Below are 60,948 nucleotides of genomic sequence, written 5' to 3' on the forward strand. Positions count from 1 at the left end.
ATTTAACACCACAAAGGAAAGAGAAAGGCTTGTGCAAACTGCCCAGCTCTCAAGTCCCTTTATAATGCAGTACATTTTTTCTCATTTGCAATGATCATTACAGCCTCATGAAAATACATCTGTTGACCTAGACAGATCATAACTGTTGCTTCAATTGCTCTTTTTCCACTTTAGTGCTTCCATTTCCCTCATATAGACCAGAAAACCAGGTTAACTGATAAAAGCAGCTATGCTACAGCTCTTAGCTCATTTTCAAAGTCAGGTTTAGTAAAACTCTGATTTAGCAGAGAAGCAAGCAGACAAGCTGAGACCATGATGTCTGTTCACAAGAATATTATTTTTCTTTAGGAAGAAGGCTGCTCAATTATTAATAATTATTACTCAAACCTGTGGTAGCAGCTGTGGTTTAATGGGTTTATTCTGGCCTGCTGCTACATTCTAAGCAGAACATTGCACTGGAAGAGGGCTCTCATGACCAACCCAGCTGACCCAGGGCATCACAAAGCACTTTACAAGTTACAAATATTGTTTGTTTGTTTTTTCCTTTGTGTATCCCAATAAAGAATATGAAATAAAAGCTGGAAAGAGAATAGGGAGTGTTTGAGCTTGGCATTGCATAGCACAGGCAGAACAGGAAGATGATGCTAAGAGTGATGGATAGGAGACTGCTCTAGGGAAGCAGAGCATGGTGCAGCATCCTTAGCTAAGTGAGACCACAGTGTCTTTAAACAGTTTAAGACCTAACAAAAAGCCGAGTCCAGATGAGAGTCTATTCAGTCCCAAGTGCCCCTGCCATTTTGGAACCCACAGAGTGTTCCAGCTATGAGAGGACCATTGCTTTCATGGACTCAGTAGCACTGCTTGCGTCAAAGAGATCCAGTACAAATTTCCAGTGGGGCTGGATTGATGCTGAACACAATGATGTTCTGAAAGTATGTCTCCTACCCACCAGCTTCCATGAGCAGGAACCGGAGAAGCCCAAGGGCATATGAATAGCTTTTTGTGTGTGAAAAGGATGCCAATATACCCCAGAGGAGACACTGCTCCTGTTGCAGACTCACCACATTTGAGAACAAATGGTTTGCATTGACCAAAGTCCAAGAAGTCTCTATTTTCTTTGTAGCTGGTCCTGGTTTGCTTCTGGCTTTTCTTTCACAAAGTAATTTTGCAAAATCAGTGCTTTGGCAGACAGTATCTATTTGATAGCTTCCCATCTGCTTGCCCAGTTTATGTCCACTGAGTTTGCTAACAAAATAAAGTTTTTATTGCTAGCCATGGTGTCAAGCTGGTGTAGCTGTGGGAAAATGGGCAGCACTCACTTCCTCCTTATGCTTCATCAGCCAAAGTGTGTGCTGACACTGAGTCTTTACTGCCAGCACTGGAGACACACAGTGCAGCAGGCTGTAGGTAGCCCTTCAGATGCACTGCACAATACATAGGTAGATTTATTTGCTTTGCTCAGAGCCAGAGGAAGTGTAGATAGGGCCAGAGGAAGTGTAGATAGGACCAGAGGAAAATACGCATTGACTGTAGATATATTACAGTTTGTATTCTAGGTCACATTTATCCTCAAATCTTGTGGTGACCTAATCCACAAACTAAAATAGTGGAAGGCTGAGGGAGCTGAGTATCTTCAGCTTGAAGAGGAGACTGAGGGATGACCTCATTCATGTTTATAAAGATGTGAAGGGCAGTGTTGGGAGGATGGAAACAGGCTCTGCTCAGTGATGCCCAATGACAGAACAAGGGGCAATGCATGCAAGCTGAAGCAGAGGAGGTTCCAGCTGAACATTACTTTTTCTCTGTAAGGGTGCTGGAGCCCTGGAACAGGCTGCCCAGAGAGGTTGTGGAGTCTCATTCTCTAGAGACTTTCAAGACCTGTCTGGATGCATTCCAGCATGATCTACTCTAAGTGATCCCGCTCTGGCAAGGGGGTTGGACTGGATGATCTTAGGAGGTCACTTCTAAACCCTGACATCCTGTGAATGATGTGAACACATATGCAAAGCTTTTGGTATACGAGCAAGACAGCACATTAAAAAAAAACAACAAACAAAAACCACCACCAAGAAACCACACCCATCCCCAAAAAAGAAACCAAACAAAAACAACCCACCCCAAACAAACAAAAAGCAGCACACACAACCCAAAACCTCTCTTTCCTACATTTGTTAGTACTTCCTATCATCAAGTAATACAGCAGAGACAACAATTTGTGAAAGCCCAAGCTGTAACCATGTCCACCTGACATGACCAGTCCAGTGCTGCCTTCCCTTTGCTGCTGCTGTTCCATGAGAAAGGGCTCACTGGAAGTCCTGCCTGATCCAGGCTCACACAGAAGGAGCTCTTTGCAGGTGAGGAAGTCTTACTGGAGCTCTAGGTGCGTAATATACTAACATCACTTCAAGTGTGTGCCCTCAAGTGTTTCAAGAATGTGTACACTCTGTTAAGCCATTAGTGAGTACTTTAAAAGTACTACAAGGTTATGGAAAAGAACAGTCTGCTGATGCATTAGAACAGGAAAAAACAGAAAACAGTACAAGCTTCATCTGAACCACAGCTCTATGTCTCCAGTTTAGTTCACAAAGAAATCTGGTTTAAATACTCTAAATATTTCATAGTAGCATAATAGTTTCCAGTGTAATCTATGCAACAAATTCAGCCATATCCAAAAATAGCATCCCTGTGGAGAGGGACCTGGGTGTCTTGATGGATAACAAGTTATCCATGGGACAGCAATGTGCCCTTGTGGCCAAAAAGGCCAATGGGATCTTGAGGTGTATTAAGAAGAGTGTGTCCTGCAGATCAAGGGAGGTTCTCCTCCCCCTCTACTCTGCCCTGGTGAGACCTCATCTTGAATACTGCCTGGGGATTTTTAGTCTGGAGAAGAGAAGACTGAAAGGGGATTTAATAAATGTTTACAGACATCTGAGGGCTGGGGGTCAGGAGCAGGGGGGACAGACTCTGCTCACTTGCTCCCTGTGACAGGACAAGGAGTAGTGGGTGTAAGTTGCAGCACAGGAGCTTCCACCTCAACACAACGGTGAACTTCTTGACTGTAAGGGCCACAGAGCACTGGAACAGGCTCCCCAGAGAGGTTGCGGAGTCTCCTTCTCTAGAGACTTTCAAGGCCTGTCTGGATGTGTTCTTCTCATGATCTGTGCTAGATTGTGTGGTCCTGCTCTGGCAGAGGGAGTTGGACTCAATGATCTCCTTGGATCCCTTCCAAGCCCTAACATCCTGTGATCTCTATAAATGCTTTTGTATAAAAGTCGATACAATTCAAGCTCTCATAGATAAATTTATATACAGTTCTTGGCATCAGTAGGTATAAAGTCTTCTGAGAAGTCTATTCTCAAGGAGTACAAGAATGACTGCTCTTCCATCAGTCTTCACTTTTGGCAACTGATTCAGCTAGTAAAGCACTTATTGCTCAGCATCTAAACCAGACAAGGTTCATCACTGACAACAGCACTCAGACACAGCACACCAGTGTGGGGAAGATACTTGCTTGCAGTTTTATGGGACAGAAACACCTACAACCCTCCTCATAGTTTCCATAAGGATTTCCATGTTACTGTCATAGACTCATAGAGCCTGGAAAAGACCTTTAAGATTGTTGATTCCAATCCAACTACCATGATCTGTTTAATGATTTCTGTGAACACATCTCCAGCTCCAACTGAAACCAAGCTGATCAAATGCAAGACGCTAGAAACATCTCAAATGTGCAAGAACAAGGTGTAACAACTCTGTGGGCTTCAATTCACATCTGGTGCTGGGCCAAAAACACCACCTTCATTTACACAGCTTCCAATTAAAACCGCTCTTCTGTCTCAGGGTACATCTTCAATTAACAGACATACCCATGATAACTACAGGTTAAAAAAACCAAACAGGATAATTTTATTTCTCTCTCTTTTTTTTTTTTTTTTTTTTAATTCAAAATATTCTGACAGTTTAACAATATTCCAGATGCATTACAAACACTGCCAAGGTCAACACAACAATCAATACTTAAAGAGCATTCAAACACTGAGGACGTATAATCTGAGAGCAGAGACAGGAGAACACGCTTATATTAAGAGCATACAGATCATTTCCCAATGACCAACTCCTTTTGAGGCAGGTGTCTGATTTCTCTGGCACAAAACAGATTTAAATCCAGAAGAGATGAATTACAGAGGACAGAAAATTGGGATGTGTCAGTGTTTTCCCCCCCCCCCCTATTTTCTAGAAAACATTATGAGTTTACCACGAGGCCACTGGCAGCCCAGACTAATCAAGCATTGACTATTTATGGGCTAGAAAAACAAAACCATAACAGAGAAACCAACTTTGTCAAAGCAAACAAAACAGCAAACTCCTAGAATATGGCTTAAATTAGTTCACAGACAGCTGGGAATACATTAACTTAATTATATGGTGCAATGGAAATACCAGGTAGAAGAAAAAAATAAACCACTTTCTCCTCCTGAGATACATTTTTTCCCCACAGCATAAAATTTCCAACAAAATGATTCTGCCCCCTCCTGCAAGAGTCTTTTCCTGTACTTCAAAAACATTATGGTACTATCGGATTGGTTTAATTCTTCACTATTTTGGCCAATATTAGCTTTAGAGTTTAAACAGTAAAGTTTCATATACAATACCCTGTTTCTTCCAATCAACCCAGCTTCTCAAACAGCATTATTTGCTTGGAAAAAAAAAAAAGCATTTCTCTCTTTCTGATATAGAAAACACGTCAGATGGAGAACTTGCAAAGACAGGAACACAAATGAGTGCATAGTGCAGAACATCAGATAGGGAGAGCAGCAAGGCCACCATGCCACAGCATGTCCACATGTAGAAGATGCATATTTCCACTGATCAAATCCATTTGAAAAAGTGCTATTTCGAGGGCTTGCTTAAAGCATTAAAAGGATGGCGAGACTCCTTCTGTCCCAGCTTTTCCTATAGCTGACTATATACGCATAGTAGGACGGTCACATGCACAGCATACAGAAGAGAAACACCAAAAATGCTTTGGATACATCCTCCTGACCTCAAACATCCTGCACCAAAGCTTGAATCTTCCCTGTGAAAAAGAAGGAAGTGGGATAACTTTTAAATTACACAGCTTGCCTGCGTGTCATTAAAAGAAAACTACTGAAGAGCTGGCTTTAGCCCAAGGTGAGAGAGCCACAACTCCACTGCAACAGGTGGAGGTACATCTGGTCGCTTCAGGGCTGAAGAGGATCTTCAAAGGGTCCTTCTCCTGTATTGCTAGTTGTTTCCAGCCGGTGCTCCCCAGCAATGGAAATGTTGAAAGGCATGTTGAAAGGCTTGTTGCAAAAAGATGAGGGGCCAAGGGCTAGAGGACATCTCTCTGTATGCTTACTCAAAAGGCTGTGTTTCCACATTCCATCAGCTGGCTTTTAGAAGCGGTGTTGTTTGAGAAAGGCCATCAGAACAAAGGAGCGAGGCATTTCCCTCAGTCACATCACACACACTCCATCAACGGACTGATTTCATCCCCTAAAACCCAATTCCTGGAACATCTCACGTCTGCATTTTCGCTCTTTCTCAGGACCAGTTTCTCTAGCAGTTGTGCAGTTTAAGCCTGTTAGGATATTTTACTCCAGCTTTTTCTTAGCACCTCAACACAAATTAGGTTATAGCTTGTCTGTGGTGAGCATCGGCTCCGGACAACCACCATGAGGGGAAGCGCCCTCGGCAGGGCTGAAAAAACAGCAACATCGTCCCGTGACATTGAAAAGCACTTTCTGACAGACTGGCTTCCAGGCTAGACTACTAACTCAGAACAGGACTGCTCCGAGTAGGGTGAACTCCAGTTATTGAAGGACAGTAAACACGAGAGGGCAGTACTGAGGACATCAATCCTGCTCATGAAAGAGTTTTCAGTCTGTGGTCTAAAGACCTGCTAATGGAGATACGGCTCAGTGTCAAGGCTAGGTGGGCAAATGCTTCCTACGCTGAAGTCCTTAGGGAACTAAGCTAACCTTTGCTTGTTGGACTCCTCGGATTTAAGCCAATCACAGACACTTCATTCTGTTAATTCACCTACTCCGCTTCCTCTGAAGTATCTTCGTCATCCTTTCACACTCCCTAATTAACTACCAATTATTTTCCTGAGTGAGATTATAAAAAGTTAAACCCTTCTACCAAAAATACAAAGACAAATAAAATATAGAACAATACAAACCCAGTTATACAGCATTACAAGTGCAGAAATTCTTCATGTTGTTGCTCTTCTTTTTATCATTGGACCCCGGTATAAAACAAAACAAAACCATAGCAAAGAATTTAGTTATCCAAAATATTTTGCAGTACTGTGATTAAATTCTTCAGACCATAAATGTAGCCCTCATCCTTTGCGTTGCTCGGAAAGACGTGAGCGAAATCTATCATTCGGACTTCTACGGCTGGGGTCTCCTTCAGCTCTGCCGGCATGTGACAGAAAACCTTTTCCAGTTGGGGCAGGACGTTCCCGTTCAGGTGCTCCTGCGTGATGCACGCACTGCTTTTCCACACATCTTGCTCCAAGGCCTCAACTTTTAACGAGAGCTGGCTGTGGGGCCTCTTGGAGTAGGCCTTTTTGTGAAGTGCGTAAAATTTGGACAAGCCTTTACTGACAGAGGCCTCGATTTTCCCATTCTCTGTAGCATTTATTACGTGGATATTGTTATTGTACTCCAGTATGTCTCCACCTGACAACAGGCCTTTGGGCACTCCTCTCTTCTCCGCCAAGGTGACGTCACTCAGCCGCATGGTCGTCGCCTGGCACGAGCCTTCATAAACAAACAGTAGTGAGCTTGCATAAAAGTTGAGTTGCTCCTGGCCCTCAAACCACTCCAGGATCTTTTCGACCTTCCGAATGCTGGCAGCTATCGCATCTTTTCTCAAGCAGTACCCATTGTGGAAAAACATAGAGATGCCTGCAAGAAACAAAACACATTTGGGGATCATTTTCAACTCTGGAAGATCCAAATCAAGCATTCTGAATTGCTTTCTGACTAAGATTAGTTCTTGATTTGAAGAAACAAAGAGTTTTCACAGTTTCCTTTTATATAAGTATCAACTAAATCAGAAGGGAACAGAGGACCTGCTCCAATACCTGCAGTTACGTGATACAGCTATTCCAACCCCCATGCCAAGGGCAGGGGACTCCTCTCGACTTGACTTGGTTGTCCAAGGCCTCATCCAACCTGTCCGTAAACACCTCCAGGGAAGGGCCATCCACAGCCACTCTGGGCAACCTATTCCAGAGCCTCACCACTGAAAAACTTTTTCCTAAGATCAATTCCCCCTTGTCCTGTCTCTAAGACACCCTTATGAAAAGTCCCTCTTCAGCCTTCCTGTAGGCTCCCTTCAGGTACTGGAAAGCAGCTCTAAGGTCCCACCAGAGTCTTTTCTCCAGGCTGAATAACCCCAGCTCCCTCAGCCTGTGCTCATCGCAGAGGTGCTTCAGCCCTTGTATCACCCTGTGGCCCTCCTCTGGACTCGTTTCAACAGTTCTATGCCCTTCTTAGGATGGGGACACCAGAACTGGACACAGTATGGTGAGGTCTTCTAAGAGCAAAGGGGCAGAATCACCTCTCCTGCCCTGCTGGCCCCACTTCTCTTGATGCAGCCCAGCACATGACTTGCCTTCTGGGCACACTGCCAGCTCATGGGGAGCTTCTAACCAGTCATAACCCCCAAGTCTCTTTCTCTAGGGCTACTCTCAATCCATTCTGCACTCGTAATGCTACAGACTGGGCCTGCATCAATCAAACAGCAGAACAACACAGTTCCTGCTCCCCAGGTCATTTTTGCAAACATCTGGGTAGACTTGGGTAGGGACCCATTACATTCTTCAAGGGTAAACAAGCTCAAGCACCTCCATCAGTTAGTGCCAGCTCTGGAGAGGAGTGTGTTCATGCATGTGTCCTGTCCCATGGTGGGGGACAGATGTCAACTAGTAATTAGTTTGAAATAGTTATCATTAAACAGCTGTATAATGGTAGCATTTTTATTTACAGTTAACATAGAGCAACATATAGACTGACTTCAGCAGAGACAGCCCCTTAAACTGGAAGACATGTTTATAGTACTTTTCTAATGTACAAGACCATCCCAGTATGGTTGGGGTCAGAAGGGACCTCTGAGGATCATCCAGTCTAGCCTCCCTGGTAAAACTGAGTCACCCACACCAGGTTACCCAGGATCACAGTGTCAAGATGGGATTGGAAGCTCTCCAGAGAAGACAACTCCACAACCTTTGGGCAACCTGCTCCAGGGCTCCAGCATCCTCACAGCAAAGAATCAAAGACACACAATGTAAGGGGGTGGAAGGGACCTCCAGAATCATTGAATCCAACCCCTCCATCAAAGCAGGATCACCTAGGCCAGGTAACACAGGAACACAACCAGATAGGTTTTGAAAGTCTCCAGAGAGAGAGACTCTACAACCTCTCTGGGTAGCCTGCTCCAGAGCTCTGACTCCTTCACAATAAAGAAGTTTCTCCTCGTATTAAGGTGGAACCTCCTGTCTTCCAGCCTGTACCTACCCATTGTTCCTTGTCCTATCAATGAGCACCACTGAAAAGAGCCTGGCACCTTCATCTTGACCCAACCCTCTGATATCTATAGATATTGATTAGATCACAGTATCAACAAGGTTGGAAGAGACCTCATAGATCAAGTCCAACTCTTTACCACAGAGCTCAAGGCTAGACCATGGCACCAAGTGCCACGTCCAATCCTGCCTTGAACAGCTCCAGGGACGGCGACTCCACCACCTCCCCGGGCAGCCCATTCCAGTGTCCAATGACTCTCTCAGTGAAGAACTTTCTCCTCACCTCCAGCCTAAATTTCCCCTGGCACAGCCTGAGGCTGTGTCCTCTTCTTCTGGTGCTGGCCACCTGAGAGAAGAGAGCAACCTCCTCCTGGCCACAACCACCCCTCAGGTAGTTGTAGACAGCAATAAGGTCACCCCTGAGCCTCCTCCTCTCCAGGCTAACCAATCCCAGCTCCCTCAGCCTCTCCTTGTAGGGCTGTGCTCAAGGCCTCTCCCCAGCCTTGTCCCCCTTTTCTGAACACGCTCAAGCATCTCAATGTCCTTCCTAAACTGGGGGGCCCAGAACTGAACACAGGACTCAAGGTGTGGTCTAAGCAGTGTAGAGTACAGGGGCAGAATGACCTCCCTGCTCCTGCTGACCACACCATTCCTGATGCAGGCCAGGATGCCACTGGCTCTCTTGGCCACCTGGGCACACTGCTGGCTCATGTTCAGGTGGGTATCAATCAGCACCCCCAGATCCCTCTCTCTCTGGCTGCTCTCCAGCCACTCCGACCCCAGCCTGTATCTCTCCATGGGGTTGTTGTAGCCAAAGTGCAGCACCCTGCACTTGGAGCTATTGAACCCCATCCCACTGGACTCTGCCCATTTGTCCAGGTGGTCAAGGTCCTGCTGCAGAGCCCTTCTGCCCTCCAACTCAGTCACATCTGCCCCCAGCTTGGTGTCATCTGCAAACTTGCTGATGACTGACTCCATGCCCTCATCCAGATCATCTATGAAGATGTTAAAGAGGATGGGGCCCAGCACAGATCCCTGAGGGACACCACTAGTGACTGGCCGCCAGCTGGATGTGGCACCATTCACCACCACTCTCTGGGTCCGGCCCTCCAGCCAGTTCCTAACCCAGCACAGAGTGTTACCATCCAAGCCATGGGCTGACAGCTTAGCCAGCAGTTTGCTGTGGGGGACAGTGTCAAAGGCCTTGCTGAAGTCCAGATAGACCACATCCACAGGCCTCCCCACATCCACCAAGTGGGTCACCTGATCATAGAAGGAGATCAGGTTGGAGAGGCAGGATCTGCCCTTCCTAAACCCATGCTGGCTGGACCTGAGCCCTTTGCCATCCCTTAGGTGCGCTCTTATCACCCCCAAGATAACCTGCTCCATCAGTTTCCCTGGCACTGAGGTCAGGCTGACAGATCTGCAGTTCCCAGGTTCCTCCATCCGACCCTTCTTGTGGATGGGGACCACGTTGGCCATTTTCCAGTCTCCTGGGACCTCTCTGGTGAGCCAGGACTGCTGGAAAATGATGGAGAGCAGCTTGGCCAGCTCAGCTGCCAGCTCTCTCAGCACCCTGGGGTGGATCCCATCTGGTCCCATGGACTTGTGGGTGTCCAGGTGGCTCAGCAGGTCCTGAACTAATTCCTCATGAATTTCCAGGGCAACACACTGTTCTCTGACCCCATCTCCCAGTTCAAGAGGCCATTTGCCTCCTTACTGTTGAAAACTGAGGCGAAGAAGGCATTCAGGACCTCAGCCTTTTCTACATCATCAGTTATAGTATTCCCCTCCTGGTCCAGTAAGGAGTGGAGGATCTTCTTGCCCTTCCTTTTAGCATTGATAAATTTATAAAAGTGTTTTTTATTATCTTTCATAGAAGTGGCAGCCTAAGTTCTAGCTGGGCCTTAGCCTCTCTAATTTTTCTCCTGCATAATCTGGCTGTCTCCTTAAACACGTCAGGAGAAGCCTTCCCCTCCTTCCAGAGGTGATACACCCTCTTTTTTTCCCCCAATTCCTTCAGGAGCTGTTTACTCATCCAGGCTGGTCGCCTTCCCCGCCGGCTCATCTTTTGGCACATGGGAACTGCCAGCTCCTGTGCCTTCAAGAGCTCCTGTTTAAAGTAGGTCCAACCATCCTGGACCCCTTTGTTCTCAAGGACTGCTGCCCAGGGGACTTTGGAAATAAGTTTCTTGAGCAAATTGAAGTTTGCCCTCTGGAAGTCCAAGGTGTGGGTTCTGTTAGAGTTCCTCCCTATCTCCCTGCATATTGAAAACTCCACTATCTCATGATCACTATTCCTCAGGCAGCCTCCCACTGTCACATCTCCCACCAGTCCTTCTCTGTTGGAGAAGAGTAGGTCAAGCTGACCCCTAGTAGGCTCACTCTTGACCTCTAGTAGATCTCCTCTCAAGACTAGGAAGTTTCCCATGTTCAGAGGAAACCTCCTGGGTTCCGGTTTGTGTCTGCTGCCCCTTGTCTTGTCACTGGGCACCACTGAAAGGAGTCTGGCACTAGCCTCTTGTCCCCTACCCTTTAGCTATTGATCAGATGCCCTTTCAGGCTGCTCTTCTGCAGGCTAAACAGCTCCAGGTCTCAGCCTTTCTTCCTCACAGAGATGCTGCAGTCCCCTCATCATCTTTGTAGCCTCTGCTGGACTCTCTCCAGTAGCTGCCTGTCTTTCTTGAGCTGAGGAGCACACAACTGGACCCAGCACTCCCTCACTAGGCCAGAATAGAGAAGACAGCTAGAGATAAAAATAAACGTTCTATAAAAACATTTCATACTTCTCAAACATTTTGTTATAGCTTCAAAGCTGCAAACTAAATTCTGCCACTGTCACTCCCCTTAGTGACAGGTGATAGGGAAATTCCTATAGGCTACACTGCAGTTACAGAAAACTGCAAAACTCAATTTAGGATCAACAGGTAGTTCAAAATATACAGGACACAGCTAAAGAGCCATCTGGCAAGAGAAGAAAAAGCCATTTTAAAACTGCGAACTCACTGACCACTTTTCCCACACAGTTCCCTAAAGTAAATTAGTCCAAATAAATCCCAAACATCCAAGAGCAGTAAATTTCAACATGGAAATTCCCTTACCATCCTTTACTGTCTCCTTTGTCAAGCTCCTCCCGTAGTGCTGGTTTTGTGTCTCGTAGCTGTCAGAAGAGACGTGGTAAACCTGCAAGAAACAAAGGAGGTGACTCAGTGCTTATTTGGACGAACCAGCGATTCTGCAGAGCCGGCAGAGCCCTTCCAGAGGCTACCAAAGCGCTGGGATCCTTCAGCCCTCGCCGCTAGCTCAGAGGTCCTTGCCGCGGTCAGCAGTGCCCTCTAGTGCTCTGCTTTGCAAAATCTTCCCTTCCCGTCGTGGGATCTAAGCGGCAGCGTTATACATCCATGTGATGGTAAAAAGCCACACAGTCATAAGGGGAAAGCATTTGATGGGGCACTCGCCTCCCAGACCCGTGCTAAGACTTGAAGCAGTCACACTCCTACCCACGTCACTACGGATATCGAATCAGTAAGTTGCAAGAAGCTCGAAACGTCAATGAAATTGGCTTTCCTGAGGAACACTGCTAGTTGCAGGGCTCCCACTGATCACAACCCCCTGAGCTCTGCTGTTTAGCCAGTTCTTGATCCATCTCGCTATCCATTCATCTAGCTCAGACTTCCTGAGCTTACCTACGAGGATGCTACAGGAGACAGTGTCAAAAGTCTTCCTGAAGTCAAGGTAGACAACATCTCCTGCTCTCCTTGCATCTACCCATTCAGTCACACCATCATGGAAGGCTAACAGGTCAGCCGAATGATTTCCCCTTGGTAAATCCATGCTGGCTCCTCCTGATAACTTGCTTTTCCTCCATGTGCTTTTCTTTTCCAACTACTCATCATGACAGCAAGCCAGTAAGAAATACTATAGTGTGACCCAGGAGCGCCCACCTGAAGCTATCATTGTTGGCACAAATGAGTAAAGAAATGCCAGGAGCTGAGTGAAAGCTCTGTTCCAGCACTCACAGTGGTTCATCCGCACATGCCTGAAAGGGAGGCAACTCATCCGGGGACAGCTTTGCCCAAATCAGGACTTGTACAAGCAGAACGAATTAATTCAAGAGAGTTTTACACAGAGACACACTGAAATAATTTCCACAGCAGAAACGAGCCAGCCAGCCAGACCCAAGTATAATTTGTTTATGGGAGTGCAGACAATTCTTGCAGAAGGGCTGGTGTTACCAAGCAGGCAGCTGTCTCTGGCAGAAACTTTGTGCTTGGCACTTGTTCAGACCACCCAACCCTGTGGCACCCCCTGTGACTGCAGCACTCTGCCCTCCCTTTGCCCACCATAAAAAAGGGAAGGTCCTACAGAAAGAAAGTCAAGGTGCACCAGTGAGATGTCTCCTGCCCCCAGCTCCACAGAGAAAGTCCAGACAGTGAAACTTCAGTGCATAAAAAGGTGTGATATCTGAGCTATAGGTAAACAAAAAAGAATTCTCTGGTTTTACTGCAGCCCCCCACCCTGAAACCCCTCTCCTCAAAAGCCTTGCAAGTGTGTAAGACCAGCCAGAATGAGGTTCTGAGCAATCTGGTCTAGTAGGTGGTGTTCCTGCTCATGGCAGGGGGTTGGAACCAGATGACCTTTGAAGGTCCCTTCTAACTGAAGGCATTCTGTGATCTATGAATCCAAATGACAAACATGATAGTAAAACACAGCTCCATAACTCCTGCATCACACAGCCGCTGGAAAGAAACATCTGAAACAGCTCTTATTTTGACCAAAAAAAAAGAAAGTAATTAAATTTGGGGGCCCCAAGGATCTGAAATCACAGTATGGGGAAACTGACTGCACCCATCAGCTGGGAATTTGAAGGAGCAGTAAATAAGTCTGGTTATACTAAAGAAGTTAACAGCTGTCAGCATGAATGGTGAAGTCACTTGGTAGCAGAGACACTTCCCACTGTTAGGATTCCTGTTCCCACTGTTACAGTACTTGTAGAAGCTATGGCCCTGACATCTACAGATTGCACAGAGAATGAAGATTCTGATGACTACATCTAAGTTCCCACTAGCTGTGTCCTCGTTTTAATAACATCAAATGTTCTCCTTTAGTCAGTCTAGGGGCAGCTCTCCCCACACACCAGCACTGCAGCTGACTCCTGAAGGAATAATCTTGTTTCCCAGAACCTTATCTCTTCCTGTAGGAGCTAACAGCTTTTGTGACATGGGCACTTGCTCAATAAAGCTGATTAAAATCTGCAAGCTCATTTTGTTTTCCAGCAAAAGGCTGGAGCAGCACATAAGCCCCCTGTGTTTCTGAGCTGGTTTTCCTGTGGTGCTACCCTGCTTTGGCTCATAATTTGCACAGAACCATTCACTCCCAGACAGCTTTGGTTTAAAAACACCATGTTTTGCATGAACAGCGGGTGTCAACTACACAAAATGGTGGGTGACAAACTACCAAGTCCCATGCGCACCCCAACAGCACAACATATACATTTGACCAGCTTGTGAACAAGCCAAGCCTTGAACACCCCTGGCTGCCACTGGGCTTGGCTGCAGACAATGGCATTCAGGGGCATGTAGCTAACCATGAAAGCATTCCCCATGGTAGCCAAGAGCTGTCTCTTAATACTGCTTCAAGCATTTTCTCAGCTGCAAGGAAGGAACTATTTGAAACATTCCTAGAAAGCCTCAACCAAACCCTAATACACTAAGCCTCATACAGAAAACAGAAGAACAGGAAAACAGGTTTCAACAGAAATCATCTTTCTCCACTTCTTGCTTCACCCTCACCTTCCCCTACCAAAACCACCTTCACTTACCCCTACCAAACTGAGCCATCACTCTGCTGCAGTGGCAGAAGACTAAAGTCACCTTCCTAGCCTATGTACCTCTTGTTTCATTGTGCTTTTGTACTCGCTGTCACCACCACTAATCTGCTACTAACCCTTCCCAAAAGGATATTTGCCTTTGAAGCAACCTTTTTGTGTATCCTTGTTGCTGCCTGTACTGGCCCATTGCTGTCAACACGATGTCAAGGCAAATAAGTCAAACCTGTAACCTTAACAACGTCCAGGAAATGAGGAGACAGGAAAATCTCCCTCTCTGTCCACCTGCCGCAGCCTGTTCTGTGTTTGCTCTGTATTCACCAGGAGTTTCACTGTACAGTGCAAAGGAAAGCAAACTCCTGCTGTGATCTGCAAAACTGCCTTGGAAAAACCTCCTGCCTCATCAGGGAGTTTTATACATTCTGACTCTGCAAGATCAGAGCTGCTTTGGCTGACACTGCAGGCATTCTTCATGCCTCCAAGCAACTCCCATTTGGTGAGGTGTCTGCAAAAACACAACTGGAATCCAGCATACTAAGGAGGTTGGGGTTTTAATTAGTAGCAGTAAGGACTGTGTGGGCAGCACATTAAAAAAAATAGATCAGGTTAGGTTAGAAGGGACCTTAGAGATCATCTACTCCAACCCCTCTGCCAAGGGCAGGGACACCTCTCAACTAGACCTGGCTGCTGAAGGCCTCATCCAGTCTGGCCTTAAACACCTCCAGGGAGGAAGCATCCACAATCACTCTAGGTAACCTATGCCAGTCTCACCACCCTCATAATGAAGAGCTTCTTCCTAAGATCCAGTGTAAATCTACTCTCCCTCAGCTTAAAACCACTCTTGTCTTGTCGCTATGAAAAGTCCCACTCCAGTTTTCCTGTAGGCTCCCCTCAGGTATTGGAAGGTAGCTCTAGGGTGCCCCTGGAGTCTCCTCCAGGCAGAACAACCCCAGGTCCCTCAGCCTATCCTCACAGCAAATCCAGACGATTAACTGTTGAAGGAAGTTATCTACACTATTTTTCAGCCTATATTGGCTTTTGTTCCCCCATGAGGTGTTAAGTTATTGTTGCTTGCATATATATTCAGGTTCTTGTACCCTTTCTCCAATTTTATTTAGTTCATCTGATATTCCAGAACTGAGAGAAACCTTGAGCTGAAATAAAAAGTTGGTTCAATGTGGTCTTTAAACCCTTGCAAGGCCTTAACAGTAAGTGAGATACACAGCTTGAAAACCTTGCAACCACACCTTTACTACCTGAAGCTGAAGACTGAAGTGAGGAAAACCAATGTCCAGTGTTATGTACTGTTATTTACAGTCACTCCACAGGAAAGGCAGGAAAATACACACACTGTTCAAATGCTCACCTGCAGCAACTCCCCAGCTTCCCTAATTCATCATTTAAATACATATGAAGACCAGCCTGTTTGGTTTGAGAGCACAAGTTAAGAACTCCATGAAATATTCTGCAGAACTCTCTTCCATCTGTAGAAGCATTAACTGACCTGGAACTGGGGGAAACCCCTATTTTCAGCAAGCCTGTACAGTGCCTGAGAAGTAACTTCCCATGGAGCTCCTGGTGCCACCCTGTTCACCCGCATGGCCAGCAAGGACACAGAGATCAGTGCTCTGATGCAGAGACACCCAAGACTGCAAAGGGCTGAGATATTCATCCCTTGTATTTTTCCATAAATATACTTAATGGCCACCCCTATTTCACACTCAGGCAGGTAAGAGCAAGCCAGTGTATAAATATATCACAGAGTTTTCTGTTTACAGCAGGGCACCTCTGTGCTCCTACCTGGCACCTGAAGGTCAGTACCCAGCCTCCTGCCAAAATGGAGCCAGGCCTGAAGTGGCTGAAAGCAGGCAGCACCCTAGCTAACCTAAGGACATCCAACATCACCATCAGCCCAACACCTCTGAAGGAGGCAACAGCAGCATCAGGCCAAGACCCTCACACATCCGGGTCCCACCTTTTATCTGGACCTTATATTGTCCCTTTAGCAATACACAAGTTTCCTTCTTGTCTGAAGGATTCAGGTTTCTCTGCAGTCCTGCCATCTCCCAGAGACTGATCCTGCACATTAACAAGTTTCATTTTTTCTGTTACCAAAAGGATTTGAAAAGTACCAAAGAGAGAAACATTTTCATACCTATTCTCTTCTCTGACACTACTGTTTTATAGTGCTGCTGTAGCACTATTATTGTTGAGAATTTAGCTCAATCCATTTAGCTAAACACCTGCTCTAGAGAAAAAGGGAAAAAAGAGGTCATCTCTCATCCATCATCAGCTTCCTCCTAACACATCAGCCATAAGGTCATACACATGAAAAGAAAAACTGGTGGAAAAAACCCACCAAAGTGTCCACCTGCTAGAACTTGCTCAAGAGGAAGACAGAGGAGCTCCTGAACCACATACCCTTCCAGCCACTAGCTGATACCAGGCTCCCAGGAATTGCTGCCTTCAGTTCTGCAGCATGGATTCAGCACAATCAGACTGAAAAATGGATGAGCTATGGGAGCTGGGGACTAACAGTAGAAAAATAGAAAAGCAGACGTGGTGGTGCAAGGGGGTAACAGAATCACAGAGTGCTAGGGGTTGGAAAGGACCTCCAAAGATCATCCAGGCCAATCCCCCTGCCAAAGCAGGACTACTTAAGGCAGGTCACACAGGAATGTGTCCAGGCAGGTTTTGAGAGGAGACTCCACAAGCTTTCTGGGCAGCTTGCTCCAGGGCTCCAGTGCCCACACAGGGAAAGATTTTTCTCATGTGGAGGTGGAATTTCCTGTGACTGAGTTTACATCCATTGCCCCTTATCCTGTCACTAAGTATCACTGACAAGAGACTAGTGCCATCCTCCTGACAGCCACCCTTCAGATATTTATAGACATAGATAAGGTCCCCTCTCAGCCTTCTCTTCCTCAGACTAAGCAGCATCAGGTGCTCAGCCCCTCCTCATAAGAGAGATGCTCCAGTCCACTAATCATCATCGTAGCTCCCCACTGAACTCTCACCTGAAGCTCCCTGTCCCTTCTGAGCTGGGAAGCTCAGAGCTTTACACAGCATTCCAGGTGTGCACAGAGAATCCAGCCAGAGCCTTGGTTTAATGCTCATTTCAGCCCTGCAGACATCTTGCTTGTTTGGAGGGTCATCTGTTTTTCCTTACATTTGCTGTAGTCTGGGTTTCTTAAGTTTAATTGGGGGGTGGTGGTGGTGGTGTTAGTTTCTGTTTTGTCTTCCTGCTTTCTTAAAGAGAAAAGCTTGAATTTGACTTACAAATTGTGTCAGAGGAGTTTTAGGTTAGATATTAGGAAAAATTCTTTCCTGAAAGAGAGGTCAGGCATTGACAGGGAAGTGGTGGAGTCACCATGCCTAAGAAATGTGTGGACAGCACCCTCTGGTACATGGTTTAATGGCTACAGTGATCTTAGGTTGATGGTTGGATTTTAAAACCTTACAGGGCTTTTCTAACTGAAACAATTCTATGATTCCATGAAAAACAATCAAATTCTAGTAATTTTTTTGTTGTTGTGGAAGAATGTGAACATTAGATGCAGGATTTAATAGCTTTACTATTCCTCCCTTCCTAGACCTTGTTATTAACACATCAGAGCTCATGAAAATTACCAGATAGTAGAAAAAGTTCCTAAAGAGCTCATCAAATGTCTTCAAACACAGTCATTTTAAAAATATCCTGTGGGAACATGTGCTGTAGATTAGGAAACTCACTTGTACAAACAGCTTTGATGAGGTATCTGCATTACTCTGTGTGTGAGAGATGACAGGCACCAACGATAACAGCAAATGATGGATGAGACTGGTGAAGTTACTTAATCACCAGCTTGTGCTTTAAAAACACCTTCCACAAACAACATGGACCATGTGAGACTGCAGTCAAGATCTTCTGGAAGGAAAAGAAAACCTGCAGAAATCAGGATTCTGGATTATGGACCAGAAATGTGGATTTTGCATGGACTGAGAATCCAAAATGAGATCACAACCCACACATTCTGGTTGCATTCAACAGCACACAAAATGCTCTATTTTTAGAGGACCACGAATATATTTCTTATATCTTTCTATGTCTCCTACTGAACCCATATTGCAACTTGTATTTTTGCTGTTGGAACTGCACATTAGTTATCCAGCTTATATTTAAACCCTCACTACTGTCACAGCAAATCTATGTCCTCATCTGATACCTCTCCACTAAGCAAGAAATTGTTTTTTTAACCCAAGTTATTGAAATTAGGGTATCTTCTATGTGCACTTTCATGCATTTATCCTGTCTGTTCAGGGCATTGAGTTGAATACAGATGAATACATGCCAAAAGCCAGAGCTATGTACATAAATCAAAGCACTGCCAGGTAGGACTGGCTTCTTTTAAGGACAAACCATACCACAAAGATTATCAGGGGGCCTGGAGCACCTCTCCTAAGAGGACAGGCTGAGAGAACTGGGGTTGTTCAGTCTGGAGAACAGAAGGCTCCAGGGAGACCTAATAGCAGCCTTCCAGTACTTGAAGGGGCCTACAAGAAGGCTGAAGAGGGACTGTTTGCAAAGGCCTGCAGCAATACAACAAGGGGAAATGACTTGAAATCAGAGAAGAGCAGATTTAGACTGGATGCTAGGAACAAGTTCTGCTCTATGAGGGTGGTGGAACACTGCAACAGGTTGCCCAGGGAGGTAGTTGGGGCCCCAGGTCCCTGGAGATACTCAGCGTCAGGCTTGACAAGGCTATGTCCTCTAGTGGAGGACATCCCTGCTGATTGCAGAGGGATTGGACTAGATGACTTTTTGAGGTCCCTTCCAACCCAAACTATTCTATGATGCTATAATTCTACATACAAACAGATCACTGCTTATTTACCAGTGCATAATAAAAGCTGTGTCAATGACTTTGGGAGTAAAAATAAATTTGGGGCTAAAAAACAAGCCTCAAAGGCTTTTGCTTTTATCACCTCATAACAGCTTTTATGATGTGTGCTTTTAAAGCAGAGATAATTACATTTTCTCTTCTTCCTAGCCCTCTCTTTCTTGCTCCTCTAAAATAGATGCTTATTAAACAAGCCCACCTCCATCTTAAAAATAACACAGAATGGAGATTAAACCAAACCCCTCCACTTTCTGAATGCTGTTACATCATGTAACATGGGCTGCATCAGAACCAGTGTGACCAGAAGGATGAGGGAGGTGATTCTTCCCCTCTCTTCTGCTCCTGTGAGACTCCACTTGGAGTACTGCATCCAGTTCTGGTGGCTCCCAGCATAAGAGAGACATGGAACTGCTGGAGTTGGTGCAGAGAGAGCCACAAAGATGGTAAGAGGGGTAGAGCCTGTCAGGACAGGCCGACAGAGTTGGGGATGTTCAGCCTGGAAAAAGGAAGACTCAGGGGAGACCTCACAGCAGCCTTCCACTACCTGAAAGGGGCTACAAGAAAGCCAGAAAGGGACTTTACAAGGGCCTGTAGTGATAGAACAAGAGAGAATGGATTGAAGCTTCAGGAGGGCAGATTTAGACTGGAGACTAGGAAGAAATTCTTTACAATGAGGGTGGTGAGACACTGGAACAGATTGCCCAGGGAGGCTGTGAATGTCCCTCTGCCTCGGGGTGTTCAAGGCCAGGCTGGATGAGCCCTTGAGCAAACTGGTCTAGTGGGCCATGGCAGGGAGGTTGAAACCAGATGATCTTTGAAATCCCTTCCAACCTAAGCCTTTCTATGAATCAATCCATAAATCTGCATTTTGCCCAGCAAACTCCAGCAACCTTCATCCAGCAAGTCAGGTGCTAGAGGCAGAAAATGCCTGTACAGGAGGACTGTTGTACTTTATTGGCAGAGCCCTGCACAAATAAAGCCAGAGAGGCAGAGAGCAGCCCATAATCAAGAGGTGGCAAGCTGAGCAGAGAAAATGCCCTCTGAATTTAGGCTTTGCTAAATGTTGTGTGAGGGGAGGAGGAACCTTAAGAATTCTCTTTGGAAAATAACTTGCAACATGCAATTTGATAGCAAAGGCACAAAACAAATCTCATCTAGTTAAACACTAGATGGGAAATTGCAATGTTTGGTGGGGACCATCATTATACATACAGCTTCAGTTAGGGAATCCAAAGGATTTCTGCCCCAGGATGAAATGACAATGTTAGGAACAATAGTCCCAAGTAAAAATATCATGGAAGCAAGCACTCATTCCTCTTGTCATGGAACAAAAGACTGAAGTACTTAGTTTTACAGAGGAGATAAGAAAGGTTATATAATGCCCTAAGCCAAACCCAAAGTTATAATCTCCAGCTTTCCCTCTCCATCTCAACTGTTTCAGTGCTTTTTTGACTCTACTCCCACAGCCTTTCTTGCAGGCTTACATAATTACTACTCATGACCACTATAATTTATAGCTGTAAATGCTTATCTCAAGACAGAGTTAAGGCTGAGAGCTTAGGCAATTAAGTACAAAACATTACAGAGATATTAGAATTATTTCAAACAATGGAGCAATCTTTGTGCTGTTGCTATCTAACAGCAAAGGGGAAGCTTATCAAAGTCTTGATGCAGAGCTGGAGAAGTCCTGGCTTTGGGTATGTAAGAAGGAAAACAAAATCTCACATCAAAAAGAAAATCATTCCCGTGCCAATCACAGCAGGAAAAAAAAGTCCTTTAAATGCATCAGGAATTCATTACTGACAGCAACACCTTGGTGTAACCAATCTATCAGTGTTCTCTACAGTTTTTCTTTACTGTGAAGATTTAGAACAGCCAATACACAAATATTCAATGTCTGTTTTTCTCCTCACCTAGGATAAAGAAGAGTCACAGAATTAGTGTGGACAGCTTCAGGGTCTGGTCCCTCTCAGACTAATCTGCACCTGACAGTTGTTCCTTGAGCATGCAAGCATCAAAAAGGTTTTCTTCTGGTGGAAAGCTGTTTAAAATGCAGACCATAAGCAGCTATTTATAGCTACAAGCATCACCTCTGATAGCTTACTCTTCCCTAAAACATTAAACAAAAATTATTTTTATATAAGAAGGAAAAAAATGCAGATGAAAGGTTTAGAGAGGCTACATCAGGTTATTAAATTATTACAAAGACTGGTTCAGTATATGAGTCATAGAATGGTTTAGCTTGGAAGGGACCTCTAAATGCATCTAGTCCAATCCCTCTGCAGTCAGCAGGGACATCCTCCACTAGATCAGGTTGCTGACAGTCTTGTCAAGCCTGACCACGAACAGCTCCAGGGATGAGGCCCCATCTACCTCCCTGGGCAACCTGTTGCAGTGTCTCATCACCCTCATGGTGCAGAACTTGTTCCTAACACCCAGTCTAAATCTGCTCTTCTCTGATTTCAAACCATTTCCCCCTGTCATATTGCTGCAGGCTTTTGCAAACAGTCCCTCTTCAGCCTTCTTGTATGCCCCTTCAAGTACTGGAAGGCTGCTATTTGGTGTCCCTGGAGCCATCTCTTTCCCAGGTTGAACAACCCCAGCTCCCCCAGCCTGTCCTCTTAGGAGAGGTGCTCCAGCCCCCTGATCATTTTGTGGCCTGTTTCTGTTATATAAGCCTGTAAAAGTAAAAAAATACTTTGATAATCTGAAGTGTCTGCTATGTGAGAAGAATTAATTGCAATTGTCTTCAATTTTCAAGAACACTCTATCCCAGCCCCTTCTCTTGTACACACATACCAAACCCAGGCTGCAGACTCCCAGAGGGGACAGGACCAAGCCAAACACTTGTGAACAAGAGCAGTGTGTTTTGGAACATATTTTACACAGCAGTTGACACCAGCACTACCAACATGATCAGATAGTGCTTTATTTACACAAAGCTCAAGAGGGTTGTCACTTGCTAGTAAAACTAACAGTTGGATCTGGTGTGGGACAAGAGGCCAGAGCAGAAGTTGGATTTGAAAACAAAACAAGTTCTTACCCTCATGCCAAGTACCAAAAAGCCAATCTCTTCCATCAGTGGGTACTTGCTGACCTGCTGCTGTATCTTCTCAGCTGAAGCATACGGATCATAACTTTTCTGACCTATTTTTACATCCATTATGCAAGGCTTATTAAACTTACGGGTCACATCTTCCAGTTTTAGATAGGTATCTGTTGAAAAGACAAAACTTTCATAAACAGCAGGTCAAAGCAAAATCACTATATACTTTCTGCCAGGCTTCTGTGGAGGAAAGAGAATACTACAAAGCTTAATATCTTGTGAGTTCTTTAAGACCTGATTTTGTCTCTGAGCACAGACTACAGCGTGGCCACTGACCCCCCCTCCCAAATCCTGTTAGCATTAAATTAGAAGTGTCATATTGTTTAGAAAACTGTGTACAATGAAAGTGTGCTAAACTAGCACTCAAATCTCAATTATGGCCCAGATCACATTCATGGGGAACTTTTATTAAGGCATTAGCGTACTTCAAACAGCATTAATAAGCACACAGAAATGCAGGTTACTCAAGGGCTGCTTTTGCAATGGAGAAGGCATTTTCTTTCTCTGTGTGAAAGGGATGGAATTAAACCAGCAGTTTTTCTTTGTGTCACTTTAAAAACGAAATTAACATTTCAGAGTTCTACCCTGCAGGGGCCAAAATGCATCTCATTTTTCTTCTTTTTATCCCACTCCCATCTGTACTCATTTCTCATGGGGAAAGCACTCTTCGAATCCTAGGCTGCCTTTCATCCACTTCCAAAATTCCCTTCAGGGGGTGGCTGGACTTGAAAAACCCAAGCCCCTGGAGCACCTAAAGACTGAAAAGACTATCTAAAACCTAGTCAAACTGCTTCATGCCTTTCTCCAGCACAGGTCAGAGATTATTACCAACATGATCTACAGCACTGATTGTCAGAAGACAACAAGAAAACAAACTCCAGTAGCTGCCTGAATTGCAGACAGCTTTGTCTGCAGGAAACTTGCAGTGATCTGCAGCCCTTGGCAGGACACTACACGTACCAAGACAACACACAGTTAACACACATCTCATTCTTCACATCAGCTTCTGCAATGCACCTGTTGTCAGTCACGAACTTCACACTAAAGTTTGCCTTTCTTTCAGGGACAGCCTGTTCCATGAGTGTATTTCTTTGGCTTTAATGCAATCTGAAGACACAAACCCATTGTATTATTCCCCATTCCTGCAGCATGATCTAAAATAGGCCTGCCAGAGAAAGCAAAAACAGGTCAAGTCTGAAGAGAAACAAGGGCGAGAGTGTCTTGTTTTGATAGCTCTATAGACAAGTAACACAACCAGTTACATAGTCGAGATTAAGGAACTAGCCATGCTTCAATTAATAAGCAGAAACACTTACTCAAGGATAACAAATTATGGGCCCAGACCTGTTCAATATCTTTACTGATTATGTGGACCAGGGGATGGAGTCCAGCATTAGAAAGTTTGCAGATGACACCAAGCTAGGAGCAGGTGTGGATCTGTTGCAGGGTAGGAGAGCCCTGAAGAGGGACCTTGCCTAGCTGGATGGGTGGGCAGAGGCCAATGGGATGAGACTGAACAAGGCCAAGTGCACTTAGACTTTGGTCACTACATCCCCAAGCAGTGCTACAGGCTGGGGACAGAATGGCTGGAGAGCAACCAGGAAGAAAGAGACCTCAGGGTAGTGGTAGATGCAGCTGAACGTGAGGCAGCAGTGTGCCCAGGTGGGCAGGACAGCCAATGGCATCCTGGCCTGCATCAGGAGCAGTGTGGCCAGTAGGACAAGGGAGGTTATTCTGCCCCTGTACTCAGCACTGCTCAGGCCACACCTTGAGTGCTGTGTCCAGTTCTGGGCTCCTCAGTTCAAGAGAGATGTTGAGGTGCTGGAACGTGTCCAGAGAAGGGCGACAAAGCTGCTGAAAGGCCTGGAACACAAATCCTATGAGGAGAGGCTGAGGGAGCTGGGGGTGTTTAGCCTGGAGAAGAGGAGGCTCAGGGGTGACCTCATTGCTGTCTACAACTACCTGAAGGGACATTGTGGGGGGTGGCCTCTTCTCCCAGGCAACCAACAATAGAACAAGGGGACACAGTCTCAAGTTGTGCCGGGGAAAGTATAGGCTGGATGTTAGGAGGAAGTTCTTCACAGAGAGAGTGATTGGCATTGGAATGGGCTGCCCAGGGAGGTGCTGGAGGCACCGTCCCTGGAGGTCTTCAGGAAAAGACTGGATGAGGCACTTAGTGCCATGGTCTAGTTGACTGGATAGGGCTGGGTGCTCGGTTGGACTGGATGATCTTGGAGGTCTCTTCCAACCTGGTTGATTCTATGATTCTATTGACACAGTTTTGGCAGGGGTTTGGGGAACCACTGCTGAATCCTGTATAATATAAACATATATAAGTGATTATAGCCTACATATAACTTATTAGCTATATGTCATTAAGACAACAACTGCAAAACTCTTCAGTGCCATCCTTTTTGCCCACCCTTCACACCTACCCTTTTTGCCTGTTACAGGCATCACTGTTTAGCAGCAGATTTGTGTCATCACTTAAAAACAATACAGAAAACAACAACTAGGTGAATTCAAGGTTTTCAGTACTTAGCTCTCAAAAGCACTGAGCCAGAGATTTGCCATGGGAGGTGGGAAGAAAAAAACTAATATAAAAACACTGCAGGAAATGGCTGCAGTCCTTCACCACCAACTCCAAACTGCTTTGGAAAATGGTGTGAGCACCTCTGGACTCAAGCTATTACAGATACATAAATTAGAGAACTTGCAAGACACCATAAATGGCACAAATGATTTAGATGCAGGTTTCTTATCAACCTCAAAACATAATTCTGTATAAAATAGGGTAAAACATATATTTCCATAATGCAACAAAAAGTGAGCCTGCAGCTTAAAATGCAGACCTTAAGTCTCCCCAGACTAAGCATACTTCCCTTCAGAGAACATGCAGCACAATCCTTTTGTCCTCTTCCCATTCAAGGCACCTGTGGAGCACCGATGGTTATCCACTGTCCCTCTGTGCTCCAAATCCCTTTTTAAGTGCCTGCACCAACATTCAGGCCTTCCAAAACATTAAAAACCTCTAAATATCTGTCACATTTTCATTCCCCATCCACTTCAGCTCTGTTAAGCTATAGACTTTTTCCCTTACTGACCTCCTAAAACATGTAACAATTACTATTTTTAAAACAATATTTAAGCATTAAAATAACTTGAGGAGCTAACACTAACCATGGGAAACACTAATTACTTGGCAAAGCCTGTGAGTTATCCAGAAATGACTCATCTCTCTTACACTTTCTGGAATTAGTAGTTATGTCTTCATCACTCTGCTAGCTCGAAATTAGGACTCTCTTACATCTGTTCAGTGCACACCCCCACTCTCAAAAAGCTTTCTGTCCTTGCAGAGAGAGCAACACCACCACAGATAAAGCTTTGTGAAGAAAGAAGTTGTTTTTTTCTTATTGCAGCCTCAGATACATGCATTGAGTGTTAATGCTTCATTTCTTCCTGGCCCAATTTTCTTCTTACTTGCATTGTGTTCAAGCTGTAAGGGCTACTGAAAGACCCCAAAAACCACAGAAAAGGACTTGGGGGTGCTGGTGGATGAGAAGCTGGACATGAGTCAACAACATGCACTTGCAGCCTGGAGGGCCAATGGCATCCTGGGTTGTATCTAAAGCAGCATGGCCAGTGGGTTGAGAGAGGTGATTCGGCCCTCTGCTCTGCTCTGGTGAGACCTCACCTGGAGTACTGTGTCCAGCTCTGAGGCCTCCAACACAAGAAAGAAATGGACTTGTTGAAGCAAGTCCAAAGGAGACTGCCAAGATGATCAGAGAGCTGCAGAACCTCTCCTGTGGGGACAGGCTGAAAGAACTGAGGCTGTTCAGCCTGGAGAAGAGAAGGCCTGGGGCAGATCTCAGAGCTGCATTTCAGTATCTGAAAGGGGACGTGCAGGAAGGCTGGAGAAGGACTTCTTAGAAGTGTTTGTGGTGATAGGACATGGGGCAATAGTTTCAAACTGCAGAAAGGTAGATTTAGGTTGGACATCAGGAGAAAGGAAGTTCTTTACAACAAGGGGAGGGTGGTGAAATCCTGGAACAGATTGCCCAGGGATGTTGTTGAGGCCCCATCCCTGGACATACTCAAGATTAGACTCAGTGTGGCCCTGAGCAGCCTGATCTAGTTGGAGGTGTCCCTGCTGACTGCAGAGAAGGTTGGATAAGATGACCTTCGAGGGTCCCTTCCAACTCAGTGCAATCTGTGAATCACACAGCTATCAACAGCTACCCCTACAATATCTCCAGACATAAAGACTAAGGCAAACAAAAGAAGCTTTGGATTCAGACATCAGTAGGCATCACTGCTCTACCTTTTCAAGTCAGGTGCTCTCAGTCTTTAAGGATTTGACCCCAAGTGTTGTTCTCAAGGCCATCACCAAGCCCACAGCTGAGCCTAAATCACTACAGCACCCTCCTTCCTCTCCTTGTTTTGCTAAACAAAACCCTGCAGTGTTTTCAAGCAGCTCACGTGTTCTGCATGGTGATGCAGTGCACTGCTAACCCAGTGTGCTTCTGAAAATGATGCATCTGCCATCTCAAACCAGGTTAAAAACCCCTGCAGAGAAAGGACTTCATAGGGATTCTTCTGTCTGAGCTTTGGTAAATAATTCTGACTACCTACTTCAAAGGTTTAAACAAATGATTCCTCAGAGGCTTACCCTCCCCCTTTCTACTTCTCAGCAGCAGGGAAGGAGACAGGAGGATGTGGCCTGACACATTATTTACATATTTCATTACAGTCCCAAAGGAGACAAACCAAAAGCCCACCAGAACTCAGCAAGTATGCATGGCATGAAACACTGCAGTCTCCAGCACGTACGGGATGTTGCATTCAGTCCTCACTGCAATCACAAGTGACAACATAACTTGAGGCATCTGACTGCTTCTCCTAACTTGCAAGACACCTCTCAAAACATATGAATAAGCAGGGAAAAGCCTCACTTGCTCCCAGCAACAAGAGAAGAAATGAAAAGTTTTGAAGCTGGCTTATATTTATCGACCCTGTTCTCAGTTTAAGCAACAAAAATGAGAGAACATAGTGAAATGAGCAGCAGTAAAGTTACTGGGGAAAAAATATGCAGGGGCAACAAGTAGGCAGCAGAAACCAGAACTCTAGCAGAAGAGATAAAAAAACTTGACATGGCTCCTACATCATCATAACAACTTTTCCACTTCTTTATTAACAAACCCCAAATGCCCACGGTGCCAGTGAACTGAAGTTCAAATCAAGCTGTCTCACTCCAGTTCTAGATCAGCTTAGGGAGAGGGGCTGTCACCCACCTCTAAGTGCAGTACTACTATGACATTTCAGCAGCACAGAACAGTTCTTTTACAGATTTTATTGATACTCTATAAAGTCCATCTTATCTGTCACACTTCATTTCACCCTTTTTAGCTAGTAATTTCATCCACTCATCCGCATTTTCAGCAGAGAAGACTGATGTTTCTCCCTAAATATCTCTCTAAGGAAACAAACCCCTTATTCACCTTCCCCACTGCAGTTGCTGCTTACCTGCATATGGGAACTGAGAGATGCTCACAGGTCAAGTTCAGAGCAGTCCTAAATGAAGTTGCTGGTTATTTCCTACCACAAGTCTGTGATTCTCTGCACGTCTGTATGAACCTTCTCAAACTGTTAACCCTCAACCTAATAAAACAGCTATGATGCTACAGATTCAAGACACCACTCACCCAAGAGCCCTCCTCCTTCCTTATCTCAATAATAGAACTAGTTTACATGACACAAAGGCCATCCTCGTTCTGCCTTGCAAACCAGGCAAGCCCTTGTTACTCCTCACATGCTGACAAAATACATCTAGTTCAGGACATGCAGCAGAAACCTGATAGACTGTTTAATTTATTTTTGTTTTGGGGAGTGGGGGGTGGTTTAGAAGTAATTTCTCCCTAGTTTAGCAACAAGGGATTAGTAGGTTGACTGCTCAGAGGTAGTATGGAGCTCTGTCCCCATAGGCTGTGGGGCAGTGACTGCCAAGGAAAAGGTCAAGTTTCCTGTGTCAAGACTGCAACAGTAACTTACTGCCCTGCAGAGGGACCTTGCCAAGCTGGATGGGTGGGCAGAGGCCAAGAGGATGAGATTGAACAAGGCCAAGTGCAGGGTCCTGCACTTTCGGCCACAACAACCCCAAGCAGCACTACAAGCTGGGGACAGAGTGGCTGAGAGCAGCCAGGCAGAAAGGGATCTCAGGGTAGTGGTAGATAGTAGCTGAACATGAGCCAGCAGTGTGCCCAGGTGGGCAGGAGAGTCAATGGCATCCTGGCCTGGCACAGGAACAGTGTGGCCAGCAGGACAAGGGAGGTTATTCTGCCCGGACACAGCACTGCTCAGGCCACACCTTGAGTGCTGTGTCCAGTTCTGGGCTTCTCGGTTCAAGAAAGATATTGAGATACTGGAATGTATCCACAGACACCAACAAAGCTGGTGAGAGGCCTGGAGCACAGTCCTGTGAGGAGAGGCTGAGGGATCTGGGGGTGTGCAGCCTGGAGAAGAGGAGGCTCAGGGCTGACCTCATTGCTGTCTACAACTGCCTGAAGGGAGGCTGTAGCCAGGTGGAGGTTAGTCTCTTCTGCCAGGCAAGCAGCAACACAAGGGGACACAGTCTCAAGCTGTGCCAGGGCAGGTCTAGGCTGGGTGTTAGGAGGAAGCTATTGTCAGAGAGAGTGATTGGCATTGGAATGGGCTGCCCAGGGAGGTGGTGGAGTCACTGTCCCTGGAGGTGTTGAAGCAAAGCCTGGATGAGGCACTTAGTGCCATGGTCTAGTTAATTGGACAGGCCTCAGTGATGGGTTGGACTGGATGATCTTGGAGGTCTCTTCCAACCTGGTTGATTCTATGATTCCTAGCAGCTAATGCCATTGAGATATACCACAGCAGCTAAGCACATAGTCCAATCTTTCGCACCAGACCTTAATCGAGAGCTGATCTGGGGGGACAGGTAACAAATCCTCCTTTTGCTTCCCAGAAATAGCCTCTCTATGTTGCTCCTCTGTGTGGCTGCTTCCCTCCTCCCTATTTTCTAGCCTTGTTTTCCTACTTTTGACAGTCTGAAATAGAAAACATTTCCCTCTGGTGCCAAGCACAGATGCATACCAATGCATTGCAGAGGTTTGCCTCCACATCTGGCGTTAGCAAAACTGTGTTTGCAAATAGCTGCTAAAGACCAGATGACTTCCAAGGTGAAGAGCTGCCTCCTTAGCTCTGCATGTATCCAGCACACGTGCACTCTGATAAGCTCCATTATCATCAGTGAATTCAAGTTCTATCAAGACTACACAGAACTCATTAATACTACAGATAACAGAACTGGCAATGGAGTGTTTTGTTCGACCCCTTGCCAGAGCTTTCAGTGAGGAGAGCTCCTGATGCTGCACAGTCTTTTCAAGAAGCAAATCAAAGAAAATCAGAAGTTCCTCTTCCTTAACACAGCTGTTCCTCAGGACTACATTGGGTCAGCTGGAGGAGACCTGCTGAAATTCAGCCTCATGGTGCACAGAGCTAGTGAATTCTCAAAGTAAAGCAGGGATGCTTTGAATTACTGTATCTTGGCTAGACCACATATTTTTACATCTTAAGATCCTTCTGTGAATAGAAAGAATTGATTTGCAATTTGGAGGGGACATTAACTGAGCTCCATGATACATAAAATGATGAGGGAAGGAATAAGATAGCTCTGGTAAAGCTACTTGAGTTAGTGCCAAATAGGAAAGCGTGAAGGAATATCTGAGCCAAGAAACTGCTGGGTACTCCACAATCCTAGTTGCTTTTCTTTTTGCAGAGTTTAGACAAGGTCTTTGGACACAGCCTTACTACTCTCTTTGGAAAACAAATCTATCAAGTGACAGAGTAAGCAAAGAAGAGAGTTACATTAAAGGAGCACAGTATCTAGTTTTGGTGCCTATTTAAGTAAACTTGATGGCAGCCTTTTGTTTCTGTATGTTCCAAGAAGCTCCTGTTCCCCAGAAAAAAAAAAAAAAAGAAAAACTCAAAGCTAGTAAAAGCTCTTTTCTCCCAAAAAGACAATCTCCCAACTACCTTTTTCTTCCTGACTCCTACTATGTATACATACACAAAGTCTTATTAAGACACCGGAGCTTTGTTACATTCAACCCAGTAAGAGAGAATGTCAAGTGGAGCATCCCAGTAAGGTGCCTGCTGAAATAATTCCTTTGTATGCTATGGCATGGTGATAGGATCCAACCTCTGGAGATCCAGCAGTAGATTCCAGTCTGAACTCCTTCCTTTAGGCCCCATTTTTGCTTCCTTCTGTACCCACACAGCACCTGCCTCTTGCTCTGATGGCCTGAGCAGCCTTAATCATGCAACCAGCTAACTCTTCTGACATGACCCAGACCAGGGCAGCAGCTCCAGGGTAACATGCCCCAGGCCCAGCTATTCAGGCAACAATTCCATTATAAATGGCCATTCCCCATCTCCCCTGGGAGGAAAGACCCCAGCCAGAGAGGACTGCAAACTGGAACCAGGTGTTAGAGGCAACATTAGTGGTTTACAAAACAAACCCCTAAAAGCCTTTCAGATCTTGCAACTGAAAAAAACCAAAATGGCAACAACAACAAAACAAAATACCCAAAACCAACAAACCACTACAGTCTCCAGAAGACTTCTGCAGGAGGTTTTGATTAACAGATAAAATTAGAACAGTACCATTTGGTGCAGTAGGTGGTGACCAGACACCGAAGTATTTTGGCAGATATTCCCGCAGCTCCAGAAGAACACTGTCGCAACAGTTGGAGTCATAGACCTGAAATAAATTAGGGAGGGGTGAAGACATCATCAGTTTAATTCATTTGAGACTTCCAATTGTCCCAGAATTACAATTCCTTACTGTCTTTGTTTTGGTATATGCAACATTTCTACTTTACACTTACATGGCATATGAGGTGAGGCTGACAGTTACCACAGTCGCATCCTTCCTTTCTGGTTTTCCAAGTGGAAAAGATGATACAATCATAGTATTGTTTTGGTTGGAATAGACCTTTAAGGTAATTCATAGAATCAACCAGGTTGGAAGAGACCTCCAAGATCATCCAGTCCAACCCATCACCGAGGCCTGTCCAATCAACTAGACCATGGCACTAAGTGCCTCATCCAGGCTTTTCTAGAACACCTCCAGGGACGGCAGCTCCACCACCTCCCTGGGCAGCACATTCCAATGCCAATCACTCTCTGGCATAAATAAAATACAGCCTATACCTCCCCTGGCATAAATTGAGCCCAACCATTCTCCAACTCTACCAAAAGGAGTTTAAGGGCAGGCTGGATGAGGCTCTGGCCAGCCTGATCCATGGTAGGGTGTTCCTGCCAATGGTAGAGGGGTTGGAACTAGATGATCCTTGTGGTCTCTTCCAACCCTGGCTGATTCTATGATTCTAAATCTGGTGCTAACCCATGTGCCTTAGCGCCGTATCTCTGCCTCTTTTAAACACTTCCAGGGATGGGAATTCCACCATCTCCCTGAGAAACCTGTTCCAGTGGTTGAGAACCCTTTGAAGGAACAAGTTTCTTCTAATGTCCAACTTAAACCTCCCCTGTGCAACTTGAGGCTGTTTTCTCTCATCCTAGAGACACATCAACTCTAACTAACAGTAATGTATGGCTTAACTTGAGCAGCAATGCAAACTATAACTGCTAGCATTGAAGTCTATTTAGTGAAAAGAGTGTTCACCTATCCTGGATCCACTCTAAAGCTTTTGAGGTTCCATCAGGTACAGTATGTAAGCTCAGATTAGACAGTATTTCCTCATTTCCCCAAACCAACTCATCCCGTAGCAACTCCACAGACCACACACAATTTCAATGTATTTTGTTTTCATTTTCTGTAACACTTTCAACCATTATTCCACCTCCCCCAAGTTCTGTAAGAAAATCAAGAGCAGTTTGGGAACAGGAGCTGCCTGAAGGAGTAATCATTTGTGAGCTGAAGCGATGCCTTGGGTACTATCTGGCATCCCTCAGGGGCCAGTACTGGGACCAGTGCTGTTTAATATCTTTGTCAGTGACATGGACAGTGAGATGGAGGCACACTCAGCAAGGCTGCAAAAGACACGAAGCTCTGTGGTCTGGTTGATGCACTGGAGGGAAGGGATGGCATCCAGGGGGACTTGGACAGGCTGCAGAGATGGGCCCAAGCCAACCTCATTAAGTTCAAGGTCCTGCACCTGGGTCAGAGTGATACCAAGCACAAATACAGGCTGGGAGAGGAGTGGCTCAAGAGCAGCCGGGAGGAGAACTTGGGGGTGTCAAATGACAAAAACTCCTCATGAGCCAGCAATGGTCGCTGGCAGCTCAGAGGGCAGCTGTGTGCTGGGCTGCATCCAAAGCAGTGAGAGCAGCACGACAGTGAGAGGGTTTTGCCCTTCTGCTCTGCTCGTGTAAGACCCCACCTGGGGCCCTGAGGCCAGTTCTGGTGCTCCCAGCAAAGAGGGAAGAGAGACATGGAACTGCTGGAGTAGGTCCAGCAGAAGCCACAAAGATGATTAGAGGACTGGAGAACCTCCCTTATGGAGACAGGCTGAGTTAGAACTGTTCAGCCTGGAAAAGAGAAGGCTCCAGGGAGACCTTAGCACAGCCTTCCAGTACCTGAAGGGGGCTACAAGAAAGCTGGGGAGGGACTTTTTGCAAGGGCTTGTAGTGATAAGACAAGGGTAACAGACTGAAGCTTGAGGAGGTCAGATTTAGACTGAAGGAAAAAATCCTTTACAGTGAGGGTGGCGAGACACTGAACAGGATGCCCAGGGAGGTGTTCAAGACCAGGCTGGATGAACCCCTGAGCAACCTGATCTAGTGGAAGGTGTCCCTGCCCATGGCATGAGGGTTGGATTTAGTCCCTTCCAACCCCAACCATTCTATGACATGCATCTGCCATTGAATTACATGACTGTCACCAGTTTGGAGTGTTGCTAAGAGCTTTTCAAAACCATTCCCTTGACCAGGTCCTCCCCACTCTACTTGAAGACCTAGTTAGAGACACAGTGGATAGCTTATAGCACTGATCAGTGTGTTCTGCAGACTCAAAGATCTACCTCCACCCAAGTACAGGTTACAACGCTTATTATTGCACTTAGGAGTCATCTCAGCCTAATCCCCTTGCAGCTAGCTCTGCTCTCATGCTATGGGACTCACGTCCTGCCCCTCAGCCCAGCAGTCTTCTCAGGCACTGCACGCCAGTGACCAGGGCAAGCTAACAATTCTGCTTTCACTTCAGCAAGCCATGCACAGCTGCAGTCAGAGCCTGCTGCAAAGGCAGAAGCAATGCAAAAGATTCTTGAAGGTGCTAACAGAGCTCTGCAGAGCTGCCTCAGCTCACTGCTTCCAGATCTGCATTTAACCCAAGTGACAGAATGTGTAGTGAAGGAAACTACAGAGGGCAGGTGTCACAAAATGCATGCCTTTAGAGTTGTACTATCGAAACATGTAAGAAGGAAAGCCCCAGACCTGAAATCCAGCTGCTGTTTTAGAGCATGGAGGCAAACCTCAGCTATGCTCCCCAGCGCTGGATAACTCTGACAGAGCCTCAGACAGCAGCCGAATGTTTAAATCATACAGTGCGGGTTTGTGCTAAATTTAGGTTTCCTCACAGAAACCTCAGCCTGGGCAAACTCAAACCACCAGTGTGCTTCAAACACAGAGCTGCTGCAGAATCCTCCAGGCACGTCTAATACAGGGCTCTCCTGGGCTTGGACCAGCTGCAATTCTGACACCTTTATGCCAGCACTGTTACTGGGCTGTCACCAAGAAGGGGACACCACCAAATCTGCGCTAACTTTACAGTAGACCATGTCATCTGCCTCATTCCTTGCTCATGGTCAAAGCCCATTTTGAAGATCCTAAAGAGGGGGTTGAATCCTCAAAGCTGAAAGGACAGAGATATGTGCACAGCATGATGCATAACACTGAGGAACACTCACTGCTGCACCCTCTACCACTGCTGCTGCTATCTTCAGCATACCAAAGCCGCTGGGTGTGTTATCTTAGGAGTCCAGTGTCACAACACAGGGCACTGATCTCTTTCTGCGTGCCCTGGTTTGAGAAGCTGCCATCATCTCTGAGCACTACAGGTAGCTGCAGGTTTAGGTCTCTTTTTTTGCTCCATGTTAACACAAGCTGGCATGCAGTGTTCTTGTGTTCCAAGAGAAAAATCCTTGCATGATCAGTGGCTGTTCATTTCTTATTTATGCTGCATTTCTTTGCTGAGCCTTAGATGGTGGCAGCAGAAGACAGTATTTTCCCCAGAAGACTGGAATGTAGCTTGATTTTAAGAGCTTAAGAAAGAAAAGAAGTTAAGGGGGAGGGAGAAGAGAGGGAGAGAGATGAGCACCATGCAGATACTGCACCACAGATCACATCCACTAATGTCTTTTATAAAAGAGCTCACTGCTCCCCACCATAGAGGGCTGGCCCCAAAACAAAGTGATGGAATTACTTCATGCTGTGATTCTTTTCAGACAAGCAACACAACTCCAAGTTTTGTTTGCTCTGGGAATTCATTATCACAGCACCTCACAGCCAAGACGGAATTGCACAGAAACCAGCACTGAGACTCTTTTCCCAGGTGAATTTATGCAAACCTGAGAGGCAGAAACCATCAGGCAGTATCACAGCTTTCATATGGGAGCAGGTATCTGGGAAAGGACAAAGAGGAGACAGACTGAAGCAAAAAGTGAAGCACAGAAGGAGAATAAACACTGACTGCAATGGCGGGGGGGGGAAGAAAACAAGAATTCATTTGCTTAATTTACTGGCAAAAAGATTCTGAGAAAGTGGTGTCAGGAGAGCATTTCCAGTTTTTAAGGACAGACTGGACTAGGACTCTTGCTTTGACTTATTTCTTAATCACCAACATTAAGTGATTAAACTCAGCAACTTAGCAAGTAACTGTGAGTATATGAGTACGTTCCTGGGTATTTCAAACACTAAGAAAGATAATCAGACAATGTAACAGCCCAAAACAAAGGGCAAATGGAGAAAGAGTAACTTCCGAGTAGTCTGTCCTTAAGTGCACCAAAATAGGACATTTCAGAGACAAAACTCAGAGTGAGGCATTGTTCAGTGTCATTACTCCAGCAGAAAGAGATAGAGTGCATTATTTCTGCCTTTCAAGTTGTTATGCTCTGATAGGACCTCACCTGGAGTACTGGGTCCAGATCTGGGGCCTCCAACCCAAGAGAGATACCTGCTGGAGCTGGTCCAGAGTAGGCCACCAAGATGATGAGAGGGCTGCAGAACCTTTCCTATGAAGCCAGGCTGTTGAGCCTGGAGAAGAGAAGGCTTCAGAGAGACTTTAGAGCTAGGGGACCTAGAGGAAGGCTGGGGAGGGACTGTTTACCAGGGCTTGTAGTGGCAGGATGAGGGGCAATGGTTTGAAGCTGGAGCAGGATAGATTTAAGTTGGAATTTAGGAGAAAGTTCTTTACTATGAGACTGGTGAAATACTGAAACAGGCTGCCCAGGGATATAGTTGAGATCCTGTCTCTGGAGACATTCAAGATCAGACTTGATGCAGTCCTGAGAAGCCCAACTAGTTGGAGGTGTCCCTGATGACTGCAGGCAGGTTGGATGGGATGACCTTTGAGGGTCCCTTCCAACCCAAGGCAGTCTGTGAACCTGTGACTCTTACTCCCAGAAACCTGTAATAAACTCCTCTCCAAAGTCTGACAAAATAAACAAGGCACTTATTTGACCGTAATATAGCCCTCAGTCTCAGCCTGCAATGTATTTGCACATCAAATAAGACTAAGCACTCAGATAATAAAGATCAGAGGAAGTTCATTTGGTGTGGGCAAAGCAATAAAAGCAGACATTTCAGAAATTATGCTCATCCCAGGCAGGAGGGAAGCACTTTTGCTCATCAGATAGGGGCCTTGGAAACAGAGCCCACACCATGGGTGTTTCTTCTCATTTCATACAACCTGGTAGCAAGCTGTGTATTGAGATGTTATTCAGAATGCCAAATACAAAGATACAGGTGGCAAAGCCACCCCTGAAGTTACACAGGAAGTAAATGGTGCACCTTATGCCCCAGATGGCATCACTACTGCTGAAAGAGACAAGTTATTACTTAGCCCAGAACAACTTTTAGAAAACATAAAATTGTAGAATTCCCAGATTGGACAAGGCCTTGAGCAACCTGGTATAACTGGGAAGCATCCCTGCCCATGGCAGAGAGCTTGGAGTAGATGATCCCTGGAGTCTCTTCCAACCTAAGCCATTCTATGGTGATTCCATTTCTCCAGCCTACCCTGACAAACAGAAGTAATTGCTGCTTTAGCCATTAACTGTGCATAAGACCTTCATCCAAGAACTCACAAACAATTCAGGGTCAGCTCAGTCAGAGGAGGCATCCATGCTATGTATTGCAGGCTACATTCTTCCAATAGCACAAACTGGGGACACAAAATGTAATAACTGTTGGGCTTAAATGCAAGTAAACAGGATGCTGACATTTGGAGGGCTCAAAGAGCATGACCATTACAAATTACGACCACTAACTCCTAGGAAGAACAGATATGTCCTGTGGCAGCTCAGATAGTCTAACAGACACCATGAGGTCATAATTTCCAGTTACTTGGGACGCTTTAATTTCTAGGCAAATTTACCATCCCTCAGTTTTTAATCCAAAGTACACTCTGTTTGTTTTGGTAAGTCTGCTCCAAACAGATTCATCTGGTTTTTAATGCAAACAGGGGCTGCTTGGGGGAATGGGAATGTTCTTTTCCTTGTTTAAAGCAGCATGACATTCAGGGGTATTTTTTTGTTCTCTGAAGTCTAGTTAATCACTTAAACGACAGTGGAAGGGTAAAACAAATGTTTAAATTTCAACAGTAAACTAGTTCTGGCAGTGCAGACCTGTCTTCAGTTGCCCTAATGAACAAGCACCACTTGGACAGCAGCAGCCTGAAGAGAAGCCTCTATAGTATGGGAAAGAGCTGATTTAAATGACTATTTAAACTTTGCATTTATTTAAAAGCTCTTGGAGCAGGGACCTTTCAATGCCACTGTAGGCATGTCAGTCTGAACCATCCCTGTTTCCTGGGGTCAGCTATCATAAACTGTCCCTAAAGGCAGGAGCACTGCAGCTTGCTGAGTCTTAATATCAGAGAACCACAGAATTGTTCCAGTTGGAAAAGACCTCCAAGATCATCAAGCCCAACCACCTAACACCACTATGGCCATCAAACTGTGCCCCAAAGGGCCATGTCCACACATTTCTTGAATACCTCTAGGGACAATGACTCCACCACTTCCCTGTGCAGCCTGTTCCAATGCCTACTACTCTTGCAGCAAAGAAATTATTACCTCTCTCCAATCTATCCCTCCCCAGCACAACTTCAAACCATTTCCTCTCATTCAATCACCTAATATTAGGGAGAAGAGACCAATTTCCACCTCACTCCAGCCTCCTTTCAGGGAGTTGCAGGGAGCAATATGAGGTCTCCTCTCAGCCTCCTCACCTCCAGACTAAACAACTCCAGTTCCCTCAGCTGCTGCTCACCAGCCCAGTTCTCCAGACTCTACCAGCTCTGCTGCCCTTCTCTGGACACGCTCCAGCACCTCAATGTCCTTCTTGTAGTGAGGGGCCTAAAACTGAACCCAGGACTCAAGGTGCGGCCTCCCCAGTGCCAAATGTCACCAAATGTCTCCTTGTTGCACTGTCCTGAGCCCAGGTCGTACCCACAGTACACACAGGGCCACAGCAGGGCCTGGCCTCTCATCAGAGGCAACTGATAACCAACCCACTGCCAACCACAGGCAGAGAGTTCAGTTTCCAGTGCAGCTGGGGGCGGGATTTTGAAAGGGTGGGGAGCAGTTAGTAAGTCAGGAGCTCAAATTAGCCATGCAACACTTACAGATGATGGTGCAACCTTAATTCTGCTTCCCCATGCATTCATGCTCTATTCCAGACTTTAATTACCTAAGCCACATGCCATTTCCCCCCGGACTCCTACATCACCCACTTGCACCAGGCAAGTACAAGGGCCAGAGTTAAAAAAAGTTGAAGCACAGCTGTGCTTTTAGCAATTGCTAACTGTGGCTTTCCAACTCAGATAGCCCTTGCTGCTTTTTCAGAGCAGGGCCATGTTTTGACTTGTGAGCATCCGCCAGATTTGTTTCCACAAAGTATGACTGGAACTGAGCCAGCTCTGCTTATATTCAAAATATCTGATACCAGAGAGATTCCAAAAGTTAAATATTTGTGATTGCTGCTGTAATACCAAAAGCTACTACACTGAAGGACTTCTTTTACTATACATGAGGCTAGCATTATTATTCTCACTGAAGGTGGCTACAGAAAGACAAAAAAAAAAAAAACCCAAAAGCTTAAACCAAACCAGGACATATTTCCACAATGGATTTCCAAGTAAGACCAGCACACACTTGTGACAATCATACCCCAGAAGAGACCTCTGGAGATTATCCAGTCCAACCCCTCTGCTAAAGCAGGGTCACCCACAGCAGCTTGCCCAGGATCAGAATGACCAGGTAGGGCTGGAATCTCTCCAGAGAAGGAGACTCCACAACCTCTCTGGGCAGCCTGCTCCATGGCTTCAGCACCCCCACATCAAAGAAGTTTCTCCTTCTGTTCAGCTTCCTGGGTTCCAGTTTGCACCCACTGCCCCTTGTCCTGTCACTGAAACAGTCTGGATCCATCCTCTTTCCCCCTACCCTTCATATATTTATGGACATATCCTTCTTCCAACGGTCAGGGAAAAAATACAGCAGAATGAGCCACCTTACCTTATGAAAAATGAAGGCTGTGAAAATAAGCTTCAAAAATCTCCCAAAGAGATACTTATTTGGTCATGTTTATCAAGCAGTCATTTGCTAACAATGGCAGAAAAACACTAGCTCTTATATCATCCACTTCCACATGTTCTATATAGTCAAATTTAGGCTGACTCCAGCAAGATTTCTAGCCCCAGGCAGGGAATCATCTTTACAAGAGGCAAAGCAAACCCTGACCCATTTCTGAGGACGTGGCAGAGCTTCCAAATTTCAGCAGACAGAAGAAGAAACCTAAAGGCAGCAGTCGGGCAGAGTCAGGCTGGACAAATACCACAGCGGAGCCACAAGTGAAGAGCAGCAGGCACCATACCCAAAACTTTGCTCTGGTCAGAGGTCAGATGGTAGAGACAGTTCAGCCAATCCCTCTTTCTTTCCAATAACCACTTCTTATTAACCAAAGTATTTCAGAAGACCTGAGCAGGCACCCAACCCCTTCCCATCAGCAGCAGAAAAGAGCGGTTTCCCTCTTGACAAGGCAACAAACTCCCATCTAAGCCTTCATCCCACAAGATTCCTGGGCAACTACAGATTAACCACAAAGCAAGTTTGAATTGTTTACTGTACTCAACGCACCCTTGCAACTGCTGAAAGCCACTTAGCTGAGCCTGGAGCAGGGTGGGGGGCACCAGAGTCAGAATGGCAAAACCAGAGATCATGTTTCATCACCAATTCCTTGCCACAGAACTGAGTTTCCTCTTGCCCTTCGGTCTCTGCTAGCTGCACCACTCACTGGCACCACCAGGTGCTACCTTCAGACTCAGCTGTGGAGGAGCTGGAGTCTTCAATGGACTTTGGACCTCTCTGACATGAAAGACAATTCTTCTTTAAGGATGTGCAACAACGCCTGACCCCTCAGGCACCACCTCGGGACAGCGCAGGTGATGTTTTTTACACCAACAGCAAACACACTTGCTAAGCAGCTTCCTAAGTGAGGGCTTGTAGAGACAGGACGAGGGGCAATGCTTTTAAGATGGAAGAGTGGAGATAAAGCAGGAATTCTTTACAGTGAGGGTGGTGAGACACTGGCATAGCTTACACATGGAGGTTGTGGATGCCCCCTCTCAAAAGCCAGGTTGGACAAGGCCCCGAGCAACCTGGTCCAGTGGGAGGTGTCCCTACGCATGGCAGAGCGGTTGGAACTGGAAGGCCTTTAAGGTCCCTTCCAACCCGAACCATTCTATGAAGCATCTTATAAAATGCTTCTGTGAATACAGAATCATGGAACTGTTTTGGGTGGAAGAGACCTTTAAAACCACCAAGTCCAACCATCAACACATCACTGCCATGTCGCCACTGAGCCATGTCCCTCAGAACCAGACCAAATTACACATCAAGGTCCCTACTCCTGTGTTACTTTGGTTCAGTTATGTCAGTGTGCATGTACAGGAGACTGAAGCAGGGTTCTTCTTAAGCACTCTCCACTACAGGCCAAAACAAAGAGAAGATAGCCTAAAAAAGGTAATGAAGACAGTACTACCACTGGTTATCTGATAAGGAACTTTCAATTTTAACACACTAAATACTTCTCCCATTCTTATTCACTCTTTACTTTTCCTTTTGGTTTGACATCACTTACCAACACTGGAAAACACATAAACAGAATGGTCTGGGTTGGAAGAGACCTCCAAAGGTCATCTAGTCTAACTCCCCTGCAGTCAGCAGGGACATCCTCCGCTAGATCAGGTTGCTCACAGCCTTGTTCAGCCTGACCTTGGCAACAGCTCCAGGGATAGAGCCTCTCTGGGCAACCTGCACTACTGTTCAACCACCCTCATGGTGCAGAATTTGTTCCTAATAGCCAATCTAAATCTGCTCTTCTCCAATTTCAAACCATTGCTCTCATCCTATCACTTCAGGCCTTTGTAAACAGTCCCTCCCCAGCCTTCTTGTAGGCCACTTCAGGTACTGGAAGGCTGCTGTTAGGTCTCCTTGGAGCCTGCTCTTCTCTAGGCTGAATAACCCCAGCTCCCTCAGTCTGTCCTCTTAGGAGAGGTGCTCCAGATCATCTTCATGGCCATTCTCTGGACCCACTCCATCAGGCCCATGTTTTTCCTGTGCTGAGGGCTCCAAAGCTGGAGACAGGTGAGGTCTCACCAGAGTAGAGCAGAGTGACAGAATCACCTCTCTTGACCTGCTGGCCACACTGCTTTTGATGCAGACGAGGATGCTACTGGCCTTCTGGGCTGCAAGTGCCCATTGCTGGCTCATGCCTAGCTTCTCATCCACCAGCACCCTCAAGTCCTTATCTGCAGGGCTGCCCTCAATCTCCCCATCCCCCAGTCTGTATTGATATCTAGGACTGCCTCAACCTAGGTGCAGGTCCTTGCACTTCTCCTTATTGAATCTCATGAGATTCTCCTCAGCCCACCTCTCCAGTCTGTCCAAGTCACTCTGGGTGGCATCTCGTCCTTCAGGCTTATCAACTGCACTACTCAGCTTAGTATCTTCTGCAAATCTACAAATATGCTGAGGAATGTTATAGGAAAACAGAGCATTTTTTTGTGTGATAGATATGAGGGTTTTCTACACTTTGTTGGTTTCTTGTCATATGCTCACGTTGGTAGGAAATTGTATCCTCTCCTCTTATTAAGACAATGAAGTATAGTGTGCAAAAGGAACTGCTGAGTATATAACTGGTTGAGTATATAACTGTGGCACCTACTGACATTTATAACCTGGGGAAAGGGATGGTGCATTGAAAGCAAACAGGCAAAAATATCGCCTCCTTACTGCCTTTTGGACCACAGTGAGGTGATTTAGAGAACCTGAAACCCCTGGTTTTCATTAGAAGGAAAAGAAATTCCAAGTAACTGAAATGGTTTTGTTTGCAGATTATGAAGAAGCTAATTTGTTCAACCAAACACCAAGAGGCTTCTGCAGTCCACATAACCCAAGGTGTTCACTCTGCTCAGGTTGCTCAGGTATTATTTTTGCTTATAGTCAGTAAGAAATGAAATGTGAGAGGGAAATAAGGTGTTTCAATGAAGTATTGAACATTTCTCCCCATTTTTTCTTATTAAAACATCTACTGCACTTCAGAAATGGACTTGGAAAACTTGAGGTACCAGCAGCCAGAAAGATCTAGCAGATTTCAAGTCAGAAAGTCAAGTCATGTTGGCAATTCATTCCTCTGTTGAAGAGCTACAGTACAGGCAGGTTTCTCATCTGTCTTTACCACCATTGTGCAAAAGACAGCTCTGTTACTGCACCTCACAAGCTGATGCAACATGAATATCACTTCCTGATACAACTACCTGAGGGGTGGTTGTGGCCAGGAGGAGGTTGCTCTCTTCTCTCAGGTGGCCAGCGCAAGAACGAGAGGACACAGCCTCAGGCTACGCCAGGGGAGATTTAGGCTGAGGTGAGGAGAAAGTTCTTCACTGAGAGAGTCATTGGGCACTGGAATGGGCTGCCCGGGGAGGTGGTGGAGTCGCCGTCCCTGGGGCAGTTCAAGGCAGGATTGGACGTGGCACTTGGTGCCATGGTCTAGCCTTGAGCTCTGTGGTAAAGGGTTGGACTTGATGATCTGTGAGGTCTCTTCCAACCCTGATGATACTGTGATACTGTGAAGACAGGGACCTGCTCAGAAAACATCTACCTGACACATAGAAATCCTCACAGGTACAAAAGCAGGTTAAAGAAAGACAGCAGCCAGAGTGTTCTCCTATCAACTTGCTGCTCCAAGATTATTTTTTAAAGCAACTCCAACTATACAGGAGTTGAGGTTTAAATTATCTCTGAGATCAGAGAAAGGAAAGGGAAATGCTAGAACAACAGGACAAAAAGGGAAGATAAGGCAGTGTGGCTGTCCCACTTTCTGGGAGCGTTCATAGGCTTTGTTTCTGGAAAGCTATCTGATCCCAGCTGAAGATTCGAGCTAGGGAGTGAGAGAGAACAAGGGATGGGAGAAACCCTCTAGAAATTATACTCAAATAGACAAAATTTAATTTTACATTTCAAAGAGGCTGAAAGGGCAACCAAGTCCTGACAGACCTGTGTGGGATTGGTTTTCCCCTAACACTCCAAGAGGCAGCCCTCGCAAAGAACTTATTGCAACCTCACCCTAAAGCTGTCCTTTCACAGGAGTTTAACCCAAGCCATAGGCACCACAATCCCAGACACACTTTCTCATGCCCTCTCCTGCAGCAGTGTACAGCCTCCAGGTGAGCTGGCTCACAGCCCAAGTGCCAGGCCAAGACACTCTGTTTAAACTGACATTTAAGTACCTCTATCATCCATACCCCTAAAAAAAAGTAATTATGCTTTTACCTCTCTTTGAAATCCACCTCTTTATACTTCTGTTGATTTTGACCATTTTTATTCATCTAAATGATCTGTATTTTACCAGCAACTGTGCATTCTACCATCTCCTGCTATAACCCTTATTCTAGAACACTCAGCTGCCACCTGCAGCCAGGTGTCCAAAACGATCACTTCAAGGGCTATGGCCAGAGGGCTACATCAGATCTATAGTCTCCTTTTCTACCTCAAAAGCTCCTCTGCCAGCAATAGCCTGTACTTTGGCACAAGAACACTTGCCAAGACAGAGGCAGCTAGGAATAACCTTTCATTATTTGTATTAATTTTTTTAATGGACAGAGAAGAAGGGTACCTACTACCAGGAATTTTAGTTGATGGCTTATGATTCCGGGAAAGAATGTGATGACTGAAAGTAACAGCCCAGAAGCTCTTCTGTTGTTTGCTACCCAAGCAGAGGTGTTTCAGTTGTTAGAGAAGACACACTAACATAAAAAACAGCTGTTCTGTGATAAATACAGGTATGATTTGGTTTACTTTGAATAAGTAACTCTTTGGAATCCCACCTACGCATCTCTCTGTGCCAAACTGGGACTTCCAGAATCATCTATGAGCCCACATCTTAGAATCATAGAATCAAGCAGGTTGGAAGAGACCTCCAAAATCATCCAGTCCAACCTAGCACCCAGCCTTGTCCAATCAACTAGACCATGGCACTAAATGACTCATCCAGGCTTTTCTAGAACACCTCCAGGCATGGCAACTCCACCACCTCCCTGGGCAGCCCATTCCAATGCCAATCACTCTCTCTGACAACAACTTCCTCACAACATCCAGCCTAGACCTCCCCTGGCACAACTTCAGACTGTGTCCCCTTGTTCTGTTGCTGCTTGCCTGGCAGAAGAGACCAACCACCACCTGGCTACGGCCTCCCTTCAGGCAGTTGTAGACAGCAATGAGGTCTGCCCTGAGCCTCCTCTTCTCCAGGCTGCACACCCCCAGCTCCCTCAGCCTCTCCTCACAGGGCTGTGCTCCAGGCCCCTCACCAGCTTCATCGCCCTTCTGTGGACACATTCCAGTATCTCAATACCTCTCCTGAATTGAGGAGCCCAGAACTGGACACAGTTCTTCCTTTCACTCACCATTCTGCTGGACAAGCACATCAGCCATTGCTTCCCAAATCTGCAAACAACCTCTTTGGTCACTGCTAGCAAAGAAAGAGAGCAGCAGTGATAACTTATGCTAGAACACAGGGCAGAACAGGGCAAGGAGACACCAAAACAGAACAGTAATAACACCACTAAGAAACCTTAGCAAGCCTTTGATCACAGTCTGCTCCAGTAAGGCAGAGAGAATATCTGGGTAAGAGGGTTCTGTTCCATTCAGGCATGGTGAGCCTGGTCATTGAGCTTGCTTTGTGAAGATTTTTAGCTGTACAAATGTGTGCACACATTTTGTATATACACTGGCATATAGATTTATGTCTGTGCATATACACCCAAATAGATAATACACACTCAGAGCTATAAATACTGAAAGACTGAACAATAACTGCTACCAAATTGCTCCCCAAGTATGGGCAATTTTAACAAGCATATTATACACACAGTGAGATAAAAAACCATTAAATATTCTGTTGACTAATTTACTTATGGCTCATCTGGTAGCTGAGTGCCCAAGAACACACCAAAACATTACACTGTGTCCCACCATATGCACTGGTGAATCACATCCCTTTCCACACGTACACAGTGCTGTCTGTATGCTGAATTCTCTTAGTATAAGCCTCTTTCTTTAACTTGGAAACTAGAATTCTTTCTTTCAGAGACTGAATTTATTTTCCTTTTCTTTCATGCAGGCAACCTACACTTTCCTCAATCCCATACTGGCAGCCCACCAACCATAGCTTACTTTTAAATAAACTTAAAATGTACCAAGTTCTGTATTTTCCGTACAACACCGAGATGCCTTTTGTACACCTAGACTCTGAAACCTTTGGAACTGAATTAAACTGCAAATAATATTTGTTCCAGTCTGAAAGAGTGAGCACTTGCATGACCCTCTAGCAGAGCAGAAGCACTGTACTGTAATTTAATCCAGTGTAACGTACCGTGGATACGCACATTAAACCCAGACATTTTTCCTTGTTTTTCAGCCAGTTCTACTCTCAGAAAAGAATCTTCCTCAGAATCAGGTTGGTAAGGGAAATGGATTTTCTCTCCTGCCTACATACTTAGCACTGACCATAGGCTACCTAGTCTGTTAGCAACTCCATCCAGTACTTCCCCTGATAGCAACAAATTGTAATAATGGCCTTTTGCTGTCTCCCTTTATGAGGTTTTATTAGATTTATTAAAGTGGGTTGTAGCTTATTCTGTGGCACACAACAGACAAGGAGCACAGGACACAGATGCTCACCAGGCTCCCCTAGGTTTATCTTCTGCTGGGCTGTGCACCTCTTCTAAACCTGTTTTTGCTACAGAGTGCAAGAATCATAAATACCTCCCACTCAGTTTCTAAGGCTTACTGCCCTGCTACAGTAGGCTTTCAGTCAGTTAACAGTGATCTGAACTAACACAATATACAAGCAGATATTTACAATATATATAGTTATACATAGAAATATACAAGTTAAATAAGTAATACAGAAACACAACAGCCCTCCCAGAAACTAGAGTCCCCACGAGGGGCTCCCAACCACCCTTCTATCTTCTTCCCACTCCTCTACCTTACCCTAGACTTTGCCTTATGTTCAAGGTGAGTTTGGAGGGTTGGACAGGGGGTTAGGGAGCAGATGGATTAGTCACACAGACAGCAGGTTAGGTTAGAGAGAAAAGTGTATCCCAAAAGCCAGAGAGAGACTCTGCATTATCTATGTTTGTGTTCTTGTTCTTATCCATCTCAGCAAGCGTATGAGTGCAGTAGACATCACCATTGTTTCCTTTTCACAGCCTGTAGTCTAATTCTTCCCACCAAAATATCCCAGCTAGGCTCAAACTAGCACAACCTGGTTTTGCTACAGAGTGCAAGAATCATAAATACCTGCAACTCAGTTTCTAAGTCTTACTGTCCTGCTACAGTAGGCTTTCAGTCAGTTAATTGTGATCTGAACTACCACAGCTGTGTTTATAGGACAGAAGTAAGAACTCAGCAGATTATTAGACCTACACTTCATCCTTCATCTCTCTTAGACAACTCCTTATAGGAAAAAGGCCCGAAACCAAGCTGCCAATGTTTCATGATTTGGTCCAAAAGCCATTTTCTTCTCATTAGCAGAGGAGTACTGCCTGTTCTTCCTTTTATTACAATAATTCTGTGCAGGCTCCTGCTTTAAAATGTAGGGTGTGAGGCAGTTTCACACATTGCTTTGGGAACTTAATGTTGCTTATTTTCCCAGCAAAACAAAATCCCTCCTGGACAGCTGCTCAGCAGGAGGAATGCTGCCAAAGGCAAAACTGGGCTGTATCGGAGCACGCTCACTATGTTCGCAAACAGGTAGCTTGTGTACTCTGGTACTGTTACCTTTGCTGGAGACAGAGCAGATCTGGAGGCACCAAAGAGACATAAAGAATACTGAGGTACAGGATACCAAGCTACAGCTCTGAATGTGATGGTAACAAAAGGTTTGAGCGAGGCATTACATCCCCAAAATAAATTGGTGTAGTGTGCATCCCACTTCTCCAAGCTTTATCCATACAAGACTGAAATTCAGAACATTAGCTGGAGACCTGATCACGGGATAAGGATATTTTAGTACACAATAGCAGCATGATGGCCATCATCCACTCCTTTTTCAGTCAAGGATAACCATCTAAGTCAAGGTTATTAAAAAAAAAAAGTTAACTGAGTTTACAAAATAGGGTAATTCATCCTGAAGCAAGACATACTTTGCCACTCTGAGCCCCTTCCTTTCCATCACTAGCAGAGAACACTTTACAGAACTCAGCCTGCCTTATCGTGATTTGTGCTATATACGCTGAAAGGGGGATGAGCCTCCTGAGTCAGTTCTTGCAACTCTATGCAAAAGCTTCCAGGCCAAAACACATCTTTCAGGCTGCTGGCTTGATTTTATGCCACAGAGGGGGAGGGAAGACACCAGAAGTCTTCTGCACTGCCTGAAGCTACTTGAATACTAATTAAAACCAGACAATGCAAAACCGTCAAGCAGCACTGAAAAGTCATGGCATAGGAGTAGTGGCAGGTTATGCAAAATTAAAGGAACAAACCAGCATGGGAAAAGATTATTGGTAATGGTCTGCATGGACATACTTCCTGCACATTTATCCTCTGTAACTGCAGAAGCACAAGTAACTACAGATTCAGGAATACTGAGTCTACACTGCCACGTTGCCCTCTGGTTACAAATTCAATTGAGACAAGACATGGTCTCTCACAGGTCTTCACTAACTTGTTACTCTCTGGTCACAAACTCAAAGACCATTGCAAATGAGAGAGCAAAAGTTGTACCAACAATAGGAATTCTGCCTTACATCATGTTGTGGAATGAGTTCCTAAGTTCTTTAGGGGAAACAGGACAGAAAGACAGGTCATTGCCCTGTTGAAAGCTGCACTATAATGCATCCAACAAAAGTTCAGAACAATTGTGTGGCCAGCCATGAAACCATCACTTCCAGGCTTTCAAATGCCTGACTCTGATCTAACCAACATAAATCTCTTTTACATGCTGGAGCTATTTGTGTCTCTTGCATCCTGGCTTTGTTTTCAGGACATGTAACAAGAGCGAAATACAATTTCTGTTATCTACCGTTACAGCTTCCTTGCATTCATGTTATATGTGAGCAGGGCTTGATCCCTGAACTTTCAGGCTATGGCTAACAGCAGTTAACAGAGCTGTCATTAAATGGCAGTAGGTGGAAGTTCTGTTACCCAGAAAGGGCAGCTGTCTAGGATAGAAGATCTCCTGTCTGGATGGCAGAGCCCAGAGAGTGGTGATGAATGATGCCACATCCAGTTGGCAGCCAATCACTAGTGGTGTTTCCCAAGAATCAGTGCTGGGCCCAGTCCTGTTCAATATCTTTACTGATGATCTGGATGAGGGGATTGAGTCCAGCATCAGTAAGTTTGCAGATGACACCAAGCTAGGAGCAGGTGTTGACCTGTTGGAGGGTAGGAGAGCCCTGAAGAGGGACCTGAACAGGCTGGATGGGTGGGCAGAGGCCAATGGGATGAGATTGAACAAGGCCAAGTGCAGGGTCCTGCACTTTCGGCCACAACAACCCCAAGCAGCACTATAGGCTGAGGACAGAGTGGCTGAGAGCAGCCAGGAGGAAAGAGCCCTGGGGGTGCTGGTAGAGAGGAGCTGAAGATGAGGCAGCAGTGTGCCCAGGTGGCCAAGAGAGCCAGTGGCATCCTGGCCTGCATCAGGAAGAGTGTGGCCAGCAGGACAAGGGAGGTTATTCTTCCCCTGTACTCAGCACTGCTCAGGCCACACCTTGAGTGCTGTGTCCAGTTCTGGGCCCCTCAATTCAAGAGAGATGTTGAGGTGCTGGAAGGTGTCCAGAGAAGGGCGACAAAGCTGCTGAAAGGCCTGGAACACAAACCCCATGGGGAGAGGCTGAGGGAGCTGGGGGTGTTTAGCCTGGAGAAGAGGAGGCTCAGGGGTGACCTCATTGCTGTCTACAACTACCTGAAGGGACACTGTAGCCAGGTGGGGGTGGCCTCTTCTCCCAGGCAACCAGCCATAGAACAAGGGGACATAGTCTCAAGTTGTGCCGGGGAAAGTATAGGCTGGATGTTAGGAGGAAGTTGTTGGCAGAGAGAGTGATTGGCATTGGAATGGGATGCCCAGGGAGGTGGTGGAGGCACCGTCCCTGGAGGTCTTCAAGAAAAGACTGGATGAGGCACTTGGTGCCATGGTCTAGTTGACTGGATAGGGCTGGGTGATAGGTTGGACTGGATGATCTTGGAGGTCTCTTCCAACCTGGTTGATTCTATGATTCTATCCATAGGGGCCATCTGACTTAAGATGGAAGCTGTTACCTAGCAGGGCCAGATGACTAGCACAATTATCTTTTCTCACTGCTATATGGGGTGAATCAGCTCCCTTGGGTCCCCAGCACTGAATTAGAGACAAAAGGTTGCCAGCCCCATGCTTGAACTGAGAACCCTGTCTACATTTTCACTGCAATCTCCCAAAACTACACTCGCCCTCTGGGACAAGAGTACCTGAGAATACAGGCAAGGGTTGTGCTACAGCAGCCTTGGAACCTTACAGTATTGCAGGTGTGCTATTTGGAGCTGTGACTTGGAAACACCACAAGAGGCAGTTATGACAATTCTGACATGCAGACACCAGCAAACAGGAAAAAAAAAGTGTGAAGCACTGGAAGTTGACTGTGCTGCAGGAGCCTTCTCATGCTGAATTTTGTCAGGCGGGATGAGGGGGAAAGGTGTGCTTCTCACACAGTCACTGTGGGAAAGCAAAAGGTCAATCCAAAGGAAAGCTTACAGAAATAGTTGCTGATGTAAAAAGCATAAAATACCAGTTTGTTAGCTGCTGCATTAGCAGCCTTCAGAACTGCAACGTGCCATGCTCAGAACAGGTACACACCGCAACAGAGGTTTACACTGAGCAAACGCTAGAAATCAGAAGTGAAAGAGCTGCCATTTCAAAACAGTTCAGTGACCTCCTCTTGTTGTGTCAAAGACAGGAGACACTCCATCCCTTTGAGCTAAACACACAGTTTGTAGGAAACTGAAGGCAACCTTAACAACTATAAATTTTGTTCCTCTGTTTTAAATACTTGCAGCCCAATATCCTTTTGTGCCCACAAAAAGCAGCTGACATTCCAGTTTCCTCCCCCTCTTCAGAGCAACACCAGGACAGTAGTTTCTGCAGTGCTACATTCTTGACAAATTAAGAAAAACTCTGTGCTGAAGAGGGTATCTTTTAAACAGCAAGAGAGAGTTATGCTAGCCTGGCATGCTCAAGCTGAAAGCTGTGTACCTAGCTAAGCAGGGAGATTTTACCTCACGGTGACTGCACTAACCTTTCCAAAGGATGCTTTCTTCATATCTCCCAAATCACCTGCCAGAAGAGATCACCACAGCTGATAGAGGCTTCATCCCTTGCCTCTCCCAACACTGCTGTATTAAATCAAGCTGTTTCAGCACACATAAATGCACTTGGAAGAAAGCAAGCTGAAGACAAACACTAAAGCACACTGAGTAGTAGCTCTCTTTTGTGGATTTGAGTATGCATGTGTGGGTAGCCTACCCCAGAGATGTACTGCCTTTTACCAGTCTATTTTCTTTAATGGAAATGGGTCACTACTACACAATATATTGCACTACACTTTTAGACAACAGTGCTTTCCTGTTTCCACATCTCTGTGTAGTGTTCCCTCCTGAAACTCCTTTAAAAGCAGGCCTCTAGAGTGCCTCTGCCTACACATTCTCAACGAGTATTTCCATTAAATGGAGTGTAGATAGTCCTTAACAAAACATAACTCTTCTCCTTACATGTTTTTTTAAATCATTCTCTTGCTGCTCATATCTATTGAAAACAAAGTATTTTGTAGCTATCCAGGGTTTAAAAAGTCAGATTTTTTCCCTCAGTACCACAAGACCTGGTAAAACAGTCCATGGTTATGCAAGAAGTTCATGCCCTCAGGTGTGGGAAGGGAGGTTGCAGGAACAGAGGTAAACTGTTACTACTCTGATTTGATAATTGCTTGTATTTCCTTAATAGAAAGTGGACATTACCACTGGAAAGTCACACTCCAGCGACAAGCAATGCATAGTAAGGTATTAACAATGACTCCAAAGAGCTCATTGTTCTGCTCACTGTTTATCAAAGAAGGTATGCATGATAGTCTTTGTCAGACTCTATTTTTGCCCTCCCTCATGACACAATCATACCAAACCATTTCCTCATCAGTATAAAATGAAAGATAAAAGTTTGGTTCACTTTGGTGCACTTGGAACTAGATGATGTTTAAGATCTCCTCCAACACAAACCATTCTATGATTCTATGATAAATAACCTCTCAAGAAAGAAGATTTCTGTTTAGAGAGGTTGTGGTCTCTTTTCTAGCAGCTGAACTGAAAATACACTATCAGGAAAAGAGAAAGGTAACCTAGTGACAGTCTGGGTAGGAATTATTTGAGAGATTTTTCAGTTTCCTACTTGGACAGAGACCTGTGAAATTATTCAAAGCTTCCAGCTGCCACCCATCTCTGCTCAACAGAAACTAACCCACCAATAACCAGGGGAAAATAACCTCTGCTGAGTCACTGAGGCAGACAAAGGCACTCTATTTCACACATCCAGCTGAGAGTTAATCCAGCAGTTCCAGAAGAGATGACTGTCTTGTCCAGATAAAAAAATACCTGGGACCAGATTGAATAGATCAGTTGTAATCAAATTAGTCTCTATCATGACACATTCCCCACGCCTTCAGCTCACAGGCATTCAAAATAGCTGAAATACCGCTTCGGGGTCACTGCTGTAAGACACTTCTGCCTTGGATCTGAGATACCTGCTCTCCAGCCCACTTCTGCAGCTGAAACTGAGACATACTCATCCTCTGGCTACCACAGAGGCTCTCCATTACTTCAGCCAAGAAGGTTTGCTTTACCTATCGTTTAAAAAAACCACTTGTTTCTGGCCCAGGCAGTTGGTACCAATCTTGATTCAGGCCAGGGTAAGGTAGCATGCAAAGGAAACAGTAACTGATCTATCACTGCAGACAAAACACTCACAAGCACGTATGTAAAAAAAGGTGCAGAAATTAAAACAAAGCCATGATTAACCCACATATTCTAATGGGTAATCTTCTGGTTTGAGGTTCTCTTTGTCTAGTCCTGCCAAAGCAACAGTCTGGGATTCATCGGTCTTGTTTCGCTGCTTCGCAACCTCCTGTATCCGACTGCCTTGTAAACAATCTCTTGTCTCAAGCAGTGGTAGAATTCTCCTTCCCCCTTTCTCTGGAGACTCATTAGCCTACTCTAAGATGATAATGTCTCTGATTATAGACCACAAGATGAGCTGAGCTCAGTTATTAGAACAGGGCAGTCATAAGGTTGTTCTCACTGCGTATCAGCTTCACCACTAGAATTAACAGCAGATTATCAACACATGGAATGTTGTTGCCTTTTCTGTAAGTCAAATCAGTTCATCAGTGTCCAAAAAGCACAGCACAAGGTAGGTGACAAGAACAAGGCCTCTTCCTCTTGGCAGCAATAAGCTTTTGTATCAGCTCAAGCTGCCTGTGACACTGTACCCTACCCTGAAGCTCACAATCCTCATCTTGAAGCACCCATATGTGGTGTTTAGGTGTCTATATGCCACAGCTCAAGGCTCCTGTCTGAGAGCAAACATGATATTGGTTAATCTTTGAGACCTGACAAATCCTCAAGACCTTTCTCCTCTACTTTCACCTACACAAGGTGCAGATGTCCCCTTGTCCCACACGAAGGATTCTAGTCCACCTCTAACCTTTCTCCTTCTCTATTGTTTCTCAAGAACTGCCCAACCACTTTCCCAAAAGGCTTATGACCCCCAAAATTCAGTGTAAGAAGTAACCAAAGCAAGGTCCTGAAAAACAGAATTGAAGCTAAGTTACTAACACTGAGACATGGCACAGTAACAAGGGTAGGAATATAGACCTTTTTCTCCATGACTTCTCCCAGGGTCCTGTTCACAGCTTGTCATGTGAGTCTAAGAGGTAAAATGGCAACGTCTGTGCTGTGAATGGTTAATGTCTAAAAGGCTCCAGCTTATCCCTTCCTCCCTGCAGTGATGGCACATTAGTGACCTTATCTTAGGATTGCACAGAAGGGTAGGTAATCTGCCACTCAAGTCTGTTCAAGCTTCCTCCTTCTACTGAGGAGTTCCCATTCACGCTGGATTGCATCCTTCTTAACCTCATCCAAATGACAGTCACTGAGAAACCTCAGAAAAATATTTACATTGAGGTTTAACTGGGTCCTGCTGAGCTCCTACTAACACCAGAGCTGCTGTTTTGCCTAGCAGTCCCATCATCAGAATTATCCAGTGATGCCAGCATGCAAACATACAGTTTGCTTACAGCTCAGTGTCTGAATGAGAGATTTTCACAAAACACATATGTTGGTAACTTGAATTGATACTCCTGTGATGAAAAACTTCAAGCAAACTAGACAGTGTAACAAAAAGAGGGTGTCAAGATTCCTCTCCCACCCTGCATGAAGACTTCTCCAGTTCTTTGTACCCAACAAGCCATGGAAAGGGATTACATATCAAGCTGATAGAGAAAAAACACATGATTGACTGTCATAGGCAGGTAGGTGAGAAGGAAGAGAGGCTCTAAAGACAGTTTACCCTCAGAAGTTAAGGAGCAACAGCTTTCCTGGTTTGTGCTATCGAAGTTGCTGACAAAGCAAACTGAAGATGAGCAACAGGAAAAATACAACAAACTGGAGTTCAAGCAATTTGAGTTACACTTTTTATTGACTTTTAAAAGGAGCTGAATTTGAATACAGTGAACAGGTTTAATACAGAGTCATACTTCCAGCAATAAACCAGCCCAGATGGAAGTGTAAGACATGCTAAATTTAGATGTGACCAATTCTGAGATGCTCAGCAACATGAGAAAGGTAGGATCAAACATATCACTCTTCAATCACAGATGGAGATAACACAAGGCTTTTCAGTAAGATCATAAGAGGCTGTAAAACTCCTACTGCTTGTGAGCAAATAAGCCCTATGAGTGAAGTCAGGTGTGGGGACAGATATTCAAAGCAGAGAAGGTTCTAGAAAGCACAGGTACCTTGACAGAGCTGTCACTAACCTGTTCGGGTATTCAGGCTGCATCTTCCTAACTGCAACAGTAAGGATGTACAGGAAGCACACCCATCATTTCCCCTGCAGCAAGCCAGCTCTCTCCATGCTGCAGGACCCTCACCTTGTTGTAGAACTCCTGCTCCCTGGGACCACGAGGTGGTGGCTGCAACTGCTTCAGGACAGTCCCGTCTGGATGCTGCAGTATACCTACAAGAGAGGAATTTTCTTTAGGGCTTGGTTTTAAGAGATACAGCTTTTAATTTTTGTCAGGAATAGCAAACACTTGACCAGAAGCACCCTATTTGCCAAGATGTACTGCTTTGAGTACTTGCACAGTAGAGTGGAAATTGGCAGCTTCTGCACCAAAAGCTTTAGCAGAGGTTTGGTTGCATTCCTCTTTTTGTGGACATCAAGATGATTTCCTGGGTTGAACTCAGCTCAAGGCCAACATAGCACTGGGATTTGCCATTAGAAGTTCCACCCAAAAGAAACACTCATTCAGCTATGGAAGATTACATAGACACTCCCTTTTCAAATAACAGATAAGTTGCTTTTCCAGCAATGCCAAGAAGTTAAAGGGTTTAGTACCAAGTCTAATGCCATTTATCACTAGCTAAAATAGAAATGTTGTCCTGTGAATACTTATCTGTGCTAGTGGCATAGAAAGAGCACTTCTGCATTACTAGATGTAGCACCCTTACAGCACTACCTGCTAATGAGATGCTACACCTTGGTAGTCTGTAATTACAATACAGAACTTCACCTCAGCCAGGCAATCACCTTCATTGTGCCTGCACCAAAACAACCCAAAATATCTTTACAAAACAGCCTTAACGACTCTCCAGTCAGCAATATTGCTGAGTAGCAGAAGAGTATATGAAAATACTCAAGAGAGGGACCCGGGCAAGAATGGAGAAAAGTAACTGCATGCCTGTGAAATGTGCTCCAAACCTCAAGATCATCAGTTGCAAGGGAAAAACAAAACCTCGCTTCTGGAAAAGCAATATTCTCCTAAGATTTATTCAGATAGTACTTTATTTTGCTCAGAAGGGAAGGGAAAATGTCAACGGTATCCAAAATAAGTTCCATCTTCATCTCGTCACTTAAGAAAGCACAGTAGAAGGAGCCAGGAGCTTTGTGTCCCAAAAAGAGTTTGCAGTTGTTAACAGCAATTGTGCTTTCACCTTTTAGACAGCATTATGTCTGAATGGGATCTGTTGTGCAGTCCTGGAAACCAAACAAGATTTTTACAACCCAAGATCTTTACTTTAAAGCAACCACCAGATTTAGAGAAGCTGTTCAGTTAGCACTTGCAGCTCAGAGGGCCAAGCAGAGCCTGGGCTGCATCAGGAGAAGTGTGGCCGGCAGGGCAAGGGAGGTGATTCTCCCCCTCTACTCCACTCTGCTGAGACCCCAGCTGTATCCAGTTCTGGAGCCTCCATTAAAAGAAGGATGTGGAGATGGTGGAGCATGTCCAGAGAAGGGCCACTGCTATGAAGACAGACTGAAAGAGTTGGGGCTGTTTAGTCTGGAGAAGAGGAGGCTCCCAGGTGACCTTCCTGTGGCCTTTCAGTATCTGAAAGGGGCCTACAAAAAAGCTGGGGAAGAACTTTTCAGGCTCTCAGGGAGTGACAGGAATAGGGGATTGGAGCAAAGCTGGTGATGGGTAGGTTCAGCCTGGACGTGAGGAGGAAGTTGTTTAGCATGAGAGTGGTGAGAGCCTGGAATGAGTTGCCCAGGGAGGTGGTTGAGGCCCCATCCCTGGAGGTGTTTAAGGCCAGGATGGATGGGGCTATGGGCAGCCTGATCTAGGGTAGGGTGTCCCTGCACATGGCAGGGGGTTGGAACTACATGATCCTTGTGGTCCCTTCCAACCCTGATTCTATGATAGTTGTCTGTGCCAAGGAACAGAGAGGGGGTTTAAAAATCTGCACGGAGGCAGGTTGCTTGCTGCAAGTTGGATTATGTATGCTTTCCATACAACTACCACAACATCTTGATACATTACTTAAGAGTTTAAATGTAATCTAACATTGGCTGAAGTATCCTCATCCTCTGGATTTCCTGACAGAGCAAAGCACCTACTCTGTAGCCATGACAGAAGCAAGCTGAAAATAAAGGACTCATGTTTCACCATTCACCAGGAAGGTGAAAACTCCACAACTTTCCTTCCCCCTGATCTGCAACAACCACCAGAGATACCATCACCTGCAGATCACACTAACACAGGGATGTTTGTCATGGCCTTGTTCTAGGGTTGCTGCACAGATAGGCTATAGGATTGGTTTAATATACAAATAAGCATTTTACTGTTTCTGAAGAAGCAGCAGAACTATTTCAGAATTTTAATTTTAGTAGAGTTCACAAACATTTCTCAATGGCTCTGCATGCAAAGTCTTGCTAGCATTCTGAACCCAAAAGCTACTGCGAAAATAACCAATAGAGATGCATGCACTTTTAACCAATAAAAAAATCCTGACATCCAATCCATATGCTTTGCTGAACTATAGGCAAACCTCTTCTGCACAAACACACCAAACAGTTACTTTAGAAAAGATCCTCTGAGGCTAACCAGTAAGGACTGACTAGTATGTATGTGCCACCTTAACCTGTGCACTGGGAAAATGGCAACCACAGTTGTAGGTTTTGTGCTCTGTGTGACCAAGCAAGTCACAACGATAGGGAATGCCCCCTTTAGCTGTGGGACCCCACTAACGGTTTGAGGTCCTACAGCACTTTGATGGTACAGATACCAAAGCACAGACTCTGGAGACTCTATAAAGTGGCATCTCCTATTTGCTGCTGCCTCTCTCCACCTGCCTACAGAAATAAGCCACAACCCAGGGTGGTTACCTTACTACACATGATCTACTCTGTTCCGAGGGAAGCACTGCAGGAAACAGCACTCAACGAAAGGTCAGTTGTAATGCCCTGAAGCTGAGGGTCTATGTGTTCGTGCAGAGTCTGCAAGACCCTTCTCTTTGCAGAGCAGTCGCACTCACGGCAAGGAAAGCGAAAACTGAAAGGTTTTTCAGGGGGAACCCTACGGCAAAGACATTTTAAGGCACACACTAACCAAACGAGCAGTTAAAAATACTTTGGATACCTTCACGTCCTCTGGTGTTTGTAGGTGGGGACAGAAGGGAAGTTGAGCTCTGAGGACAGCAGTGACATGTAGGAGGAAGCTGCGCAGAACAAGGAAGGCTCTGAGCTTGAATCAGTAAATAGCTCATACACTAACACCATCCGGATACAACCTTCAAGATACATTTGCCATGTTGTATGCATGGCAACAGACGTATCCCAAAAAAAAGGCAGTCTGCTTTTGCAGCTTTTTAAAAAGCTCTTCTCTTTTTAAAAAAGAGGCTCTCTATGGGGTAGGAAAGGGCAGAATAGAAAACAGCAGGAAGGGTGACTACTCTAGGAAGAGGCAGAAAAGGCAGCAGAGAAGGTAGAGGACACATTGGTCTCACACGTGCTTCACGTTCTCACAGATTCTGGTATACAGATTGTCTCTGATACTCCTTACCAGTGCTGTTAGCAACTACATATATCCACACATCTGGCCACTAGCCTCACAATAAAGACACCAACAGGAAGCAGCACTGCAGAATTATACATGACCCTCTATCTTTAGCATCTCGACTGCCTGCACTCCTACATACAACATCTGTAAAGAAATAAAACAAGAAGATTTGGTTATGAAAAATAAGAGGGCTCTGAGTGCCAGAGCAGCTCTGGTCTTCACTTAAAGAACTCAAGTTTCTAAGATGAGAGCATCAACTGCCATGGTATCACTGCAGGAAAACCTTGGTCTTGCTTGTTAGATGCAGTGGAATTATCTAGACCTAATCCATTTGAGCTGTGTACATAATATAGATGGTATATGACCTATGGTATATGACCTGCATTGGCCTTGATCCAACTGCAATAAAACTGACATAGCATAGGTGAGGTTCTCCCTAAAGTAAGCATTTTTTGCCTGTTCCCAGCCCATCTTGTTACGAACCACAAGGCAGATGTACAGCTCCAAGGATCTAGCACACCTCCCCTGACATTTTATTGCATCAGGTGCAGCAGGAGCAAGGGACAAGAATTACTTCACTGTGGAGATTATCAGCAGCAAGACAGGCCACAGACCCAGACTATAGATAAGACAAACTCACAGTGCCATTAATGCTGTAATTCTACTCCCTGACGGCTGAGGGGTTCTGAAGCTCAGCCCTTGCCCCGATCAGCAGAGACAGATCCTAGTGACAGGGTTCAAAGGCAATATGACAGCAGGCGCTCATTATAGCTATGCTCAAAGGGCATACTGAGAGTTCAACGGATGTATACCTTACACTTAGCTGAGAGGCAGGAGTTACACCAAATGTGAGGCGCTAGAAGGGTGAGACATGCCATTTGGTAACCTTAACTTGGCCGCTTGCTTTGGCACTGACCATTGCCTATGTTAAAAGACACCTTCAGCAGAAGGTCTTCACTTAAAGAACTCAAGTTTCTAAGATGAGAGCATCAACTGCCATGGTATCACTGCAGGAAAACCTTGGTCTTGCTTGTTAGATGAAATGGAATTATCTAGACCTAATCCATTTGAGCTGTGCACTCCTCATCTTGGAATTAAAACAGAAATTGAAAGCTAGCGGAGGCATACTTGGAAAAAAAAAGCTCTATCTTCCTGTTATTTTTACTGTTAACCTCCTTACGAGCCACTGGAGCAAATTTACTATCAAATAAACAAGCAACTAGGACCTTACCCCAGGCTAGGAAAACACACTAATATTTTGCTGAAGTTTCTGGCAGTCAAAGACCTGATGGTTCCCTTTAGATGAAGCATAGTTGCAACAGACGTACTTAGGGTGCCAGTAGGATGTTATCTACATTCCCCATTTCTTAAAAGGTGCCTGCTAAAATGAACTGAACTGCAGAAGCCCTTCAGCTTAAAGGTGCCAGTTAACTGGCCATTACCAATTATGACAATCATCAAAAGACAGAGATTTAGCAGTGGCGACACCTGTCCATCTACCCTGGATGAGCCCTGAGAGCCTTTGGAGGGAGGACAGACCGTGGTCAAGGAATCTGATCCTCCAGTCGTGAAGGGACCGGACCGCCAGATTACTCAGCCTGGAGGTGGCTGACAGACCTCCTGACAGCCCCTAGAGCACCGCCAGCGGTCCCTCACAGCCCCGAGAGCACCGCCAGCGGTCCCTCACAGCCCCGAAGTGGCTGCCAAATCCGCCAGCCCCGAGGTGGCCGCCAGACCCCCTGAGATTTGAGCACCTGGCGTTGAGGCTGGCACCCGAGGGCGAACAGGTGCTGGCAGCTCGGCACGGGAGGCGGGCAGAACCCGACGGCGGGAGCTCAACCACCAAGCCGGTAAATCCTGCCCGCCGCTCCTGAGGTGCCGTTTGCCCGCTCTCGCCGTCGGCGAGCGGCTCACGCCTGTTACTGACACCTCACCGGAGCTGCCCGTCGCCACCAGCGAGACGTGAGAAGGAAAGCGAGACCCACCCCACCCCAGCCAGGTTTGGAAGAATTAAGACAGCCAGGAGGGCGTGGGTGGGGGGAACCCCCATCGCGGGCAGCCCTGCCCGCCACTCCCCCCAGAGCTCCCTCCCGCGCCCCGCCGTCGCTCACCGCCTTTATCCTTGCCGTACATGTGCCCGGCCACCTGGTGCGACAGCGGCACGCAGCCGTTCAGTCCCCGCCGCCGGCCCCCCGCCACTGCTGCCGCCGCTGCCACCGCGGGGCCCGAGGAGGCGCCGAACGCCGGCTGGGCCGCGGCCTCCTCCTCCGCCTCGCCGCGCCCGCCGCCCGCGCAGCGCCCGCGCCCGCCCTCGCCCTCGGGGCGCCCCGCCGCGGGCAGCGCCGGCCGCGGAGTCTCCGTGGCCATTTCCCGGAGGTGGCGGGGAGGCAGAGGGAGGCGACAGGCGGCCGCGCTGCGAAGACGGCAGCGGCGGCGGCGAGCGGGCCTCAGCGGGCGCTGCGTGCCGGGGCGCGGGCGGCGAGAGCCCGCGGCTCCATCACCCCGCGCCGCTCCGCACCGCGCCGCGCCGCCCACCCTGCCGCTGAGGCAGCGACTGGCCGCGCCGCCGCTCCGCCCCGGACGCCGCTCCGCCTCCGCCGCCCGGGCCGACCCGTGGCGGCGTGGGGGGTCAGCGACAGCGCGGCCGAGCGACGGGCGGCTCCGGGACTAGGCCGCGCCCGGGCCCCGGCGTCTTGATGTGGTGGGGGTGGGCAGCGCCTCGGTTCAGCAGCAGGCTGAGAGGGCGGCAGAGCCTTCCGCGGCCCCCGAGTGCCCGCGAAACCGGCCCCGAGTGCCCGTGGCACACCCCCCCGTGGGCATGCCCATGCCGCTGCCAGCCTCCAGGGCCTGCAGTCACACCCTCAGCTCTCCCTGGGTCTCGGTCTCTGCACTCGAGCCTGATGTAGTTCTCTAAGCGAGTGTTGTGTGTTGGCAGGCAGGGACTGTGTCTTGTCCACTGGACCTCAGTAACCTGAAATACACGCGAAATGCTGCTGACTTTTGTCCATTTTCTCTCCAGTAGATCTGAAGGATTATCAAAGAGAGCAAACAATTATGTAAATAGCATCAGACCTTATACTGGGGAAAGGATCTTTGGTGCAGCCTAAGTCAGCTGCACTGAGCTCCACAGGTGCTGGCTTTGCTAGTGAGGTGGGCACACTTGACTGACACCAAATC

General features: G+C 46.1%; 1 protein-coding gene across 1 annotated transcript; it reads right to left on the reverse strand.

Annotated features, from left to right (window-relative positions):
* Positions 1-4,218: 4,218 nt before the first annotated feature.
* IPMK (inositol polyphosphate multikinase) lies at positions 4,219-60,246 on the reverse strand. The gene is made up of 6 exons (XM_064145014.1): positions 59,883-60,246; positions 54,367-54,452; positions 31,065-31,161; positions 22,311-22,483; positions 11,662-11,743; positions 4,219-6,938 (listed from the first exon to the last, which is right to left on the reverse strand). The coding sequence occupies exons 1-6, from the start codon at positions 60,136-60,138 to the stop codon at positions 6,307-6,309; spliced, it is 1,326 nt and encodes a 441-aa protein (XP_064001084.1). The 5' UTR covers positions 60,139-60,246; the 3' UTR covers positions 4,219-6,306.
* Positions 60,247-60,948: the final 702 nt, after the last annotated feature.

The sequence above is a fragment of the Pogoniulus pusillus genome, chromosome 6, assembly GCF_015220805.1.
Source record: "Pogoniulus pusillus isolate bPogPus1 chromosome 6, bPogPus1.pri, whole genome shotgun sequence".
Lineage (NCBI taxonomy): Eukaryota > Metazoa > Chordata > Aves > Piciformes > Lybiidae > Pogoniulus > Pogoniulus pusillus.

What these genes read in the sequence shown, in the direction of transcription:
- IPMK (XM_064145014.1), bottom strand. Translation starts at nt 60,138, where the DNA reads ATGGCCACGGAGACTCCGCGGCCGGCGCTGCCCGCGGCGGGGCGCCCC. An exon ending in ACCACCTACTGCACCAAATG is followed by an intron (nt 22,484 to 31,064) that starts GTACTGTTCTAA and finishes TCTTTTCAACAG; the next exon opens with ATACCTATCTAAAACTGGAA. An exon ending in TTTTGGTACTTGGCATGAGG is followed by an intron (nt 11,744 to 22,310) that starts GTAAGAACTTGT and finishes TGTTTCTTGCAG; the next exon opens with GTTTACCACGTCTCTTCTGA.